Source organism: Hyperolius riggenbachi, chromosome 5 (genome assembly GCF_040937935.1).
Source record: "Hyperolius riggenbachi isolate aHypRig1 chromosome 5, aHypRig1.pri, whole genome shotgun sequence".
Classification (NCBI taxonomy): Eukaryota; Metazoa; Chordata; class Amphibia; order Anura; family Hyperoliidae; genus Hyperolius; species Hyperolius riggenbachi.
The window spans coordinates 268,256,258-268,328,346 of record NC_090650.1 but is presented as its reverse complement, the minus strand read 5'-3'; the positions used below and the strand labels follow the sequence as shown (position 1 = coordinate 268,328,346).

General features: G+C 44.2%; 1 long non-coding RNA gene across 1 annotated transcript; it reads left to right on the top strand.

Moving 5' to 3' along the window:
• Positions 1-15,974: 15,974 nt before the first annotated feature.
• LOC137517645 (uncharacterized) lies at positions 15,975-51,347 on the top strand. The gene is made up of 5 exons (XR_011020607.1): positions 15,975-16,085; positions 23,118-23,264; positions 30,870-30,979; positions 44,311-44,485; positions 51,210-51,347. It is a non-coding gene; the product is annotated as an uncharacterized lncRNA (long non-coding RNA).
• The last annotated feature ends 20,742 nt before the right edge of the window (positions 51,348-72,089 follow it).

The window sequence follows — 72,089 nt, the reverse complement described above, 5'->3', positions numbered from 1 at the left end:
TCTGCTACTAACAGTGTAAAAATGGCACAATTTATATATTACCTTTGAAAATCATCAGGTGAATTTTGATTGGCTCCACCCACTTCCCTGAATATTAACGACCAGCTAACGCCCATAGGCGTCGGCAGGTCTTAAGTGGTTTACCATGGAAACGGCCGCTTGATCCTGCGGCCTTTCCATGTCAGTTCACGGAGGGTGTCTCCGTGAACAGCCGGAGAGCCGCCGTTCGCGGCTCGCCGGCAAAATGTAAATGCTGTTTACATCATACGGCGCTGCAGCGCAGCAGCGTCGTAAGGCATATCGGCGATCCCTGGCCTCTGATTGGCCGGGGATCACTGGCATATGATAGGCTGAAGCCTATCCTACAATGCGTAGCCCATGGTGGGAGAGGGAGGGACGGGAAGGAAGAGAGCGCCGAAAACGCTGCAGAGGGGGGCTTTGAAGAGCCCCCCCCCCCCCCCCCGCAAAGTGCAGCAAGCCGGCGGCGATCAGACCCCCCAGCAGGACATCCCCCTAGTGGGGAAAAAAGGGGGTAAGTCTGATCGCCCTGGAATAATCCTGATCTGTGCTGCGGGCTGGAGAGTCCACGCAGCACAGATCAGGCAAAACACCTCTGGTCCTTCTCAGTCACCCAATGACCATCTGGGAAAAGTTTGAGAAGCCTGCCATTAACAGTGTAAGAATGCCTGCAGTTTATATTTTTCCAGTGAAATGTGTTTTTGGCCACTTTTTGAACCTGGACACACAGTCACTCAATGACCAAGTTGGTGAGCTTACGGGTCTTTGGCACCAATAAAAACACATCTGATTGGCTGTTTGGGTCTCAGCCCCTTTTCTGAATTTGAACCCAAATGACCCAATAACCAACTGTACCGGGTTTGAGGCTTGTGCCATTAACAGTGCAAGAATAGCAGCAATTTTAATATTCCCATCAACAGGAGAATTTTGATTGGCTTTTTTAGGCTCCACCCACTTTTCTGATTATTAATCCCAGTCACTCAGTAACCAACTATGCAAAGTTTGAGAACCTTGCCATTAACAGTGAAGAAGGGGTGCAGTTTACATTTTCCCAGGGAAATCTGTTTTTGACTCCACCCAGTTATTGTAACCTTGACACACAGTCACTCAATGACCAAGTTTGGGAGCTTTCTGGTTCCTGGCATCAAAATTGTGTGAATGGAAGCAGTTTATCAACCAAAGAAATCTGATTGGCTGTTTGTGGCTCTGCCCCTTTAGTGAATTTGAACCCAAGTCACTTAATGACCGACTGTAGCAGGTTTGAGGCCTCTGCCATTATCAGTGTAAGAATGGCAGCAGTTTCAATATTCCGCTTGAAAATCAATAGGTGAATTTTGATTGGCTGTTGTAGGCTCAACCTACTTTTCTGAATATTAATCCCAGTCACTCAGTGGCCAACTGTGTCAAGTTTGAGAACCATGCCATTAACAGTGTAAGAATGGCTGCAGTTTATATTTTCCCATGTAAAAAGTTAGTTGTTTTTGGCTCCACCCACTTTTTCTAACCTTGACAAACAGTCACTCAATGACCAAGTTTATGAGCTTTGGGGTCGTTGGCATCAATAAGTTGCTTTTTTCCATTGCAATTAAAGAAATTTGATTGGCTGTTTGTGGCCCGCCCCCTTTTCAGAATTTAAACCCCAGTCTCCCAGTGACTGACTGTACTGTTGAGGCATCTGCCATTAAGAGTGTAAGAATGGCAGCAATGTAAATATTTCCCTTGAAAATCAATAGGTGAATTTTGATTGGCTGTTGTAGGCTCCACCCACTTTCCTGAATATTAATCCCAGTCATCCAGTGACCAACTGTGTCAAGTTTGAGAACCCTGCCAATAACAGAATGGCTGAAATCAATCTAACAAATCTGATTGGTTGCTTGTGGCTCCACCCCTTTTAGTTAATGTGGACCCCAGTCAACCAATGACTGACTGTATCAGGTTTGAGGCCTCTGCCATTTACAGTGTAAGAATGGTAGCAATGCAAATATTCCCCCTGCAAAATCAACAGGTAAATTTTGATTGGCTGTTGTAGGCTCCACCCACTTTATAAATATTAATCCCAGTCACTCAGTGGCCAACTGTGTCAAGTTTGGGAACCCTGCCATTAACAGTGTAAAGGCCCATACTCACGAGGGACTTTTGTCGCCTCAACACGCGGCGCGCGCGTGTTGCGGCGACAGGTCGCCCGTGAGTATGGGCCGTCGCACGCGCGCGCACCCCGAACTGTCGCCCGCCGCTCTTGTCGCCATGCGATTGAAAGTTTCAATCGCATGGCAACAGTCGCCGCCGCACCTCCGCCGCAACTGTCGCTAGTCCGCGTGAGTACGCGGACTAGCGACAGCAACCTCCATAGAGGTGAATGAAGCTTCCGGCGGGGGGAGGAGGAACGTCGGCGACAGCTTCCGTCTCGCCGCTGGTCCCTCTTCCGCGTGTGTACGCGGAGGGACCTGGAGAGAAGCTGTCGCCGGCCTGTCGCTAGCACGCTCACGTGTGCTGGCGACAGGCCACTTCTGCAGCCCGTGAGTACGGGCCATAAGAATGGTTGCAGTTTATATTTTCCGATGTAAGAAATGTAGTTGTTGGTGCCGCCCACTTTTTCTAACCTTAAGATACAGTCACTCAATTACCAAGTTTATGAGCTTTGGGGTCCTTGGTATCAATGATTTGTATATTCCCATTAAAATTAATCAAATATGATTGGCTGTTTGTGGCTCAGCCCCTTTCTGAATTTGAACCCCATTCACCCAGCGACCAACTGTACCAGGTTTGAGGCATCTGCTATTAACAGTGTAAGAATGGCAGCAATTTAAATATTCCCCTTGAAAATGAACTGGTGAATTTTGATTGGCTGTTGTAGGCTCCACCCATTTTCCTGAATATTAATCCCAGTCACTAAGTGACTAGAGATGAGCGTAATGACCTAATTACGATTTTGCGAAATTTCGTGTAATTAGTGTAATTACGATTATGGCCGTAAGTACATAATCGTAAAGAAGAAGGATTTCGCGAAATTTCGCGTAAGCGTAATTTTCGCGTAATTTTCGCATTACAGTCGTATCATGCCGTAATTTCGCATTAAACGCTACCGTAATTTCGCGTTAAACCGTAACGCTCCGTATAATATAAAAAAGCCGCCGACTTTAAGGGTTAATAGCAAAGCCCCCTTAAATGCTAAGAGCCTCAAATTTGGAGAATATATTAAGGAGATCAGGAGGAATAAGAGGAAATTTTTTTTTTTCAAAAAGACCTTATAGTTTTTGAGAAAATCGATGTTAAAGTTTCAAAGGAAAAATGTAAACATTTAAAAACCCGCCGACTTTAACGGTTAATAGCAAAGCCTGCTTAAAGTTTAGGAACACCAAATTCCCAGGGTATATTAAGGGGATCAGTGGGAATAAGAGGAAAAATTTTTTTTTCAAAAAGACCTTATAGTTTTTGAGAAAATCGATTTTTAAGTTTCAAGGGCGAAAATGTCTTTTAAATGCGGAAAATGTCAGGTTTTTTTGCACAGGTAACAATAGTGTATTATTTTCATAGATTCCCCCAAGTGGGAAGAGTTTTACTTACTTCGTTCTGAGTGTGGGAAATATAAAAAAAAACGACGTGGGGTCCCCCCTCCCAGACCTCTTTAACCCCTTGTCCCCCATGCAGGCTGGGATAGCCAGAATGTGGAGCACCGGCCGCGTGGGGCTCCGCACCCTGACTATACCAGCCCGCATGGTCCATGGATTGGGGGGTCTCGGAAGGGGAGGGGCAGCCAAGCTTTCCCCTCCCCCTCCGAGCCCTTGTCCAATCCAAGGACAAGGGGCTCTTCTCCACCTCCGATGGGCGGTGGAGGTGGAGGCCGCGATTTCCTGGGGGGGAGGTTCATGGTGGAATCTGGGAGTCCCCTTTAAAAAGGGGTCCCCCAGATGCCCACCCCCCCTCCCAGGAGAAATGAGTATAGAGGTACTTGTACCCCATACCCATTTCCTTTAAGAGTTAAAGTAAATAAACACACAGACACTTAGAAAAAGTATTTTAATTGAACAAAAAACATAACCACGAAAAAAGTCCTTTAATATTCTTAATTAACCATTAATACTTACCTGTCCCTTTAAATAAATGATCCCTCGCAATATCCTCGGAAATGTTCCATCAGTTACAATGTAACAAAGTTATTAGAATGTAACAACTTTGTTACATTGTAACTACGCCGCACCCGACGCCACTCGCCGCTCAGCCGCCGCATACGCGTCCGTGCAGGACGCTAAGTCCCCGCAGCTCCCACTGTCCACCCCGCCCACATCTGTCACCCACATGTCACCCACATGTGGGTGACATGTGGGTGACATGTGGGAGAGGCGGGGAGGGCAGCGGAGCCGGCGGGGACTTAGCGTCCTGCACGGACCCGACAGAGCTCTGAGCTATATAGCTCAGAGCTCTGAGAAGCATCTTTGTATTTGGGCTCCAAGGAGCCCCATTGGTCCTTAGCAGACCAATGGGGTTCCTTCAAATCAGAAGGAACCCCATTGGTCTGCTAAGGACCAATGGGGCTCCTTGGAGCCCAAATACAAAGATGCTTTCGAGAGCTCTGAGCTATAGCTCAGAGCTCTGTCGGGTCCTGCAGCACAGACGCGGCGGCGGCGGCGGCGGTGAGTGACGTCGGGTGCGGCGTAGTTACAATGTAACAAAGTTGTTACATTGTAATAACTTTGTTACATTGTAACTGATAGAACATTTCCGAGGATATTGCGTGGGATCATTTATTTAAAGGGACAGGTAAGTATTAATGGTTAATTAAGAATATTAAAGGACTTTTTTCGTGGTTATGTTTTTTGTTCAATTAAAATACTTTTTCTATGTGTTTGTGTGTTTATTTACTTTTAACTCTTAAAGGAAATGGGTAAGGGGTACAAGTACCTCTATACTCATTTCTCCTGGAAGGGGGGGTGGGCATCTGGGGGACCCCTTTTTAAAGGGGACTCCCAGATTCCACCATGAACCCCCCACCCAGGAAATCGCGGCCTCCACCGCCCATCGGAGGTGGAGAAGAGCCCCTTGTCCTTGGATTGGACAAGGGCTCGGAGGGGGAGGGGAAAGCTTGGCTGCCCCTCCCCTTCCGAGACCCCCCAATCCATGGACCATGCGGGCTGGTATAGTCAGGGTGCTGAGCCCCACGCGGCCGGTGCTCCGCATTCTGGCTATCCCAGCCTGCATGGGGGACAAGGGGTTAAAGAGGTCTGGGAGGGGGGACCCCACGTCGTTTTTTTTTTATATTTCCCACACTCAGAACGAAGTAAGTAAAACTCTTCCCATTTGGGGGAATATATGAAAATAATACACTATTGTTACCTGTGCAAAAAAAACTGACATTTTCCGCATTTAAAAGACATTTTTGCCCTTGAAACTTAAAAATCGATTTTCTCAAAAACTATAAGGTCTTTTTGAAAAAAAAATGTTTCCTCTTATTCCCACTGATCCCCTTAATATACCCTAGGAATTTGGTGTTCCTAAACTTTAAGCAGGCTTTGCTATTAACCGTTAAAGTCGGCGGGTTTTTAAATGTATACATTTTTACTTTGAAACTTTAACATCGATTTTCTCAAAAACTATAAGGTATTTTTGAAAACAATTTTTTTCCTCTTATTCCTCCTGATCTCCTTAATATATTCTCCAAATTTGAGGCTCTTAGCATTTAAGGGGGCTTTGCTATTAACCCTTAAAGTCGGCGGCTTTTTTATATTATACGGAGCGTTACGGTTTAACGCGAAATTACAGTAGCGTTTAATGCGAAATTACGGCATGAACGAAACGCGAAATTTCGCGTTGAAAATTACGCTTACGGTATTTTCAATTACGATTTTAATGGCAATTTTGCTACGCTAATTTCGCATCGTAATCGCAAATTTCGCATGCGTAATTATAGTAATGCGAAATTACGAAAATTTCAGCTCAACTCTATAAGTGACCAACTGTGCAAAGTTTAAGAAGCCTGCCATTAACAGTGTACGAATGGCTTCAGGTTATATTTGACAAAGGAAATTTGGTTTTGGCTCCGCCCACTTTTTTAACCTTGACACACAGTCACTCAAAAACCAAGTTTGTGAGCTTTCAGGTTCCTGGTATAAAAAATGTGTGAATGGAAGCAGTTTATCCAGCAAAGAAATCTGATTGGCTGTTTGTGGCCTTGCCCCTTTAGTGAATTTGGACCCCAGTCACCTAATGAACGACTGTAGCAGGTTTGAGGCCTCTGCCATTATCAGTGTAAGAATGGCAGCAGTTTCAATATTCCGCTTGAAAATCAATAGGTGAATTTTGATTGGCTGTTGTAGGCTCAACCTACTTTTCTGAATATTAATCCCAGTCACCCAGTGGCCAACTGTGTCAAGTTTGAGAACCATGCCAATAACAGTGTAAGAATGGCTGCAGTTTATATTTTCCCATGTAAAAAGTTAGTTGTTTTTGGCTCCACCCACTTTTTCTAACCTTGACAAACAGTCACTCAATGACCAAGTTTATGAGCTTTGGGGTTGTTGGCATCAATAAGTTGCTTTTTTCCATTGCAATTAAAGAAATTTGATTGGCTGTTTGTGGCCCGCCCCCTTTTCAGAATTTGAACCCCAGTCTTCCAGTGACTGACTGTACCAGAATTGAGGCATCTGCCATTAAGAGTGTAAGAATGGCAGCAATGTAAATATTTCCCTTGAAAATCAATAGGTGAATTTTGATTGGCTGTTGTAGGCTCCACCCACTTTCCCGAATATTAATCCCAGTCATCCAGTGACCAACTGTGTCAAGTTTGAGAACCCTGCCAGTAACAGAATGGCTGAAATCAATCTAACAAATCTGATTGGTTGCTTGTGGCTCCACCCCTTTTAGTTAATATGGACCCCAGTCACCCAATGGCTGACTGTATCAGGTTTGAGGCCTCTGCCATTTACAGTGTAAGAATGGTAGCAATGCAAATATTCCCCCTGCAAAATCAACAGGTAAATTTTGATTGGCTGTTGTAGGCTCCACCCACTTTATAAATATTAATCCCAGTCACTCAGTGGCCAACTGTGTCAAGTTTGGGAACCCTGCCATTAACAGTGTAAGAATGGTTGCAGTTTATTTTTTCCGATGTAAAAAATGTAGTTGTTGGTGCCGCCCACTTTTTCTAACCTTAAGATACAGTCACTCAATTACCAAGTTTATGAGCTTTGGGGTCCTTGGTATCAATGATTTGTATATTCCCATTAAAATTAATCAAATATGATTGGCTGTTTGTGGCTCAGCCTCTTTCTGAATTTGAACCCCATTCACCCAGCGACCAACTGTACCAGGTTTGAGGCATCTGCTATTAACAGTGTTAGGCCTCGTTCACATCTGCTGCGCTGAAAAACGTGTTAAAGCGCATGGTAAAAAACGCATGCGCTTGTGCGCGCTTTAGTCCGCGTTTCTATGCGTTGCGCTGCGCTTCTTTAAAGCACGTTTTGCTTACTGTAGCAGCAGCAGTTGTCAATAAAACTTTGTTTTTGTATGTAAATGTATTTTTTTCTCCAATTAGGGGTAAAAAACGCATGCGCTTCTATGCGCTAAAAAAGCGGACCCATTCACTTGCATTGCTGTGCGCTTTACAGCTCAGCGCACAGAAATGCATGCAACACTACGTTTCTGTAACGCTGCTCAGCGCAGCGCATAGATGTGAACCAGCTACATTTAGTTACATGGAAAAATGAATACCTTGCTGATCGCACAGGGCAGTGCGCTGTGGAAAGCGCACAGAAACGGCCCTGATGTGAACGAGGCCTAAGAATGGCAGCAATTTAAATATTCCCCTTGAAAATCAACTGTTGAATTTTGATTGGCTGTTGTAGGCTCCACCCATTTTCCTGAATATTAATCCCAGTCACTGAGTGACCAACTGTGCAAAGTTTAAGAAGCCTGCCATTAACAGTGTACGAATGACTTCAGGTTATATTTGACAAATGAAATTTGTTTTTGGCTCCGCCCACTTTTTTAACCTTGACACACAGTCACTCAAAAACCAAGTTTGTGAGCTTTCAGGTTCCTGGTATAAAAAAAATGTGTGAATGGAAGCAGTTTATCCTGCAAAGAAATCTGATTGACTGTTTGTGGCCCTGCCCCTTTAGTGAATTTGGACCCCAGTCACCCAATGACTAAGGCTAATTTCACACCAGGACGTTGCGTTAGAGGGGGCGTTAAGGTCGCATAACGTCCCCCTAACTCAACGCCTGGTGGTGCTGGATCTGGACGTCAGAGTGAGCCGCATTGTGCAGCTCACTCTGGCGTCAGTGATGCCGTGATGCGTATTCTTGTGCGCATGCGGCATCACGTGGTCCCGCCGGCCAATCGCCGCACAGAGCGGCTGCTCCAGGAAGTAAACACTGCACGTCATAACGTGCAGTGAATATTAATTAGCCATGTGCCTGGCCGCTCTCCGCTCCTCCCCAACATTACTGAGCATGTGCAAGCAGTCTAACGCGGCTCAGCCGCGTCCAAAGTACTGCATGCAGTACGTTGTCTTGTGACGCAGCGTTACAATGTAACGCAACGTCCGCACTGTGAACAGCCCCATTGATTTTTCATTACTGTGCGGTGGGCTGCGTTACAGGCTGCTCTAACGTGCGCCTGTAACGTCCCACTGTGAAACCAGCCTAACTGTAGTAAGTTTGAAGCCTCTGCCATAAACAGTGTAAGAATGGCAGCAGTTTCAATATTCTGCTTGAAAATCAATAGGTGAATTTTGATTGGCTGTTGTAGGCTCCACCCACTTTCCTGAATCTTAATGTCATTCACCCAGTAACCAAGTGTGCCAAGTTTGGGAACCCTGCGATTTACAGTCTAAAAATGGCTGCAGTTTACATTTTCCCATTAAAAATGAATGGCTGAAATTTGATTGGCTGTTTTATGCTCCTCCCACTTTTCCTGGATTTGTAACCTCGGTCACCAAGTGACCAACTGTGCCAAGTGTGGGGACTCTGGCTTGATTACTGTGAGAATGGCAGCCTTTTACATTTTTCCCATTGACATAAATGGGTGAAATCTGATTGGCTGTTTGTAGCTCCACCCAGGTGTGCAGGGGGGATGCGAGACCCCCAGAACATATCATCCCAGGTAGTAAAGTATCTGTATACCAAGTTTCGTTTAAATCGGTTAAGCTGTTTTCGCGTGATCGCGGCACATACTGTACATACATACACACATACATACAGTGGCTTGCAAAAGTATTCGGCCCCCTTGAAGTTTTTCACATTTTGTCATATTACTGCCCAGGGGCGGACTGACAACTCATGGGGCCCCCGGGCAATAGGAGATTATGGGGCCCCCATACCAGTGTTTCCCACCTTTCACGTTATATTTTTACAGACTAAGATATAATAATTTATTGACAACAGTAAATATGTTATATTGTACACTGACAAAAACCCCTGCGCCGCGTGTAGCGTGCCAAAAAATGGGTGTGGTCACGCAACAGAATGTAGGCGTGGTCATGGGTGGGGCAAAATATACATGACCTTAGCAGTGGTGTAAAAGGTCTGCCGGGGAAGTTTGAACTCTGCCATAGTGTTTCCCCCCAAAATACATGTAATCTGACAGCATTTCACCAAAAATCCATGCAATTTGGCAGAGGTTCCTCCAAAATACAGATAATATGGCAGTCGTTCCCCCAAAATAGACGTTATCTGGCAGCAGCGGTTCCCCCAAATACACATAATTTGGCAGCGGATCACCAAAAATACATGTAGCAGCAGTGGTTCCCCCAAAATATACAGAATCTGGAAGCAGCAGTTCCCCCATTATACACAATCTGGCAGCGGTTCCCCAAAAATACACATAATCTGGCAGCTGTTTCTCAAAGTACACTTAATCTGGCAGCAGCAGTTTCCCAAAAATAGTTAATCTGGCAGCAGTTCCCCCAAAATAGGTGCCCCCAGTATAGGTAACCAGGTCAAAAGGTATCCCCAGTGGAAGTATCCAGGTCTATAGGTTTTCCCAGTGCAGGTATCCAGGTCTATAGGTGTCCCCAGTATAAGTAGCCTAATCTACAGGTGTCCCCAGAATAGATAACCAGGTCTATAGATGTCCCCATTTAAGATAGCCAGGTCTATAGATGTCCCCAGTTAAGATAGCTAGGTCTATAAGTTTCCCCAGTATAGGTAGCCAGGTCTACAGGTGTCTCCAGAATAGGTAGCCAGGCCTATAGGTGTCCCCAGTACAGATAGCCAGGTCTATAGGTGTCTCCTGTATAGATAGCCAGGTCTTTAGGTGTCCCCAGTATATGTAGCCAGGTGTATAGGTGTCCCCAGTATAGCCAGGTCTATAGGTGTCCCCAGTATAGCCAGGTCTATAGGTGTCCCCAGTATATACAGTCAGGTCTATAGGTGCCCCCAGTATATACAGCCAGGTCTATAGGTGCCCCCAGTATATGTAGCTAGGTCTATAAGAGCCCCCAGTATATGTAGTCAGGTGTATAAGTGCCCCCAGTATATGCAGCCAGGTGTATAGGTGCCCCAGTATATGCAGCCAGGTGTATAGGTCTCCCCAGTATATGCAGCCAGGTGTATAGGTGCCCCCAGTATATGCAGCCAGATATATAGGTGCCCCCAGTATATGCAGCCAGGTATATAGGTGCCCCCAGTATATGCAGCCAGGTATATAGGTGCCCCCAGTATATGCAGCCAGGTGTATAGGTGCCCCCAGTATATGTAGCCAGGTGTATAGGTCTCCCCAGTATATGCAGCCAGGTGTATAGGTGCCCCCAGTATATGCAGCCAGGTGTATAGGTGCCCCCAGTATATGTAGCTAGGTCTATAAGTGCCCCTAGTATATGTAGTCAGGTGTATAGGTCTCCCCAGTATATGCAGCCAGGTGTATAGGTGCCCCCAGTATATGCAGCCAGGTGTATAGGTCTCCCCAGTATAGCCAGGTGTATAGGTCTCCCCAGTATATGCAGCCAGGTATATAGGTGCCCCCAGTATAGCCAGGTATATAGGTGCCCCCAGTATATGCAGCCAGGTGTATAGGTGCCCCCAGTATATGTAGCCAGGTGTATAGGTCTCCCCAGTATATGCAGTCAGGTATATAGGTGCCCCCAGTATAGCCAGGTATATAGGTCTCCCCAGTATATGCAACCAGGTGTATAGGTGCCCCCAGTATATGTAGCCAGGTGTATAGGTCTCCCCAGTATATGCAGTCAGGTATATAGGTGCCCCCAGTATAGCCAGGTATATAGGTCTCCCCAGTATATGCAACCAGGTGTATAGGTGCCCCCAGTATATGTAGCCAGGTGTATAGGTCTCCCCAGTATATGCAGCCATGTGTATAGGTGCCCCCAGTATATGCAGCCAGGTGTATAGGTGCCCCCAGTATATGTAGCTAGGTCTATAAGTGCCCCCAGTATATGTAGTCAGGTGTATAGGTGCCCCCAGTATATGCAGCCAGGTGTATAGGTGCCCCCAGTATAGCCAGGTCTGTAAGTGCCCCCAGTATATGCAGCCAGGCTTGTAGTTTCTTCAGGAGGGGAGACAGCCAGTGAAGGAGGGCGATTTGCATAGCAGCGGAGAAGGGGGAAGTTTCTCCCCCCCCCCCCTCTCACCTTGGGCCGCCCCTTCCTGGCTCTCCCCTCCGTAATCTGCAAAGTGCAAACAGCTGGAAGCGGCTGACAGCGGGCGGAAACTTACCGCTGTTCAGCCACCGGAGGGAGCGCTGATCTGTGAGCCGCTAGTCTGGGCTTCTCAAGCCCACACTAGCTGCACACAGATCTGCGATCCCTCCAATGGCTGAACAGCGGTAAATCTCCACCCGCTGTCAGCCGCTTCCAGCTGTTTACTTTGCACTATGCAGATTACGGAGGGGAGAGCCAGGAAGGGGGGCCCCAAGGTGAGAGAAGGGGGGGGAAACTTCCCCCCTTCTCCGCTGCTATGCCCATCGCCCTCCTTCACTGGCTGTCTCCCCTCCTGCTCAGGGTTCTCTTGCGGGTGGCGGGCCCCCCCTGACCACGGGCCCTCGGTCCGTGCCCGAGTGCCCTAATGGTCAGTCCGCCCCTGTTACTGCCACAAGCATGAATCAATTTTATTGGAATTTCACATGAAAGACCAATACAAAGTGGTGTACACGTGAGAAGTGGAAGGAAAATTATACATGTTTCCAACCATTTTTTACAAACAAATAACTGCAAAATGGGGTGTGTGTAATTATTCAGCCCCCTTTGGTCTGAGTGCAGTCAGTTGCCCATAGACATTGCCTGATGAGTGCTAATGACTAAATATAGTGCACCTGTGTGTAATCTAATGTCAGTACAAATACAGCTGCTCTGTGACGGCCTCAGAAGTTGTCTAAGAGAATATTGGGAGCAGCAACACCATGAAGTCCAAAGAACACACCAGACAGGTCAGGGATAAAGTTATTGAGAAATTGAAAGCAGGCTTGGGCTACAAAAAGATTTCCAAAGCCTTGAACATCCCACAGAGCACTGTTCAAGCGATCATTCAGAAATGGGAGGAGTATGGCACAACTGTAAACCTACCAAGACAAGGCCGTCCACCTAAACTCACAGGCCAAACAAGGAGAGCGCTGATCAGAAATGCAATCAAGAGGCCCATGGTGACTCTGGACGAGCTGCAGAGATCGACAGCTCAGGTGAGGGAATCTGTCCATAGGACAACTATTAGTCATGCACTGCACAAAGTTGGCCTTTATGGAAGAGTGGCAAGAAAGCCATTGTTAACAGAAAATCATAAGAAGTCCTGTTTGCAGTTTGCCTAAAGCCATGTGGGGGACACAGCAAGCATGTGGAAGAAGGTGCTCTGTTCAGATGAGACCAAAATGGAACTTTTTGGCCAAAATGCAAAACGCTATGTGTGGCGGAAAACTAACACTGCACATCACGCTAAACACACCATCCCCACGGTCAAATATGGTGGTGGCAGCATCATGCTCTGGGGGTGCTTCTCTTCAGCAGGGACAGGGAAGCTGGTCAAAGTTGATGGGAAGATGGATGGAGCCAAATACAGGGCAATCTTGGAAGAAAACATCTTGGAGTCTGCAAAAGACTTGAGACTGGGGCGGAGGTTCACCTTCCAGCAGGACAACATAAAGCCAGGGCAACAATGGAATGGTTTAAAACAAAACATATCCATGTGTAAGAATGGCCCAGCCAAAGTCTAGATCTAAATCCAATCGAGAATCTGTGGCAAGATATGAAAACTGCTGTTCACAAACGCTGTCCATCTAATCAGACTGAGCTGGAGCTGTTTTGCAAAGAAGAATGGGCAAGGATTTCAGTCTCTAGATTTGCAAAGCTGGTAGAGACATACCCTAAAAGACTGGCAGCTGTAATTGCAGCAAAAGGTGGTTCTACCAAGTATTGGCTCAGGGGGCTGAATAATTACGCACACCCCACTTTGCAGTTATTGATTTGTAAAAAATGTTTGGAATCATGTATGATTTTCGTTCCACTTCTCACGTGTACACCACTTTGTATTGGTCTTTCACGTGGAATTCCAATAAAATTGATTCATGTTTGTGGCAAGAATGTGACAAAATGTGGAAAACTTCAAGGGGTCCAAATACTTTTGCAAGCCACTATACATACACACATACACACATACATACACACATACACACATACATACACACATACATCCAATTTTATATATATATATATAGATGATATGCAACAGATTTGAGTAGAAGATTTGAACTGTAATATACACTGTCTATAAGGATAGCTTACCAGTGTACTGATTCACCAATAAACACTTTAGTAAAAAGTCAGTTTTATTTAAAGACTTTTTTTGACTCCTTACAAGTCTACAAATTATTGTTATTATTATTGATTTATATAGCGCCAACATCTTCTGTGGCGCTGTACAACAGCATACAGGGTATAACAATACAAAATAAACACTACAACAGTTAACACAAGACAGTGGTGGATTACCGCTGATGCAGTGAACAAATCAACACAGGGGTGGGAGATATGCAAACACATTACACAGCATTGAGAGACAAAAGGTGAAGAAAGCCCTGGCCAAAAGGCCTTACAGTCTAAGGGAGAGAGAACTTTGAATGGGATTAACATTTTTCTAATTTACACCCTAGACATTTTTAAAATACTTTGACTCTAGTATTAGCAATTTACCTTTTCAGACCTTAAAGCCCCATCTACACGATGGGACATTGCAGCGATCCGGCGGCTCGATTAGCCGCCGGATCGCCTCTTCCGCGTGCCCGCCGCGTCCCCGCTCGCCGCGCGTGCGCCGGCATCAATACCCGCTCGATTCCCGCTCGTCCCCACGCCGCGCCGCTTATCTTCCGCTCGATTCCCTTGCCATTGTCCCCTAGCGGGGAGTGAGCAGGGAATCGGCGGAAGCAAGATCCGTCCTGTCGGATCTTATCAATCGAGCCGCATCAGCGTCTCGATTGATAAGGAGCATCGCGGCCGCATGTACGCGTGTAGATGCGGCTTAAAAGTTTAAAATATAAACAGGGTGCATTTTTCTCTGTTTTCCCTCTGTCCTGTGCAACACATGTGTGATCCAGTGGTGTGAGGAGCTGTGATGCTTGCTTATGGCCTAGACATACTGATAATGAGACATACTGCTTGGGTACATAGGTGTGGACTATTAAAATAGTTGCTGTAACAAATAACCTTGCATACCGGTATTTTTAAATTATTCCCAATGCATGGTCCCTTCTGTAACCTGTACATTTATTAAAGGCGCATGGTAAAAAAAAGAGCACATTATAATGCCGATAGTAGAATATCAGTAATTTTACCAATATTCTAATATCCCCCTTAACTGATAGTAAAATATCAATAACTATACCAATGTTCTACTATCACTTTTAACAACCGAATTCTGAACCTTCCCCTACTAAACACCTAGCACTAACCTGGTTTACCTACTCTTAAAACTAAGCTCCCCCTGTACATGCCTAAAACTAACTCAATAACTCTGCGCCGCTAAATTATGATGACACGGTGCCTATGTGAAAACACGGTGCCTAAATTACCCCTTCAGCGCTCAGCTATATTATATCCAAGTTCATATTTCCGCTCCACGCAATAGCTGAGGTTTGCTGTACTAAAGGGAAACTCCTACACCCAAATTACACATTGGGCAACGCTATAGCTGCTAATTACATAGCCTATGATGGCGCCCAAAATACTGGCCATGCCTTTTGCCCTTTTTACCTGCTTCACCTATAACCCATTGGGACTATGCCCACTTTTCACAGTAGTGTGCAACTCACGCTACTCATTTCATGTTTTAACCAGTTCTGTTTTTTCTGTTATGCCTAATAACTGACGTCTCTACAGATAAGTCCTAGAGCATATCTGTTATGCTGGCCACACCCTGGGAGGGGGGGGGGGGAAGGAGTCTGCCCATGTTTGCTGTGGGGAGCGAGGGAGGGGTACAATGCTGGAAACACTTGCTATTGGTGAGGAGGGGTGTGGATGCGACATCTTTGTTAAGAGTTGAATAGGGGGATGTTAAGGTGATCATCACGTGGCCCTGGTGGCATCTGTACTCCATTATCAGCTCATCACAAAGCAGCCATTGACCACCCCGTAGACTTTGGATTCGACAATACTATGCCTGAAGCCAATCATTTTCGATGCAAAACAAATTCATTTTTTACATAGCCTTGCACCACCCTCCTTCCCTCCTTTAGCCTGAAGCTTGGTGTCACCCCTTCTGGTGGTGACTAGTGTGGTCTACACCTACCACACCCCTGTAGTGATGCTACTGTACAGAGTTACATCCACCAGAGCTCAGGGAGAGACTCATTTACTGGGAAATCTGCACAGACCTCTCCATAAGCCTGCCTGCATTTGACTTCCCTCTGTAGCATACAGTTAGGTAAACTTTACAAAGAAAGTTATAACGATCACCTGCCCACATACACTGTTTACATTACAAGTGAATCATACAGCAAGAACATTGTCTTCTGAAAGTCCCTAACCTTAAAAGGATTATAGTGTGTCTATTCTAAGTATCACTTCTATTCACTCGATTCAACCATCCTGGTTGCTTTCACTGGCTCTGAAAGGATGACTTCAAATGTATGTCTTTGTACGTATTGTGTCTTTCTAAGTTTTATCATGATTATGATGATCACATCCTAACTTACAGTCTGACCTTTCAAATATTTCCATGTTATAGAAGCTTCATAGCAAACAAATGAGATTTATTAAATAAATAAGAATGTGTATTGTTTAACCTGGAGAAATTGTGCCCCAGGATGCCTACATGGCGTGACGTGTGACCAGTGACAAGCCGCACGTCTCAGAGCAGGCTAGCAGGAAATAAAGTGGAATAAAGGAAGGAGACATTTCATGCACTGGGTTGTTAAATGTACCCGTGTAAAAATAATAAAACATGTATGTCTAAGGCATCTTTTCACATTATATAGTGTTAACAGTTTCTGTTTGTTTAAGGCTGGTTTCACAGTGGGACGTTACAGGCGCACGTTAGAGCAGCCTGTAACGCACCCCACCGCAGAGCAATGAAATATCAATGGGCTGTTCACAGTGCCCACGTTGCGTTACATAATAACGCAGCGCCACCAGACAACGTACTGCATGCAGTACTTTCTAAGCGACAGAGCCGCGTTAGACTGCTTGCACATGCTCAGTAACATTGGGGAGGAGCGGAGAGCGGCCAGGCACATGGCTAATTAATATTCGCTGCACTCAGTGACGTGCAGTGTTTACTTCCTGGAGCGGCCGTTCTGTGCAGCGATTGGCCGGCGGGACCACGTGATGCCGCATGCGCACAAGAGTACGCATCACAGACGCCAGAGTGAGCTGCACAACGCGGCTCACTCTGACGTCCAAAGCAGGGAGCACCAGGCGTTGCGTTAGGGGCACGTTATGCGACCATAACGTCCCCTAAAACGCAACGTCCTGGTGTGAAACCAGCCTTACACTTTAAAAATGAACCTGAAAACATTTCTTAGTTACACCTGATACAAATCCTGCAGTGTCTACTTCCTGTTTTCATGGAAGCAGACATAAGGTTACCATCCTGTTTTTCAAATGAACTGCTCTGCCGAGGCAGCCAGCTGACACAGCTGAGAGTTCAAATTACACTTGTGATTAATCACAGATGAGAGGGAATAAGAAAGGCTTAAAGTGACCCTGAAGCAAAAAAAAACTGTATGGCATAATGAATTGTATGCATAGTACAAATAATTATTAGAACATTAATAGCAAAGAAAAGAGTTTCATATTTTTGTTTTCAGTTACCATATTTTTCGGACCATAAGATGCTCCGGACCATAAGACGCACCCAGGTTTAGAGGGGAAAAAACAGGAAAAAATAATACTAAACCTGGTGCGTCCATGGTGCAGGGGGAGTACATTTGTAATCGACGCCGGTAGACTTGGGCGCAGGATACAGGGGTATATGGCTGGTCCTGCTTCTGCACAAGTCCGGGCCGATTTAATTACTATTCCCCCTCCAGGCCGCCATGGATAGTGGGGGAATGAAATAATTCGGCTTCCAGCGATTGCTGGAGGCTGAATTATTATGTTTTTAAGCAACCTCGGCTCCGTCTTCTGACGGAGCCGACGTTACTCACTGAGCGCTGCAATAGGAATGATTCCTATTGAAGTTTATGGAGGCGCCAGCTGCGCCCAAATCTAGCAGCGCTGAAAAGCACTGCTCCGTGCAGGGGTGCCTTGTGTAACTTCTCCCCTCCTTAATTAAGATGTCCCCCTTGCACCTCTTGTGTCATTTGTGCCCTCCTCCTCCTCCTTGTGTCATCCTCTGCCCCCCAGAGTCCTCTTAAATGCCCCCCTATCCTCAGGTGCTTCCTGTGTCCTCTAAAATGCCACCCTGTGTGCTCTTTGGTACCCTTTGTGTCCATTAAAGTCCCCCCTGTGCGCTCTTAGTGTCCTTAAAAGTGCCCCCCCCCCCCGTGTTTTCTAAAGTGCCCCCCCCCATGTGCTCTTAGATGTCCCTATGTCCTTTAAAGTGCCCCATGTGCTTTTAGGTGCCCCCCCCCCCCCCCCATTACTGCTGTCTTCCTTATTCCCCATCTCTCTAAATGGCATCTGTGTGGGCAGTGTGCAGGATGCCTGCAGGATCGTATTACCCCGTGTCCCCGGTGGCTGTCCCATCCCTCTAGACTTGTCGGTCCTGCCTCCCCCGTCCGCCTCTTCCTTCGGGTTCAAGCCGCCGCGTCAAAGTCTGTTTCCTTTCACATCCGCATTGGTGACGTATGCGTAAGTGAAGGGAAACAGACTGACAGCTTGATGGACCCCGCGGCAGCTTGAACATGAAGAATTACCGCTGGTTATCATTGCACTGTGGCGTTCATCGGTAAGCCACAGACTGCACCCTCGCCATAGATGCTTTAGTGAGACGGAAAAGAAGAGGACGGGACAGAGGCGGACGGGGGGAGGCAGGGCCGACAAGTCTAGAGCGATGGGACAGCCGCGGGGATGGGACAGCCGCCGGGGACACAGCGTATTACGAACCTGTAGGCATCCTGCACACTGCCCCCACAGATGCCGATAGAAAGATAGGGAAAGGAAAAGACAGCTGCAGGGATACAGAGGCGGCATCACTGAGGAAATTCCAAATGGGGGACACCCGGTGCCAGGCAGCATTCGGAACATAAGACGCAGGCACTTTCTACCCCCATGTATGTAGCTTTTTTTCTAACATTGCATCATTCTGTCATATCTTCAATTTACAAACCATACTCTGTATTTTAAACTATGAAACAGAGCAGAGCTAACGACCCTTTGAACCTCCCTGCAGTAAAACCTTGTCTGCAGCTTTGTCTCTTTGTATCTTTGATGTATAAGTGCTTCAGAAAACAGCACTGTAGCCGAGTTGGATCGAAGAGCTCATGGAAGGTCTTCTACATAGATAATAAGTGAAGTTTCTTAAAGTGAACCTCCAAACTAAAAATCTACTCAGTAGCACTGAAAAGGCTTAGTGTTTCTTTAACAGTTTCACAGCTTTAGAACTTTGTTTTTCTTACCCAAGCCTCACTTTTAGCTGCACAGAAGAAAACTGCCTGGGCATTTTTTCCCCTGATGCTGTGCAAAGCATGATGGGATTTCTGATTTCTGATGACTTCTGCTGTTTTGGCGCAAATTTGTTTTTTGTTATTTTGAATTTAAGATTTGAAGCCTAGCACACGCAGCTGGGAGGGGTAATTCAGGACACAGGACAGTTGGAACTGTGTCTCATGCTCACTGTCACCTCCTTTCAACCAAAATATGGTTGCCCCATGAAAAAGATGGCTGCCCCCATGAAATCACAAATATTTGCCTGTTCTTTTAAAACAGGGTGGGTAAGAGAATATATTAACATAACTAATGTAACTTAATGACAGTATGTTTGTTTAGGCTGAAGTTCCCCTTTTCTTTGCTACTAATGTTCTATTTCTCAGCTGTACTACTCATACAATTCATTACCTCATAAGGTTATTTTCACTTCAGATTCCATTGAACTCTCTAAATACATACAGGGTGCATTTCTCTATATTTTCCTTCTGTCCTGTGCAAGAGTTCAGGTCCAATTAAAATGTATGAGGTATTGTTCAAGGTCAAATACTGCCGTGACACCAGATGCCTGCTAGATATATAGACCAACTTTTAGCCCCTTCCTTTCCCCAGCAATGCAGTTCAGCCTTTCATCAGAGTGCTGGAAAATCTCTCCCAACTTGTCATATGAGTACTGAATATGGCAGTTGTGATGCAAGTCCAACTGCTGACAGTAGAAAAGATAATACTTTGTTTTCTGGTACCCATACATGGTACAATAAAAACGTTCAATTCTCCCTTTTTTTTCCGACCGAAACGATCAAATCTAATGAAAGTTGAAAAGAATCTTTTTTTTCAATCAAGACGATTATCCCGTTTTTTCGATAAAAATCAGATCGGACATGTTGGAAAATCTTTATATTCGATCTAATGGAATAATTGAACTAAATTATCTAATCAAATGTATGGGCACCTTAAGACGGACCTCAAGCATAAAAGTAAAATCCACATTGTCAGCACGGGCAACAGAAGTTACAGTAGAACATTTCATTGACCATCCACAGTTATAACAGAGTAGCAAATTACAGATTCTGTTTAGCCATGCACCATACTGCCATTGAAAACTTTGCACGTGTCTCTTAGAGCAACCCATTAGGTGGGGCCTGAGATATATCGTTCTTCTGCCTCTCCCACTGAGCCAACCAATCAAAAATGGCGCCTGTGAAAAATGGTGTGGAGTGATGCCGATAATGGCATCTTGCTACTAAAGTTATTTAATGTTTCAGAAATGTCCTGAAACATTAAATAACTTTAGTAATAAGATGTAATTAGCGGCATCTCACATATATTACCTGGTCCCAGCGATCCCATCTTCTCTCCACTTCCTGTTTAGTTTGCAAGAGTCCGGCAGCCAACCAATCACCATGCTGGTACTGAAGCCGCATGGTGATTGGCTGGCTGCCGGACTCATTCAAACTAAGTAGAAAGTGGAGAGAAGATGCGATCATCAGGGACCAGGTAATGTATACAAACCCCTCTGCCTGTGTCACCTGTTCTCACACTGCCTCAAAGCCCCCTGCCGCTCTCACACTAAACCCTCCCTCTACCTCTGCCTAAGCACGGACTACGTTCCCCCGACTGCCTAACACTATCTCCCTGCATACTCGTTATAAAACAATATTTAACGTTTTTTACACGCAAATGTTTACAGATACAAGCCATGTGCCATTTTTAAACACTAATGCCGCTAAATATATAGTTTTATAATGTAATTCAATGTGGGGCCCTTTTTATACAGTTGACACTGTGCGCCATTTTTATCTGACGCCGAAGTGTAGTGCCAATCAGAGTATGAGGCCTTCCAGAGTTGCCACAGAGCTTTCATGTTGCTTATACAGAAAAATCAGCCATTGCTGCATTGAATGAAAAGGAAGTGGAAAAGCCATAGTAAGCGTCAATTTGGCTCTTTTTGACTTCTAAATGTACAGTTTACATGTACATTAAGCCATATTTACTAAGAAATAATGTGCATGCTCACTGCACATGATCTTTGCCGTGATAGACATGTCTGGTGGTAGAATAGGGTAGATGTACATTCCAGGTGTAAAAAAGTTATGAAACGCATGTTGCGCAATTAGCGCAACACCATTGCCTACAGTAGGTAGTGCACTTTACACTAGTAACTTGAGCATTATCTAGGTAATGCGGGGTTTGCTGATTACACAATGCATGCTACATAATTTCTGTAAGTGTGTGTCAGTAAAATTGTCATGCACTGTTTGTGCACTGCAATTTTTATCAATGATATATGCATCAGCCCCAAGATGGGGAATGAGGAATCTCTGTTTTTATATATGTACTGTAAAGGATTGCGGAGATGCCGCAGCGTCAAGCAGTAGCATGGCGGCTATCTCCGCGTCCCAGCCGGCGGGTTCTGCCATGCGTGGACAGGATGGACTGGTGCCTGGGTTAGTGGGGAATGAGAAGGAAGCCGTCGCAGCGCCGAGTGGCATGGCGGCTGTCCCCGCATCTCAGCCAGTGGGTTTCGCCGCATGGTCGCATGGTGGATCTTTGCCTTCTCCCTCACCGGCACACAGACTAAGGTCTACACGCGCGCGCGCGCACAGACAGGATCTTTATGCAGACAGAAGGGGAGTCAGCTGATCAGTCGGTCAGCTTACTGCAACACTGATCAGGATTGGTTGAGTGACTGGGGCGTGGCTTTAGAACGCTCCCAGTATATATAGGGCAGGCCTGTCAGTTGTTCGTTGTCTGCTGTCGCATTCGCTACGTGTAAGCATTCAGACCATAGTCAGACCCGAAAGTGTGCTAGAACCAGCAGGAGCTGGGGATCCACACTTAGACAGATTCTGTTGATAGCTTAAAGTAATCATTGAATTGTATTATTTGTTATGACCTTCTGCTAGCTTTGACTACTCTCCTGTCTTGTGATTCTGTGCCTTCGCCTATCTGATCTGGTTGCCGACTGGCTTATCCCTCACTCTGTTTCTGTCTTCCGTTTTTGTACTGTATTTGCCCGTGTGTTGCCGAACTGGCTAGTCTGACTCTCCTGCTCTCACCAGGGAGCTTAGTCCTGGTGAGGGGCCCTTAGGTTAGTTATCAACTGCTCCTCAGGTAGATAGCTGCAGTACAGTCTGAATCATCTAGATAGCTGCAGTACAGTCTGAATCATCTAGATAGCTGCAGTACAGTCTGAATCATCTAGATAGCTGCAGTACAGCCTGAATCATCTAGATAGCTGCAGTACAGTCTGAATCATCTAGATAGCTGCAGTACAGTCTGGATCACCTGCTCCTCAGGTAGATAGCTGCAGTTCAGTCTGAATCATCTAGGAAGCTGCAGTACAGTCTGAATCACCTGCTCCTCATGTAGATAGCTGCAGCACTGTCTGAATCACCTGCTCCTCAGGTGGATAGATGTTGTTCACCTTTTGTCACCTGCTCCTCAGGTGACTAGCTATTAGTACTGTCTGCATTCCCTGCTCCTCCGGGAACTATCTGTCGCAGGACAGTCTGTATCACTCGCTCCTCGAGTGATCTCGTTACTTTTTCTTACTGTGCATCACCCGCTCCTCGGGTGAACCTGTCGTTACATCTCTGAGTTTCCAGCTTGCTGGATTACTGTGTTGATTGGAGATACCTCCCGCACCACCCCCTCTGGACAGTGGGTATCTCCATCCATATTACTGTTGCACCAAACACCATCTCACATCTTGTGTCCTGTGTCTCTTGGTATACTTGTATTATTGGTGATTCTGCAGATCACCACATAATCAGGTATAACATCTGTATTATTGGTGATACTGCAGATCAACAATAATCAGAAAAACTGTTCTGGCTGACACAGATCGTTGCATGTACTATTGTTTTAGAATATACAGTAATGTATTACGCTAGCATCAATTAGTAAAAAGTAAGTGCTAAACTCACCCAGATTGTAATTTGCATTTCTGCTAAAATTGGGCACATGGGATTTTGAGATGTGTTGGGATATATACCAGCTGACAAAGTTAAATATTCCAGAAACATCTCCCTTCACCTCCTTTTACTTAAGCTACTATTTTTTTCTGTCTTGTGAATAGCCCTTGAGTACAGAAATTGGTACTTGCGCAACAGTGTGGTTTACAAGAAAATACTGGAAACCCATAACTAACATAAACAGGTATGGTCAAGAAGAATACATATCTACTATTAATTCCTTCGTACTGAGGACAAATCTGGTCAGACAGGTACGTTCAGTTGTACTATGAAGTATTCTACACATACAGCTGTCTACATATGTGTCATTAGGGGACATTTTTGTGCAATAGCTTTGATCTGATTTGGCAAAACTAAAACTACTTCTCACTTGTTACATTGCAAGGACTCTGCAATGTCAGTATTAGTAGCTGCAGGCCTATCATGCAGAGAGTTCTTGTACTTTCTGCATTTTTCCAGTCTTTTCATACAGAACATTGGTTATTTTTACTGTTCCTTCATAATAACTCAAGATAAACTGTCAAGATAGAAAAATATAAAATTCAGCCCTTAAAATTGTCAAAATTACGGTAGTATTATAAAATTCAGCTTTAATATGAATTTGTATTGCAAATTAATGTCACCCGCAGCAGAAGCAGTGCAGATCTCACCTCTTAAGCGAGTGCAATGCTGTGTGTTCTCTCTCTGCCACCTGCTTGCTCTTGTGCATGGCATCTCCTGTATGTCACCTGACATACAGAAAGAGATGCCATGCTTTTGAGGGTGCTGGAGGCATAGTGGATAGGCGTACAGCGCTGGGCACCGGCTGGAAGGTGAGTTCAGCACTACTTCTGCTGCGTGGGGAGCTCTGCATGGCTGGGGGACAGAGAGGCACAAAGGGGGAGAGAGGCACAGAGGCGGACAGAGGCACAGAGGGGGACAGGGGCACAGAGGCACAGCAGCGGACAGAGGCACAGAGGGGGACAGGGGCATAGAAGAGGACATAGAGGCACAAAGGGGAAAAAGCGTAATAAAGGCAGACAGAGGAAGAGAAGGAGACAGAAAGGCACAGAAAGGGACACTAGATGTAAAGGGGAGAGCAGAGGAAGCACAGAACAGATTCAGGTTAAGAACAGATTCAGGTTAAGAATGAACCTACAGTCCCTATTCCGTTTGTTAACCGCGGACCACCTGTAACTGGTCATTGTGCATAGTAACCAGCTCTTCCAGTTAATATGATAAATAATTAATTTTTCGAAGAAAAAGTCACACCTCCATGATACTCTATCATTTATATGCTTCTCCTATTATTTAAAAGTTAAGAATAAAATCATGAGCAGTAGAATCAGATCAGAGTATTGGTTCTGGAATGGCATGAGTTGCCATATAAACTCACACTGCATGCCCAACACCCAGCTCTTTAAAGGGGCATGCAGAAGGTGTCATAGCTCTGTAGGTCAGCTCAGCATTCCCCAACCCTGTCCTCAAGGCCCATCAGTCATACATATTTTATATGAAACCACAATCATTCACAGGTAGCTGCCCACTGATTGGAGCACTTAGGTGATGCTATCTCAGCTGAGACAGAAACTGCTTGGCAGAAGTCTAATTGAAGGGATAAACAAAACAAAACTGAAGTATTAAGTAAATTAGCATGGAGCAGCTGCTCACAGTAGTCTACTAGGTTTCCTTTTCCAAGTTACAAATAAAATTGGTTGCTGTATATTTTATTTCAAACCATAAAAGCAGTCAGCTCATTATGCCACTTTTCCTTGGCTGCTTTGGAGTTGAGACACACTAGAAAGTCGTGTTTAGTACAGAGTTATTCTACATTTGCCAAATGGAAGTTTCAGAAAAATATGGAAGGCAGGGTAATTGTTATCCAAAAACAGGGTAATCCAACACCAAATAACATCCAAATGCGGCTGTATGCTCCAACTGAATTCCCTGCTGCCACACAACTGCAGATATTTAGGGTTAATTTGTCAGTTACAACAGGTAATTTGGATTTATGGGTTAATTTTCATATGCAGTTAGAACTAATCTCTTCCTGGCAAGAAGAAAATTACAAAGCCAGGGGTCACAATACCGTTCATTTAGCCTGTCTAAATGCTTGACACAGTCATCATTGCTAAACGTTTGAAAAAATATACACATTTACCCTACTTTTGTAAGGTTAAGCCATCCTAAATGACCTAAAACTGTTGTCTTGAAACTTTGTGCTGGAAAACAATTTAAGTTATAAAATCGTATACAACATAATAAAACTGAGATGAATGGGGAAGAAGAAAAATACATGATTTACATATGTGTCATAAAAATGCAAAACTGTTTCTAATTTTAAATATGACTATAATTATATATAATAGGTGTTTTTCCCCCACAAAGAAACGCGCAGATGCTAAACGCCAGATAAACCTTAGATGATCACGTGCATCTATTTAATATCTCTTAAAAATACAATGCATTGGAAATACCTTGAGGGATAAACTCATATGTAAAACTGCAAGTCCAAGCATAATCTTAAGGAAACATCTTGTGTCTCTTATTATGACCATAATCCTCTGCACTATTTGCATCAATATTTCCAAAGGGTTGAAGAATGAAGCAAACACGCGTGGAAAAATGTATTAAATGGTATAGGCATGATGGAAAAACATCCTTACAGTACAGTATCTTCTTCTAATTGTACATGCCAAAATAAAAAGGTGTCCAGCACTGTAATGCCACTAGCTATATTAGGTAATAAAAGAGTCATGTAAAACTGTAGTAATACAAAGTAACAAACCCACTTTCTTTTTTTTGTTTTTTTCTAATAGTTCTACCTATAACAATTCAGGCACACATCAGGCACACAAATCGGCGCAGCACTGCGTGAGATCAGCTGCCTTGTGCTCATCTTTGTGTGATGTATATTGTCCTTCACTTTTGCCATAAGTAAAAGAATTTCTTTCACATTTTTGTGATGTGGGACTCCTAATTTCAGTTTTATCCTGTTGATGCTGGGTTTGAATAGAGCTCACAGTGACCTATAATGATTTTCATTATTTTGCAGCCTAAGGCATGATATGACACTTCTGCATGCTGACACTCAACAAATCACTGTGTGATGACAAGTAATGATACTAAAATACTACTAACGAGCTTTTTTTGAAGGTGAAACACTAGATGCACGTTAGTGAGAAGGTATTTGTGATGGTTCTGAGACCACAGAGTCCAGAGACACAGTGTATAGCAGTGCTGGGCCGAAATTACGCATGAGCGTAATTACGCATCGTAATTCAATGTAAATTTACGCGTAAGCGCTACGCGTAACTTACGGTCTTACGTGTAATTATTTCTCGTAATTACACTGTCTACCGTAATTGCTAGGTATGCGTAATTTTACGAAGACTTACGCGTAATTTTACGCGTAATTACTAACGTAGAAACTCCCCTTTTCTAAGAGTAGCCAATCAGTCAACATCCTAAGCAACCAATAGTATCTTCTCCCGCCCTTCAGTATATAAGCGTACGCTTTGACGCATACGAATGATGTGTACGCAATAGCTGTCACATTGATGGCTATTGCGTACACATCGTCCGTATGCGTCAAAAAATACGCATTACAACAACAACAAACAACAAATAACATTTGTAAAGCGCTTTTCTCCCGTGGGACTCAAAGCGCATAAGCATGGCTCCGACCATCGTGATACAGAGGAAGAATTTTATAAATCTGGAAATGCCAGGCTAAACAGGTGGCTTTTCAGTCTGGATTTGAATAGCTCCAGGGATGGTGCTGTCTTTACTGGGTGTGGTAGGGAGTTCCAAAGAGTAGGGGCAGCATGACAGAAGGCTCTGTCTCCAGATTTTTTGAGGTGCACTCTGGGAGTGACCAAGTTTATAGAACTTGCTGATCTGAGGTTGTGAGAGGTGTGGTGCAGCTTCAGCAAGTCCTTCATGTATCCAGGGCCTAGATTGTGCAGGGATTTGAATGTCAGCAGTCCAATCTTGAAGAGTATTCTCCATTCTACTGGTAGCCAGTGCAGTGAGCGAAGGATCGGTGTAATGTGACAGTAGCGAGGCTGGTTTGTTAGCAATCTGGCAGCAGCATTCTGCACTAATTGCAGGCGACGCAGGTCTTTTTTGGGGAGGCCAGCATAAAGGGCATTGCAGTAGTCCAGCCGTGATGTGATGAAGGCGTGGACTAGGGTTTGAAGATCCTCTGGGGGAATCAAATCATTAATGGGTATTACGGCACTATGCGTAACATCGTAGTGTAAGCGCCTACATTACGGTATCCTTACGCGTAACTGCGTAAGTTAACGCGTAATTACAGTGATGAACCGTAGATAATTTCCTACGCCGTAACCGTAATTGCGTAATGCGTAATAGCGTAAAATTACGCGTAATAATCCGTAAGCGTAGATTTTTCCATTACGACCAGCACTGGTGTATAGTGGCAGATTAAACAGAGCCCGACTGGCGAGGCATTTATTGGGCGCACACTTCACACAAAAGTTCAAAATATTACTAAACAATCCACAAAGGAGTGCTACAGATCCCCCCCCCCCCCCCCCCCACTAAAGAGTCCCAATTCCCTGCTTCAAAGGCAAAACAACACAAGTCCCGAAGTCCCAGTAGCTCCACAAATAGCAGAAGTCCAAAAGGTGCAAAAAAGATCCCAGCAGTCCTGATCAGTGCATTTCTCACCAGTCACCACAACCAGCATTGGACAAATCCACAACACCAGCTGAACGAGGAATACCACAGTCCAGGGCCACAGGACCCTCTGAGTTACAGCAAGTCCTCTCTGGTTCCTGGCAGCATGGGAAATTATCCTGCGCTAACCACAGGACCCCTGAGCTGCTTACCTTTCTAGAGACACAATCCAACTGCCTCACATGAGGAGTAACCATGATACCAGCTCTCCTCTGCGGTGCCTAGCTGACTGCCCCCTGCTGAGAGCCCACAGAGCAGCCTAGATAGGGAATGGCTTTATGCTGATAAGGTGTATCTCCGATGTCTCTAGAGTGTTGGGGAAGGTGAACTTTCTATGGGACAGCAAATAAAGTACTTTACATAGTAGTCTGTAGTCCTAATCCAATCACCCATTGTCACAGTATTAATGTGGCGGGTCTCACCACATTTCCACAAAGAAAGAAAATGCCATTGCCTGGCTGCTATTACAGGTGAAGCAATTTGTTTGTGTAAAATACATTTTGCAGCATAAAGCAACTTTATACTTTTTCACATTTTATGACTAGCACAAAATGCTTCACCATTGGAGTCTAGATTTCTATGGTGGAGTTTTTGAAAACACCCATAGAGGTCATACATGTTTACCATAACAAGGTCTGTTTGGGGGATTAGGGTTTCTCAGATTTCATAAATATACATAAATGTGTTTGGAAGTGTAACTATGAGGGGACAGGCAACAACTAGGGGAACCGGGGGGAACGGGGGAGGGTCCCAACTACTTACCCTCTCTTCAAGACAGGGGTACAGCCTCCAGGACAGGTGTTGTTGAGGCCAGAGTTGTTCTAGGTGAAGGAAGCATGGTGGCCACATTTGGTATGACCCCCAGATGGGTTTGAAGGGGAAAATCGGGGTAAGGCATCAAAGTTTTGTTGGTGGGGGGGGAGGGGGCTGTGACTTGTAGTTACCCCCCAGAATCTATACTTTACCTATTATATCTATTATACATTAGTGCAGCTCTGGTATCCCTTTTCTGAGCTCATTCTCCGAGTGAGCAGCTTCTGCATTACATCACTACTATTTATACAGTGACATAGTGCAGAATACCAGCTCTGGCTGGCCAGTATTTCTGATGAATCACTGAACATTCTATTATTTCTATAACAAAGTTCCCTGCTGTGCCAGTTTAAGGTTAACAAACCAAACAAATGACTTCTGACCAATATTTTAACTAGTCTCACCCTCCAACATTTCTTTCTGTCCTGCTAGTGATAAGCAGACCTGCAAACTAATTATTTAACTTTGCTTGAATATAGTCATGCCTACTAAAGGGGCCCATACACCTAACGATTTTCCTGCCGATATACAGCTATCCTTGTGATCGAATCTGCTGTGAAATTGTTGCGCACGCGCTGACAGAACGATCGATTTACGCCTGAAATCAATCATTCCCGTCGATTCCCGTCAAGCCATCCGTGCGGAAGATTTTGCTCGATCGCCGGCGGGTCAGGAGTGCATCGATAGCGGCGTTCGAATGCCCAACGACCGACGCTAGCGGCAATACATTACCTGCTCCGCCGGCGCAAGTTCCCTGGTCTCCGCTGTCTTCTTCTCTGCTGGGCTCCGGGTTCCAGCTAGCTTCACTTACTGTCCCGGTAGGAAGTTTAAACAGTAGAGCGCCCTCTACTGTTTAAACTTCCCGTGGCAGGAAGTTCAGTGAAACTGTAGCCGAGCGCGGAGAAGAAGACATGCTAAGCCTGCAATGGAGAAGAAATGCAGCCTGCAGTGAAGAAAAGATGGGAAATCTCCCTGTGGACATCGGCAGGAGGAGAAGCAAAAAGAGGACCCTTCATCTGCCAAATAAAAGCAGAGGCTGGAAATAGCCTGACCCAAGAACTGATGGATCACTTTATGCAAATGCAAGAAGAAGAGGTGAGGGACACTAATATGGTCTCCGCCCAGAAGGAGCTGAGATTGTGTAACTTGACTATGAGGCTCCAAAATAATCTCAGGTGAGCCAGCAATGGTAGGAGAATAAACTGGTAGATACCAGGAGAGAAATAAAAGAGAATATATATCACACGCTGACTAGAGATAAATTAAAGAACAGTTAAGTCACACTTAGGGCTGATTCAGATGACATTCTCAACCAGCTGCCCGACATCTCACTCAAATGCTTTTCTGCAAATAAACAGAAAGGCGTTTGGCTACATCTGTTGGTACTTCCCGTCATTTGATTCTTGCATTGCATTTTGACCCCAGCAGCGGGACACTAAAGCGCTGTTCATAGCCGATCCTGAGTGCTACATATATAGTCTCAAATGATTGGTCAACTTTACCACTTAAATGCAGCATGAGAGCTTATCCTTACACTCTGTTCATAAGATTCACAATGTTTGATCCTGATGTTAAAGATGCTATGTTGCTCTACTTTAATATTAATAGTAAAACTGGTGAGGGTACAAAATATTACACTCACCGTAGAGTAATTATGAGACGATCTGTTAATGTGATGCTTTTTCGGAAACAAGTGTCCTTCAAGCGAAGGCCATCCTCCACCTTCCCAACAGTCAAAACTGCAAAAAAATGTGTAAAAACAGTTTACCATGTTTGCACCTTGTTTTTACAACAATATTCTATACATTCTATGTATTGTTTGAAAACCTTTTAAAATGTTTCTACAGACCACTCTTGAAAACAAGGGCCTTAAACTGTTAAAAGGTTTCCTGGTATTTCTTTACTTTTTGTTATACCGAACTAAAGCTATTGCCTGATATGTCCACTAACGTGTTAATGTATGATTCACAATCTTCAGCAGCTCCAAAGAGATAAGGCATAGGCAACACTATAGTTACAGGTGTTGTGAGAACACAGAAGGGGAAAGAGGTGGCATGGGGGACATAAGGTTGTCATAAGGCATAGACAGATGATACAATACATATAGAGGCACTCAGGGGACTGAAAGTGGTAAAAAGTGGCAGGAGGTACAGAGTGTGGTAGAAACAGCCATAGGAAAGAGGGGGGTGGAAGATGACAGAGGTGGCACAGAGAATGACAGGTACAAGGAAAACAGTGGAACTACAGATGTTGAAAAATATTACATTATGCAATTATACATGTATTACCTGTCCATGCTCATCTGGGTGTATTCAAAGAGCTTGTCCTGATGGCTTCTCAAATCCTGGTACAATTTCCAGAACTGACCCTTGGAAGATGTGTCCTGCAACAGGAGGTGCACCCAGAATCTCTGTCCCAGAAGCAATGCTGATACAATCAGAACAAAGATCTCTCTGGCAACATCTCACAGGTAAAAATCAACACTAGTTATACTAGCAACACACACATTAACCAACATGAGTTTTGCTACTTCCACAATGCATGTATATCAATTGTGTAGATACTGGTTAATTTGCCTTGTGCCATATGTGCATGGTAATTGTACTGACCTTTTTTCTTGAATATTCTGTGAATATGCCTCAATGAGTGAAAAAGTATAATTTAATCTCAATTATTTCCCCTTTGATACTAAAGTTAAAACATTATAAATTCGCACTGGACTAGAGAATTTAAGGTCTTCATAGGATCTAATAAAAGACCCAGCTGTTCAGATGTAATTGATCCAATATCTTAGAAACTACTAGACTTCCCTAAACGTAAAGAGAAGTTTAAGCTCACATCAAAGGATTGGTAGACTTATACGGTAAGTTAGAAACTTTGTGGGGACACTTGGGTCTAATTTATTTTTCCTGAAACTTACTCCTTTTGAGCACATTGCCAGGAAAGGACTGATTAAAAAAAGTTGAATCTCAACCATTTATGGTGATTGGCTTCTCTGCCTACCTATAAGATGAAAAGCATCTTTATGGGTAACCCTGGGAAATACTGTAGCTGTAACTAGTGTTGGGCGAACAGTGTTCGCCACTGTTCGGGTTCTGCAGAACATCACCCTGTTCGGGTGATGTTCGAGTTCGGCCGAACACCTGACGGTGCTCGGCCAAACCGTTCGGCCATATGGCCGAACTAAGAGCGCATGGCCGAACGTTCCCCGAACGTTCGGCTAGCGCTGTGATTGGCCGAACGGGTCACGTGGTTCGGACCCGAACGCGCTCTGATTGGCCGAACTGTCACGTGGTTCGGGTAAATAAATACCCGAACCACGTCATATCTCCGCCATTTGTCTGTGGGTTTAGCTTTGGGTAGGCAGGCAGGGTAGTTCGCGCTCCAGCCACGCTAGCCAGGGTCCCCCCCAGTCATTGTGTGTCGCTGCTGGGAACAGTAGTACACCGCTCGTTCAGCCACACTATATAGCATTCTGTGTACTGTTCTGTGTCTGCTGGGAACAGTAGTACACCGCTCGTTCAGCCACACTATATAGCATTCTGTGTACTGTTCTGTGTCTGCTGGGAACAGTAGTACACCGCTCGTTCAGCCACACTATATAGCATTCTGTGTACTGTTCTGTGTCTGCTGGGAACAGTAGTACACCGCTCGTTCAGCCACACTATATAGCATTCTGTGTACTGTTCTGTGTCTGCTGGGAACAGTAGTACACCGCTCGTTCAGCCACACTATATAGCATTCTGTGTACTGTTCTGTGTCTGCTGGGAACAGTGGTACACCGCTCGTTCAGCCACACTATATAGCATTCTGTGTACTGTTCTGTGTCTGCTGGGAACAGTGGTACACCGCTCGTTCAGCCACACTATATAGCATTCTGTGTACTGTTCTGTGTCTGCTGGGAACAGTAGTACACCGCTCGTTCAGCCAGACTATATACCATTGTTTACTGACACTATATAGCAGACTATATAGCATTGTGTGTACACCGCTCAGCCAGACTATATACCATTGTTTACTGACACTCTGTGTACACCGCTCAGCCAGACTATATACCATTGTTTACTGCCACTCTGATTCTGCTGGGAACAGTAGTACACCGCTCGCTCAGCCAGACTATATACCATTGTTTACTGACACTATATAGCAGACTATATAGCATTGTGTGTACACCGCTCAGCCAGACTATATACCATTGTTTACTGACACTCTGTGTACACCGCTCAGCCAGACTATATACCATTGTTTACTGCCACTCTGATTCTGCTGGGAACAGTAGTACACCGCTCGCTCAGCCAGACTATATAGCATTGTGTTTACTGCCACTCTGTGTACACCGCTCAGCCACACTATATAGCATTGCGTACTCTGCCAGTCAGTGTGTATATTGCTGGGATCAGTAATACTCCACTCACCGTCAACCACTATATGAGCTCAACATGAGTTCCCCAGAGACCTCCGCTGTGAGCAGCACTCCCAACAACAGCAACAGCCAACGCCCCACGCAAGCTATAACATCCACCCCAGCAGCCAGTGGTCAGCAGCAGCCCTCCCCGGAGGAGAACGTTGTGTCCATCAGTCCGTCGCCAGAGCGATTAATGAGGGCTGCCATTGAGGAGATGATGGGGCCTGATGTGGAGGAGGAGGTCTGGCTCAGGCCAGCATCCCAAGTTAATGTTGAGGACGATGAGGGGTCTGTGTCTGGGGATGTTGGGGTGGCAGAGGTGGTGGGTGGGTCAGACTCAGGAGAAGAGTTGTATGATGAGGATGATGATCGGGACCATCTGTATGTGCCTCAGAGTCCGACCCCGGAAAACATGTTGTATCGTGTGTTTAGGTACTAAAATCTGCGATCCCTCCCAGTAGTGTTGGGCGAACAGTGTTTGCCACTGTTCGGGTTCTGCAGAACATCACCCTGTTCGGGGTGACTATATAGCAGACTATATAGCATTGTGTTTAATGCCACTCTGTGTACACGGCTCAGCCACACTATATAGCATTGTGTTTACTTCCACTCTGTGTCTGCTGGGAACAGTAGTACACCGCTCACCCGCCACTGTATAGCATTGTGCTCTGTGTCACTGCTGACAATAGTGGTACACCGCTCACCCACCACTGTATAGCATTTCTGTACTGCCACTGTACTGCTGCCAGTCAGCGTGTACTTTAAGTGAAATGAGGAAGAAATCCGGTGAAAGAGGGAGGGGCAAGGGAAGAGGTGTTTCCCCTGACGGTTCACGTACAGGCCACAGGGGAGCACCCAAGAAAACCCACTCAATACTGCCCATGTTGTCCAGGACAACAACCCTCACAGATCCAAAAGAACAGGACCAGATAATTACTTGGATGACCTCTCAAGCGTCCAGCAGTGGGTTAAGCAGCACCAGCACATCACGCACGAGGTCCGAGTCCTCAGCCAGTTAAAGTCTGGGCTTTCTTTGAAGACTGCACTGAGGATGTTACCATGGCGATTTGCAAGGTGTGCAAGACCCGCCTGAGCAGGGGGAAAAGTATTAACAACCTCTCCACCACCAGCATGAGCCGCCACATTCTATCCAAACATCCCACTCTGTGGGCAAACGCGGCAGGACAGGGTACCACCGTACCACCAGCAACACTGCCTCCCTTGGGTTCACCAGACTCACCACCAGACCCGCCTCAGCAGCAGCAGTAGCCCAGCCATTGCGTGGTTCACAACATTCACAAACATCAGACGATGCTGACACTGTCACTTTCCGGACTAGTGCTCTTGAGGTCTCCCAGTGTTCATCAAACACAACAACCAACAGCCCTTCGGTGTGCAGTGCTACGGTTGAGTTGTCTGTCTCTGAGATGTTTGAGCACAAGAGGAAATTGCCAGCAAATGACCCGCGGGCCGTGGCAGTAACAGCCAGCCAGCATAGCCAAGCTTCTGGCCTGCGAAATGCTGCCATATCGAGTGGTGGAGACAAACAGCTTCAAGGGCATGATGTCAGTAGACATCCCACGTTACGTGGTTCCCAGCCGCTACCACTTTGCGCGCTCTGCAGTGCCTGAGTTGCATGAGCACGTGGTCAGCTAAATAACCCGAAGCTTGAAGAATGCCGTTGCCTGCAAGGTTCACCTCACCACTGACACCTGGACAAGTGCGTTCGGCCAGGGTCGATACATCTCCCTTACCGCGCACTGGGTGAACCTTGTGGAGCCTGGCAGTGATTCCTCACCTGCTACGGCGCGGGTGTTGCCCACGCCGCAAACAGCTGCACCGCCGTCCCTCCCACTGGATAACAACAGCAGCACCTACCTCTCTGACTCCTTCTCCTCCAACGCATCTCAAAGCTGTACCTCATCCGGAAACGCTAACCCAGCACCAGCAGCAGTAGGATCGTGGAAGCAGTGCAGCACAGCTGTTGGCATGCGTCAGCAAGCGTTGCTGAAGCTGATCTGCCTTGGGGATAAGCAGCACACAGGGGAGGAAATTTGGAGGGGAATAAAGGAACAGACGGATTTGTGGCTGGCACCGCTGGACCTGAAACCGGGCATGAAGCTAGACACCTGGCACGAACTGGCAATGTACGCAATAGAGGTGCTGGCTTGCCCGGCAGCCAGCGTTATGTCGGAACGCTGTTTCAGTGCTGCCGGAGGCATCATCACAGATCGGCGTATCCGCCTCTCCACAGAAAATGCAGACCGTCTGACTCAAATTAAAATGAATCAATCCTGGATTGGAAACGACTACGCAACACTCCTGGACCCCAACCAAGTAACATGACCGATGAACATCTGGGATGGTTTAGCGTTTCCGGTCCCTGTTTATTGAACCTCTCATCTGTATTACATTTATGACTGCATGGCGGCAAAAAGCATTGCTGCTATATCCGCACGCTTTTTGTCCTCATGCAAGGCCTGGGTTGTTGTGTCTCACAAAGCGTGGCCTTCTCCTCCTGCGCCTCCTCCTGTTCCATCACGTGTGCTGCTGCTGCTGCTGCTGCTGCTGGGTTACCGTTGCCGGTCCCTGTTTATGGAACCTCTTATCTTTATTACATTTATGACTACATGGCGGTACAAAGCATGCTATCCGCACGCTTTTTGTCCTCATGCAAGGCCTGGGTTGTTGTGTCTCACAAAGCGTGGCCTTCTCCTCCTGCGCCTCCTCCTGTTCCATCACGTGTGCTGCTGCTGCTGCTGCTGCTGCTGCTGGGTTACCGTTGCCGGTCCCTGTTTATGGAACCTCTTATCTTTATTACATTTATGACTACATGGCGGTACAAAGCATGCTATCCGCACGCTTTTTGTCCTCATGCAAGGCCTGGGTTGTTGTGTCTCACAAAGCGTGGCCTTCTCCTCCTGCGCCTCCTCCTGTTCCATCACGTGTGCTGCTGCTGCTGCTGCTGCTGGGTTAGCGTTGCCGCGTGGTCCCTGTTTATTGAACCTCTTATCTTTATTACATTTATGACTACATGGCGGTACAAAGCATGCTATCCGCACGCTTTTTGTCCTCATGCAAGGCCTGGGTTGTTGTGTCTCACAAAGCGTGGCCTTCTCCTCCTGCGCCTCCTCCTGTTCCATCACGTGTGCTGCTGCTGCTGCTGCTGGGTTACCGTTGCCGGTCCCTGTTTATGGAACCTCTTATCTTTATTACATTTATGACTACATGGCGGTACAAAGCATGCTATCCGCACGCTTTTTGTCCTCATGCAAGGCCTGGGTTGTTGTGTCTCACAAAGCGTGGCCTTCTCCTCCTGCGCCTCCTCCTGTTCCATCACGTGTGCTGCTGCTGCTGCTGCTGCTGGGTTACCGTTGCCGGTCCCTGTTTATGGAACCTCTTATCTTTATTACATTTATGACTACATGGCGGTACAAAGCATGCTATCCGCACGCTTTTTGTCCTCATGCAAGGCCTGGGTTGTTGTGTCTCACAAAGCGTGGCCTTCTCCTCCTGCGCCTCCTCCTGTTCCATCACGTGTGCTGCTGCTGCTGCTGCTGCTGGGTTAGCGTTGCCGCGTGGTCCCTGTTTATTGAACCTCTTATCTTTATTACATTTATGACTACATGGCGGTACAAAGCATGCTCTCCGCACGCTTTTTGTCCTCATGCAAGGCCTGGGTTGTTGTGTCTCACAAAGCGTGGCCTTCTCCTCCTGCGCCTCCTCCTGTTCCATCACGTGTGCTGCTGCTGGGTTAGCGTTGCCGCGTGGTCCCTGTTTATTGAACCACTTATCTTTATTACATTTATGACTGCATGGTGGTACAAAGCATGCTATCCGCACGCTTCTTGTCCTCATGCAAGGCCTGGGTTGTTGTGTCTCAAAGCGTGGCCTTCTCCTCCTGCGCCACCCTCCTCCTGTTCCATCACGTGTGCTGCTGCTGGGTTAGCATTACCGGTCCCTTTTCCTGGAACCTCTTATATGTATTACATTTATGACTGCATGCCGACAAAAAGCATGTTACCTGTGCAAAGAAAACAGACATTTCCCGCATTTAAAAGACAGTTTTCCCTTTGAAACTTTAAAATCGATTTTCTCAAAAACTATAAGCTCTTTTTGCTAAATTTTTTTTTCCTCTTGTACCCACTCCCAAGGTGCACATACCCTGTAAATTTGGGGTATGTAGCATGTAAGGAGGCTTTACAAACCACAAAAGTTCGGGTCCCCATTGACTTCCATTATGTTCGGAGTTCGGGTCGAACACCCGAACATCGCGGCCATGTTCGGCCTGTTCGGCCCGAACCCGAACATCTAGATGTTCGCCCAACACTAGCTGTAACGAGGAGAGAGGAGAAAAATGGGAGAAAGTTGTGAAAACATCTATTTGTGTGCTGGTTAAGCAGAAGACATAAAGAATTATGTTGAATGCTATTATGTTGAAAGTTTTCAGGTGTATCTCCCACACGAGTAGCATATGTACATTACCTTAGCAATGCGCACATTACCTGAGTAATGCAGGTCGCAATAATTGCGCAACACATGCTCTCAGAAGTACCAGTAAGATTGCCATGTGCTACCTGACTACAGCAATTTTACTACAATTTGTTGAATATGAATCATATTCTTGGAAGACTCACAAAATTGGGTTATCACTGGCAAACACTATAATGGCAGGTGGGAAAATAGACCCGACCCCACTCGGGTTAAGATTGTCGCTTTCCATAGAAATGAAAGGGGATAGAACCCCTCCACCAGGGGTGGACCAATATACACCATAAGGGACAGAGAGATCAGTTTAGGATAAAAAAAACTTAAAAAAACGTTTAAAATAGGGAGGAAGTGGCGGACTTACCTCCCCCAAGTAGACACAACAGTGCGTACTCACTGGAAAAGATTCTTTATTCAAAATACTCCACAGATTTATGCAACGCGTTTTGCGAGTGTAATCCCGCTTCCTCAGGCAACAATAGGAAGCACGTTTACACCCAGGAAATGCATTGCATAAATCTGTGGAGTATTTTTTCAGTGAATACACACTGTTGTGTCTACTTGGGGGAGGTAAGTCCACCACTTCCTCCTTATTTTAAATGGTTTTAAAATATTTTATCCTGAACTGGCGCCGCTGTTCTTTATGCTCTATGAATCATATTCTGGTCCTGCCTGAAGTTCCAGTGTTTACATTTCATATTTATAAAGACAGGAATTAGGTAGTAACTGTGGTATTTGTGGAGTTCTATTTTTTATTTAATAAGACACTCAAATTATCTCTCTAAAACTTTATGTGCTCCAAAGCCTTCTACTGCTGTTGTGTCTTTTTCCTGCCAGCAGTTCTTTTTCAAGCCAAAGACATTTGTATGATACAGTGACATGGCATCATAACATAAGCAATGAACTAAGCCAAATTACCGTGCAGTAAAAAAATGTCTTACATAAAACGGAACCCTGAGTATCACATTGAAAATGTCCCCAGGTGTTGGTACATCAATACATTAAAAAATTGCTATGGCTTGTTTTTTCCTCTCATAAGTATGTAATCAACTGTAATTTTTACAGTGTATATAGACAGCTTATATAGAAAATTCAGACATGTGTTTATCTGTTGTTCACCTCCTTTGTTCTATGGCTATGTCATTAAGTATACAATATATATATATATATATATATATATATATATATATATATATATATATATATAGGATCTTCTCAAAAAATTAGCATATTGTGATAAAGTTCATTATTTTCTGTAATGTACTGATAAACTTTAGACTTTCATATATTTTAGATGCATTACACACAACTGAAGTAGTTCAAAGCCTTTTAGTGTTATAATATTGATGATTTTGGCATATAGCTCATGAAAACCCAAAATTCCTATCTCAAAAAATTAGCATATCACGAAATGGTTCTCTAAACGAGCTATTAACCTAATCATCTGAATCAACGAATTAACTCTAAACACCTGCAAAAGATTCCTGAGGCTTTTAAAACTCCCAGCCTGGTTTATTACTCAAAACCACAATCATGGGTAAGACTGCCGACCTGACTGCTGTCCAGAAGGCCATCATTGACACCCTCAAGCAAGAGGGTAACACACAGAAATAAATTTCTGAACGAATAGGCTGTTCCCAGAGTGCTGTATCAAGGCACCTCAGTGGGAAGTCTGTGGGAAGAAAAAAGTGTGGCAGAAAATGCTGCACAATGAGAAGAGGTGACCGGACCCTGAGGAAGATTGTAGAGATGGACCGATTCCAGACCTTGAGGGACCTGTGGAAGCAGTGGACTGAGTCTGGAGTAGAAACATCCAGAGCCACCGTGTACAGGCATGTACAGGAAATGGGCTACAGGTGCCGCATTCCCCAGGTAAAGCCACTTTTGAACCAGGAACAGCGGCAGAAGTGCACACGCCTATCCCCATTTGGGTGCTTGTCCACCTGGTTTCTACAAAAGTGCCATAGTGCAGGAAGGAAAATTGCAAGTGGAAAAAAAGTGCTTACGTGTTAATGATAGGCGAGGAGGACCATGCGTTTGTTTTTTTTTTTACTTTTTTGAATACGTTATAGTTGGTTGGCCCTGTTGTTATTTATAAATAAACCTATCCATTGATTGATTATAATTTTACACCCTGCACATCACCTTTGATTTATATAGTCTCAATAAAATTTATAACATTATTTGTGATCATTTTGGTGCTGTTTTCTGGGTATTTTGTCAGTGGTTCTTTACAATAAGTTTACGATTCATCACAGCACAGAACAGATGCACAGAGCACACAGCTCTTCCCTCATTTACATTGCAGCAGGTAGGCTAGTAAACAAAACTGGGGGCATGTGGAGCAGATTTTAACTCCTTAATTTCTGAATTGTTAAAATCAGCACATGTATACTTTATATTTCGTTGACAAATACTATGTGCTGAAGGATTTTAGATTTTAAACAGATATATAACTTAATATATAATATAAGGGCTTATTGAGGAATCTAGCAGACCTCTCAACACCCCACTATCTTTTGTCCAAGATTAATATGTACCTACATCTTGGGTGGAATTGACCTAAAAAATTCTACTGCTTGGACCAGTCAGCTTTGCTTTATGCAATAAATGTCACCAAAGACCCCGCATAGTAAAAAAAAAAAAAAAAGAGTACAGTACTGAAATAAGAGTGGGATATTTTGAAGTATTGATACTCTTTAATCATAATAGGTGTAACGGTTGGTGTCGGCACACAGAGAGTATCTGTTCATTGATGATCTGCAGTATCACCAACAATACAGATGTATACCTGATTATTAGTGATCTGCAGAATCACCAATAATACAAGTATGGCTAACCTCTGGACACCTAATAAAGTGTAAGTGTTTGGGTGCAACCTTAACTTTAATAGTTTGAAGAAACCTCACCAGAGGGGCTGGTGAGGTACTATCAGTACACGAAGCGTGCACTAGCGTACAAGCTCCAGCAAGCTGGAGAAACAATACTGAAGAGGCTGAATCTCCCGAGGAGCGGGTGATTTAGAATATACTGCAGGCAAATGAACACCCGAGGGGCAGGTGAGTCAAACTATACTGCAGCCTAAGAGATACAGTAATACTAAAATGACAGATTCCTAGTGAGCAGGTAATTAAGGATTAACTATAGCCTAGCAGAGTTGCTAAACCAGCGGAGCTGGCGCAGTACACACCTCACCAGTGGCGAGGGCCCACTGGCGAGTAGAATGGTCAGGCAGGCAAGGGTCGGCAACAGAGAGGTACGTATCGATACAAAATCGTGAGACAAGAGAGTAAACGGTAATCAGGCAGAGGTTCAGCAACAGGTAGGCAGATAGGCGAAAGTACAGGATCAGAAGGCAGGATCAGAGTCAGAAGTAATAGCTAAGAGTCATACACAGGAGATCAATACAGTAAACAATATCCTAGTCTGGGTGTGAACTCCTTGGAATCAACACCCGGGAACTAGTCTACAAAAAACAAATAGCAAGACAGTAATATCCTAGACTAGGTGTGAAATCCTTAGTATCAACACCAGGGAACTAGCCTAAGGTCTGAGCGCTAACACGCAAGTATTCATGACAACAGACAATCCAATACTGAAGCCCGGAGGCTTATGAAGCAGAGGAGACCCCACTGGCCCACCCCTCCAGGATCAGCCAATCCTGGGCGCCGTAGGACTCCTCTGATGTCAGCTGAACAGCCGGTCAGCTGACGCCTCTCCTCCCAAAATAAAGGTCCTGTCTGTGCACGCGCCCGCGCAAGACAGCGACTCTGTGTGCAGAAGAAAGCCCCGTCCTCGGCGTCTTACACGCCGAGAAGACGGGCAGGGGCACAGAAACGGCTGCGGCGGCGGAAGCGTTCGCCGCAGCCGACGCCCCCCAGGTCACCTCCGTGGAGGCAGCTGCAGCGGCGGCGGCGGCGCTCGCCGCAGCTGCTATTGCAATAGGATTATATTTGTTTTCTCCACTTTTGCACCAAAAATAACAAATAGTGTACTTCGCTGATCACAAACTGCTGAGGAATATTTTGCACTCTTTCATGTAGTATTTACACAAACAGATTTTTCTTTTAACCAGCATGGTAATTTCAATATGATGGATAGATTTTATTCCTAAACATTTAGAAAAAAACTTCTACAGTATGTATCAGACCACGTTCACAACGGTGCGTTGTGGTGCCACATAACTAGTGCTTTCTAAACTTGCCGCACACTAATGCACCACTTATAGCAATATTAACATTGCGGCGGGTGCGTTGCGGTATAACGGCGTACGGCATTGCAACGCAATGAGTGCAGTGCATTACTGCAAAACACGCATACTTGTTAACAGTTACAGTGAAGCAAGTTATACACAGTTCACATATTGTCATTTGTGTGTCTATTTCGCTGCAGAGCTTGCAATTGCTTGTGAACGCAAACTCTTTCTACTCGGGAAGAGATGGGAGGGGGCTGCTAAATCAATTCCTGGCTGACAAACCCAACTTATTATTTAGCAAGATACATGTTATTTAGCAAGATATAGCAGAAAATCCTTTTGCTCTATCATTGGTTAGCTGGGTCACATGATGTTTCTACCATCATGTTAGGGCTTGTTTACACTAAGAGCGATTTCGCTCTTTTTTTTAGCGCTGGCGATTTTTAAAAATCACCATAAAAGCGCTAGTGCAGTGGTCACTTATGTGAGAGGTCTCACATAAGCAATGAGCTTTCTATCCAATCACAAACACGGCTCCTGCACCATTTTCTGAGCATTTGCGATTCAATAGAAAGTATAGGGAAATCGCAAAGCACTTGAGAAAGCATTTTGAATTGTGATTTTCTTAGCACTTTCATGAATAAATAAATTGTATTTATTAATTTCCAGGTCAATAAGTTCACTTTCTGACTGATGTTAGGAAGTGAAAAAAATCATTGCTGCACAAGAGTGCTTAGAAAATCGCTTCGAAAAAAGCTTTTCTAAGCGAAAATCACTCACAAAGCACTTGGAAAAGTGCTTCAAAAATAGCCCTATAAATTGCTTAGCGCTTGCGATAGAGCTGGCGATTTATAATGTGAACTAGGCCCCTTTCACACTCACAGACTACAAATGCGAACAGAATTCAAACGCGATTTGCATGTTTTCAAATTTGCATTTGCTGCTCAGCTATTGCAAATTTTCTGCAGAAAGTAATTCGGCAGGCTTTTCTGCTCATGTAACTTATCTTCACTGGTATGCATGAAAAATTAGCATTTTCAATATTTACATAATAACACGAACGGAAAAAAGATTCGGAACTGAAAAGGTACACCATGTAGAATCACAAAAAGTAAAAAATAGCAGAAAATGCAGCCACAAATAGCAGGCATTTGTGTGAAGGCTGCATAACTCTAAAGAGCCAATTTAGGAAGCTAACACATTGACCTGACCAAGAGGAACATTGCTACCAGTTACAACACTGCTCTTCAGTCACCAGTGGTGTAGTACTGTTGAGAAATGGGACGTTATAAGTATTTGCAGCTATATTCACAAGAGTGGATTGCAGTTCCCTGCAACCACTGTGTAAGTCAGCAAGAAATTAACCACCTCCCAATTAGTTTTCCATGCCTTGCCGGAAGCTGGATGGTCGCTCTCCTGGGTTTGTAATTTGTATGCAAAAAAACAAAAGAAAACTATTTTGTGTTTTGAATAACTTTTCTAGAACTACTTGTGTTTTTGTCGTAGTGGTTCCCCACAACCTGACTGGATACCTTTGCTTTATTATTTTTTAAAATCCAATACCATTGATCCCTGATTGTCCATACATTATGGCCTGATAATGGGTAGATAAGCTTCATGCCAGTTGGAGCCCAAGTATTGGGGTAGAATGGGATGATTTGCATGGCTCTGCCCAGCAAGCTGAACTTACAGATGAATGCCCTGATTTTTGAGCATGTACTAGAAGTGATGTCATGGGAATATCTTCAGTTCTAGGAAGTAAATGCTGCACTTTACATTAAGATGTTGTAAGCAGTGCTGATACTCATTATCACTGGCATATATCTGGCATTTCTGCACTAAGAAGAGTGTTCTCCACATAAGGATCAGTTTGGTCTGATTTAGAAATTTGAAAAATCCCCCCATCCTCCCATGAAATTTAGTGAATTTCCTTTACAATTGATTTTGAAATTCATAGCCTAGGCATTTGCTAATCTGTTATTCTAAGGTACAGAGGATGCAAATAGATACGTTTTTAGAAACATGATGTGTAAGAATGCTGTTCTAGGTTTACACAATATGCAACCTATATATAACCCAACTTCCACATTTCATTAGAACTAAAAAAATATGATGTGCAATGACCGGATCCAGCGCTCTCTAAACTACATACTGACAAAAGCTATTTGTTGAACTCCTTAAAGGCTATAAAAAGTAACACCTTGCTATGTTAATTTTCTGTTCCGGGCCATTGATCAGAACATATTTGTGTTCTTTGGAATCTCACTATCAGTTCTATCTGGTTTTATACATATCCAACATACCGATATATAATTAGAAGCAACCAACATAAACTTATGAGAACACAATACATTGTTTGGAAGTTTACAGTTGAGTCATAGGACATGGATGGTGGCTTTGCAATGTTGATTCAAAGCAGTTATTTCTGCTGTTGGAATTAGATGGTTGGAAATCCACTACAAAAGTGTGTTATTTATAGCTTTGCTGTGTACTGTATGTTGTAAAATGTAGAAAACAGCTATGCTAAGGTCAGATAATACATTCATGCCCTCAGCCTGAGCTTTATGTAATTCAGAGAAGCCATGAGGGCAGACCAATAGGTCTTAGGCCTAGAATAGTTAAAATATTTTATATCAATAGACGTTTCATTTGTTGCTAGGTTATATTTTATATGCTCATTTTGTAACCCAAATTTTTTTTTTTTATTTGCAAGAAGCTGAACGGGAGTAAGCAAGAACAGCTATGGCAGTCTCGCAAGCATTTCCTTGAATATCTGGAGGTTCCGCAAATTTTTTATGAACTAGGTTCGCAAATTGCATTGAAGTCTCAATAGCGCCATTTTAGCGGGGAACAGTAAAGCGCCCTTACATGCTATTATCACCAACAAGGTAAAACATTTTTTCAAAAAGACCTTGTAGTTTTTGAGAAAATTGATTTTAAAGTTACCCATTGGTAATTAAAATGTACATATATCCCCATAAACAACAGTGAATTTCATAGGAAAACCCTGGGGCAAGTTGCAGTGCTTTTCCTGGGATCAATGTGCAGTCGCAGTACTGATGTATAAGGATGCCTGGCAAATAGGGATGGTCAACAAGCTGTAAATAATTTCGCTTTGCATTTATCTTTCATGCAAATGTTACACAACTTGAAATTAGCCAAAAAAATGACAGGAAGTTATTCAGATTCATCCAATTTCAAACTACATATAATTTACATGAAATTTGAAAAATGATTTGCATCTCATTGCTCATCTCTACTGGCAAATATGCCAATTATTTGCAAAAAAAAAAAAAAATGACATGGAGTCCCCCTCTCCCAAGCCTCTTTAACCCTTAGTCACCCATGCAAGCTGCCATAGCCTGAAATCAGAATTCAGAGCCAAGACCGTGTCGGGCTCTGCACCCTGATCCATACCAGCCCGCTAGGTCCATGAGAAGGGGTGGCTCTGGAAGATGAGCAGCAGAGCCTCCCCATCTCCCCAAAAGTCCTTGTCTATACCATGGGCAACAGGCTCATCCCCACCTCCAGTGCCTAGGAAAATGGGGAGGGTAACTAGGCCTGGGGGATTATGAGATTTTGAGGTCCCCACTAACTAGGGAATCACACACCTGAAACAAGCATGAATCTAATGTTGTCAAAGTTGTCAGAAACATCTGCTCTGAATGCTAGTTCAGTGTCTATGGCTCAAAGAATTAGAGGCAAAGGAGCCGCATTATAGCCAGGCAATATGCATTGTTTAAAAGGAAATAAATATGCCATGTACTCTCTGTGCATAGCAATTTCACTGCTGTGCAGAGCGCTCCTGGCTGCGGAAGCACGAACAGGGTGCGCACTGCTCGGGGCTTTGCATGCACAGTCAGGGCAGCCATCAGGGGGGTACAAGAGGGACAGTAGTATGGGGCCCAGGAAGGGTCTGGGGCCCAAACAGTGGAAGTGCCACTCGAGCCTCTGCTGGCAATTATTCTACCATGGCATAACAGGAGTTGTGTGGTCATCTCCCTCTTCCCTGCTGCGTGATCGGTGAACACGCATCAATGCAAGGGGAGGGTATTATGGGCGACAGGTAAGTTGCTTTGTCTGCCCCCACAAAATCTACCTATCAGATTGTTATTTGGGGTGAGGGGGGGCCCTGTAGGTTTGGCAAGTATGGGGCCCAGAAAATTGTGATGGCGGCCCTGTGCGCAGTAGCCGGTAACTTGCGGCGACAGGCCAGCTTTGCAGGGGTCGCCGCTGCAGGCTTGAGGGAATGAAGAGGACGTTGTGTGCACAGGATGACTCCAGGGGACAGCAAGAAGCCCCAGGTAAATTAACCACTTAAGCCCACAGGGTTGACATTTTTTTGCATCTGAGCAACTTCCACCTCCCATTCATTTTCCAATAACTTTATCACTACTCATCACAATGAATGGATCTATATCTTGTTTTTTCCACCACCAATTAGGCTTTTTGTGGGTGATACACTTTGCTGAAAATTAATTTATTCTCAATCCATTTTAACAGGAATATTAAGAAAGAAATGGAAAAAAAAATCATTATCAGCTTTTGGCCAATATAGTTTGAAATTCATACATGCTACCATAATTAAAACCCATGTACTTTATTTGCCAATTTGTCCTGCTTATTACACCATATAAATGATGTCCCTATCACAATGTATGGCGCCGATATTTTATTTGGAAATAAAGGTGCAATTTTTCAATTTGCGTCCATCACTATTTACAAGCCCATAATTTAAAAAAAATATATTCATATACTCCTTTGACATGCATATTTATAAAGTTCAGACCCTTGGGTAACTATTTATGTTTTTTTTTATTATTGTACATTTTTTTTTTTTTTTTTTTTATTAAATATTGTATGTGGGTAATTAGTGGTGTGGGAGGTAAACAGTAATTTTTAATGTAAAAAGTGTGCATGTATAATGTAACATGCATGTGGGTGTAGTTTTACTATTTGGCCACAAGATGGCCGCAGTCAAATAGTCCTGGGAGCGATCGAGCTCGCTCCCAGGAAGAAGAAAGAAGACCTGGAACTTTTTTGCACGCAGAAAAGCTGCAGCGTCTGGAGAGACGCTGTCGGCTTTTCTCCGGGGGGATGCGATCGGTGAAAGGGATCTATAATCCCTTTCACTGATCGCTGGGTAAACGGCAGGTAGCGGGAGCGCGCACGGGGGGGCCCGCGGGAGTGCGCGCCACCCGCGGGAGTGCGCGCAGCCTAACTGGACGAAAAATCTCGTCCAGTTAGGCTTAAGTGGTTAAAATCATTTTTTTCCCCTGCCTTAAGTATTCCTTTAAGTAGCATTTGTTGTACGCCATTGAACAGAGAGCTGAGGGCTGTCCCTAAATTGCCAGTAAAGTTATAACAAATGTATTAAGAAAGCCTTTAACCCTGTATTCTCATGGTACCTCATGGTACTCCCACTGTACACTTATTAGCATTAAACCATGGCCTCAATTCTGGTAAGGTTATCAAACAAATTACCTCATGTGGGGTATTTTACCTCATGAGGTAATGACATTTAGCAATTCTGGTAGGTTTTAGTCCTGTTTTACCTCATGAGGTAAATTTTGAGGTACTAATGGCTATTTTCATGGAAATTTGGGGGCATGTTAGCACATAATTTAACAATCAGTTTAAGACCTGCCTGTACCTGGAAGTAAAGTCAATTTGTATGCATTTTGCAGTTTTTAGTAGAGTTCCTATTGCTGTTTTAGTGTCATTCCTATTCTGGCTGTGTAATAGAAAAGAATAGTAGAAATAAAACTCCACATATATACTGGATTTTTTTTTATAAGGGATGCCTATAAATATACTTTTCATAGGTTGCTACATAATCAAATACAACCTCCCCCTTAAAAAAAACATCTTCCAAAGACTATCCTAACTTATGGAAGAAAATTAAACACTACTATTATGTTTTTACTGCATGCTTACTGCTGAAATACCTCATGTTTTACCTCACTTTATGCATTTACCTCATGTTTTACCTCATGTTAAGAAATGGAGAAAAATCTTTCAGAATTGCTAAAAAAAGAGGAAAATACCTCACATTTTACCTCACATAGCTACCAGAATTGAGGCCATCATTGGGCTCAATTCTGGTAGGGTTATCAAACAAAATACCTCATGTGAAGTAATTTACCTCATGAGGTAATGACATTTACCAATTCTGGTAGGTTTTAGTCATGTTTTACCTCATGCGGTAAATTTTAGTCATGAATTACCTCATGCGGTAAATTATTAGGTAATTTCTGCAGTACTTTACCTCAAATCAGAATTCTTATGAGGAAAAGGGGGCATGTTAGCACAAAATTTACCATTCAGTTTAAAGTGGACCCAAATTAAAAATACAAGATTTTAGAAATAAAATCTATTTTCTAAATTATAATAATAAATAGCAGCCTTTTTTCAGCTGCATGATGACAAATATAAAATATTTTACATTTAATGGAGGAACCCCTCCTTTCCTTACAAATTGCCGGGATTTTTCCGGCAAACTGGTGGAGTAGATGGTTTCCGGCAATGGAGGAATTGCAAATGGCTGCCCCCAGTATAACTCTAGCTATGAAAAGAGAAGGGTGAAAAGCATGCACTGAAATGATCATAGGTTTGAAGGAGTGTTTATTTATCTTTGTATGTGTCAGCGTGGTGCAACTAAATATTTTTAATTAAAAAATTGTTTGGTTTGGGTCCGCTTTAAGACCTGCCTGTACCTGGACTTATCCTCATTTCTGTAAGAAGTCATAGATGAAAATGAGAGAGTGAGGTCAGTGTTAGGGATGATCAACGAGATGCATTTTTTCCAAGTTGATACAAGTTTTTGCACATATATAAATATGCAGCTTGAAAATGGACCAATCATTTTAAACCCAGGTTGAAGTTGATTGGTCCATTTTCAAACTGTATACATTTGCATAAAAATTTGCATCAATTTGCATCAACTCGGTAAAATTTTTATCTCATTGATCATCCCTAGTGAGTGTGCTGAGCGTGTGGGCCTGAAATGAGAGTGAGTGTGCTGAGAGTGTGGGTCTGAAGTTAGACTGAGTGTTGAGAGTGAGGGGCTAAGGTTGGAGTGAGTTGTCCCAGTATTGGTTAACCAACCATAGGTGCCATAGTATAGGTAGGTAGGTTAGTTATAGGCACCACAGTACAGGAAGGTAGGTCAGCTATAGGTGCCACAGTAGAGGTAGGTCTGCTATAGGTGTCACAGTATAGGTTAACATGCTATAAGTGTCCCCATTATAGGTAAAAATGCGTACTTATATTTTTAAACCCCCGCCTTCCTCCATCCCAGTTTCCCACCCCCTCCTTCTCGTCCCCCCCCCCCCCCTCCCGATTCCTCGATGGGAGATGAGCATGGAGAGTATTACTCACCATGGGTATTTTCAGCGATGACCATGCATCCTCCCTCATCGTACAGTTTCAGGCTGTCGTTCACAGTGCTGGGGACGCGGCTTGATGACGTATGTATATAGTCAGATCCCCCTGTATATAGCAAGCATTTATAGCAATACCCCCCCCCCCCCGTAAATAGCCAGTATATACTGTATAGCCAGTCCCCCATATATAGCCAATATATATATAGTGCAAACCCCCCCCCCCTGTAAATAGCAAGCGTTTATAGCAATATTCCCCCTGTAAATTGGCAGTGTATATAGCCAGTCTGCCCATATATAGTCTATATGTATAGCGCAAACCCCCTGTATACAACAAGCATTTATAGCAATATTCCCCCTCTGAATAGCCAGTGTATATAGCCAGTCCCTCCCCCCCCCCCCCACATATAGCCAATATATATAGTCCAAGTATATTATAAGAAAAACAAATAAAAGTGCTCCAATTCCACATATCCACCCTATACCCCCCCCCCCCCCCCTATCGTCCCGCCCTGCCCCGCACACTCCCTCCCGACGCTCAGCCACTATTTAAATACAATAACTAACAGTGCTCCAATTCCTAAAGCCACCCGCTGCCAGCCCCCCCCCCCCCCGCTCGATCCCCCTGCGTGCTGTGAGATGGGCATCCATAGTACTACTCACCGTCGTGGCTCTCTCCAGCGTTAATCACGCACCCTCCTCCTCTGTACAGCTCCGGGCTACTGTTCCCCATACTAGGGATGCAGCCTGGAGCTGTACAGTAGAGTAGGAGGGTGCGTGATCACTGCTGGAGAGAACCATGACGGTGAGTAGTACTATGGATGCCCATCTCACAGCACGCAGGGGGATCGAGCAGGTGGGGGGTTAGAGTGGCAGCGGGCAGCTTTAGGAATCGGAGCACTTGTGGTTGTTTTAATTAAATAGTGGCTGGGCGTCTGGAGGGAATGTGTGGGGGTGCGAAATTAAAACACTTAGTGGCTGTGCGTCGGGAGGGAATTTTCCCAACTATTATTTTTATGCGGCAAACCCCTACCAAAATTGAGCCCATTGCAAGAACCTGGAAATTCTTATAAGTGAAAATAATATTATTCATAAAAATACTTTTGGTAGAAATCTTGAGATGCCTACACCTACATATGAAGGCTAGCAGAGGAGTTCAGTCAGTGTTGTGTCCAGTCACATAAATCATATATGTGTACACTGTACAGTCATGAGCACATTTTAGGCAGCACAGCGTGCAGCTTTAGATCAACGCATTAGGGCTTAACCTCAGCTACTCTACAGTGTATTCCCTGAAACAGCAAATAACAAACTGATGACAACAGGCTAATTAAAACAATATAAGAGTTTTTGGGAACAGCAGTAAATTACGATTCCAAGAAAGTTTTCCTGGCTTCGGTTAGAGCACACTCATGTGTAATTGTGCCAGAATGAATTGATTTTGCAAGACAATATTCTGCTTCTAGTGTGCCAAAGATGTTAATCGGTCTTGGCCCTTTGTTAACCTCTGAAGGAGTTCTACATACTTGAACTAATAGAACACCAGAAATAGATGTATTGCAGTCTAGTAAATTCATATAATGACAAACTTTGCTTTCCAACCTTTGCTTCTTAAAAAGCATTTATACATCGTTTGTGAGCTCTAAATCCTTAGGTATTATAAATTTAACTGTACTTAGTTCAATCAAATGTTCAGATTCTTTCCAAACAATGCTTTTATGTTTTAGTGCTTGTTGTTTATTCAGACATTTTAGGAGTCCATTCTGGGTCTATTCACAACAGATAGCACATGTGACAGCATGTTACCTGACAATATGTTACTATTTATATCTATGATGGGAAAGCAAAAGGTGGCATACCTCAGTGAAGACACAAAAATTGGATAGGAAAAAATGTTATTTGCACTTAAGGAAACGCGTTTCGTGAGTTCTTACATCTCACTTCATCAGGCCAAAATTCAGTGCCTAAGCTATCAATGCAGAGTGTACTCAATACAGTAGTACAATATTCTTTGTATTGATATTTTAGGCACTGAATTTTGGCCTGATGAAGTGAGATGTAAGAACTCTCAAAACGTGTTGCCCTAAATGCAAATAAGCATTTTCCTTATCCAATTGTTGTATTTTCATAGAGGTAAGCTACCGCTTGCTTTTTTATTGTAGATATTAATGTATTTTTTCATGCCCGAGTACCTGTTACTACCATTGTGCTATTTTTTTCTCCTTTGAAGGAAGGCTGTTGGTAAGCTCCCTGCAGCTGGTAGACACCAAACCTATTTTCAAGAAAGAGCAACCAAAGTACAGAGAAGTCCCCTGTGTTTGTCTGGAGACAGTTATTCTATAAAAGCCTTATTGGTTGGTTGCCCAATATATCAACCTTCATATGTGAGTACCCACCTCTTCCACCCGACTTCTTCGAACTAATTGTATGTACTGCACTATTCAGGCTCCTGTTGTCCGTGTTTTGTTTTCAATGTATTATCCCTGTATCCCTCAAGTGTGCCTTACCTATCAATACATGCACTGCCATGCATTGTGATCTGGGCCATTCAATGTAAGGAACAAAGACTGTGCATCCCATCTCACAGAAATGATTTTCAGTATTCCAAATTACATTAACTTGGTGTGAGTAAGCTGTGCAAAAAAATAAGTGGAAAGGCCTAGCAAAAGCATGTCAAGCATTTTTTCCAGATGCCCTGCATTAGTCAGCAATAAGGCCAGTCAATGAGATGATAATTGTAGCTTGCATGCAGACATAGTGATATTTCTATGTAGATTGTAATTGGACTAATCAAATGCACGTCCTGACTGTTTTGATTGGATGAATTTTAATCTGCATATAGTTGGCATAGAATTATGAGCATCTCCCAGCACATGTCTAGCCAATAGTGCACCTAATGTTGCAAACGCCCTACCTGCAAAACATTTATGGCTGTTCTGTAAACATGTACATAGCAAAAAAATGTTTTCTATAAAGTAGTATGGACCTTCATAGGGGTGAATTGTGGTAAAGACATTTGTATTTTGCAGGATGGCGTGCTGTTCAGCTGAGTTACCCTCTTGCCCTGCAGTGCTAGACTGCTCTGTTTGATTTCCACAAAGGAGAAAAACCTGCATATAGTTTGTATCTTTTCCATTTAATTGTTCAGGCTGTACCATGTGCTATGCAAATACATTCCAGAAGGGTAAAGGAGGATGATAGATGAAGGAGCTAAGTAGGTGGAAAGGAAATTACAGTAAAACAGAGCAACTGTCTAGCACAGGCAAAAATGTTTAAGCTATAAAATGAAATAAGGACTCTGAATGCTTGCTCTGGTCAACTGCTACACTTTGGTTTCATCTTTCTTTGTCAAGCAAATGAAGAGAACCTGTTTTCTACCTGAATTTTGCAAATGCTGAAATTAATTTGTACCACAACTAAAAGTAAGCACAATGTTTCGGCAGGCAGGCCTTTGTCAAATGCCCCACCTTTATTTATGCCACCTTTATAAATAAAGTAGGTAGAGTGGAGATTATGCATTCTGTCCATAAAGTCATTGGGTGCTCAGATTGTGGTTTCCATCATTTTGGGGCAAGGCAACAAGGTACCCCTTTAGCAAGGTAAGCAAAGCAAAAATGTGTACTTGGTTTCTAGAACCAGCACAATGTTCACAGCCGGGCAGCAGCAGCATATAAAAGACATAGGGGTTGATGCACTAACTTGTGGTAATACTGCCATACACAAACAGTGCAACATAACCCTTACTTCCAGCACCAGGTACCGTGAGTTACGCTATGCAAGTAGTGTGACCATTGCTATGGTATTGTGCATTACTAATGAGCATTACCATTAGCAACATTTGTTACCATAGTAACGGACAGTAACGGTCATGCTAATAGCGTAACTCGTGGTTCTTGCTGCTGGAAATAAGGGCAGTATTGCCGTACCCTGCAAGTTAGGTCATCAACCCCATAAACAACACATAAAATTGATCAAGGGTTCTAATTCCTCATGCAGGAGAATAAATCTGAGATAGAAGCCTGATGCTATATTCTTCAGCAGAGCTAAAACACTGCAGAAAAAAACAAGTTAAATAGTTAGAATGATTACATGTTTCCTCCATGCTTCATTGTTACAGACTAACCTATACAACATTTTAGTGCATAGCTTTTCTTTTACAATGCTTCAATGACATCTTGCCCTTGAAAAACAGATTTACAGCATTCTGGGCCAGTCTGACTGATTCTTTTCTCATTGAGAAGGTATACTTTTCCAACTGTGAGTATAAAAAAAACACCCTAATCTTCTTTCTGCCAGATAAGCCTTCAATGAGCCTACGGACAACATCACAGCGTGCTATAAAATAACTATAATATACTAAAAATATATCAACCTTGTATCTATCTTTCTCCCTTTAACAACCACTTAAAACTATTTAATGGAAACAGAAATTCAGTCAATGTAAGAAACAGGCAGACAGACGTATAAAAAGAATCACCCCCCCCCCCCCTCCAAGAAATCAGGGAGTTTTCAACAAAAAGATGAACAACAATTCCCCCCCCCCCCCCCCCCCGATCCCCGACCCCACCGCCCTCCTCAACAGAAACCGAAGTGTGAGTTTTTTTAGAACAAACTATAGACACTCCAGTGAGGGGTCCGATAGACAAAAATCCCAATCAAGCACCAATATTAAGAAACAGGGACCGATGGGGTTTTACAGGGGAAAAAGAGAGGAAAGACCACACATCAGTGGTAGAGGATAATGATGAAAGGGATTCCCAGACTGTGTTAAAAGTTGTAAACTTGTCTGATGAACCGTTGAGTGAGACACAAATTGAGGTGTTAAAGAAGGGTTTATCATTTGTCCCGACAAAGGATTTTTCCACTTTTGAATGGGCAAAAGACATACATCTTTTCGCTAGGAAACTTGTACTAATCAAAACACATGAAACGCAGTTGGCAAAAGGACAGAAAAACTGATCAATTGGATAAAGCAGCATATGATGCTTTCAATGAATTACTGATGGAAAATTCTGGAGAAAAGGAAATGACCCCAAAAATTAATCTGTGTACAATAATAGCACATTCTGCCCCACCTTTTCACAACCTACCCATATACAACCACTTGTAAATATGGTAACAAGGGATTTGCGTAAATTGGGGATGAGGGTCCATTAGAGAAATGACATCAATCACGGGAATCTAACAAGAGATGAACAAACAGCCCTTAAAGGTTTAACACAAAATAAGAACATTGTGATTAAACCCGCTGATAAGGGGGCCAATATCGTAGTGATGGACACAGGAAAGTATGTAGGAGTGTGTGAAAAGATCCTTAACCAGAAGGAACAGTATGGTCTACTATGCTCCTATCCTATTAATATTCCTAGGGAGCAATTGAAAACACTGCTAAAAGATGGTTTCCAACAGGCGCACTAGACAAAGATGATTACGAACTCTTGAAGAACTGAATTAAACATCCATTTGTATCAGTATTCTATGCCTTGCCTGAAATACATAAACATCAAACAGACCTGCCAGGGAGGCCGATTGTGTCTGGGAGAGGTAATTTAACAGACCTTTTAAGCCGAAATGTGAATTCATTTCCTCAACCATTTGTTGAGACTTTGCCATCATATTTACAGAACACTAAAGATGTCCTCTGCAGGTTACAGGACATTCATACCTCAGAAACCACATATTTGGCAAGCCTGGATGTCGAGTCACTTTACAGCAATATACAGCATGATCTCGGCATCCAGGCAGTCGAGTATTTCCTCAGATCCCGAGGTACTCACCTAGCAGCACACTCCAATTTTTTGTTGAAGTCATTGGAATTCATACTGACCCACAACACATTCATATTTGGAGATAGGTGCTACCACCAGCTCAGGGGCAGTACGTTGGGGACATCATGTGCCCCATCATATGCAAATCTGTTCCTGGGCTGGTGGGAAGATACCAGGGTTTTTAATAATGATCTTTCATTCTTCACTTCACATGTCGTATTTTGGGGGAGATTCATAGACAACATCTTGGTACTGTGGGAAGGCCCTAAGGAACTGTTTATCGATTTTGTCAATATCTTGAACAATAATGATATAGGAATGCATTTTACGTTTGAGATAAATCTAGAGAAAATCACCTTTCTTGATTTAGAGATAAGTAAGAGCACCAGTGGCAGTCTAAACACGAAAATCTTTTGCAAAAGCACAGCAACCAACTCACTGCTACACTGGAAGAGTGTGCACCCGAAATAGTTAAAAGCAGGGATCCCGATCGGACAGTTCCTCAGAGCGAGAAGAAATTGCTCAACAGAGGAACTGTTTGAGGAAGAAAGTGAGCTTTTAAGCAAGAGGTTTACTCAAAGGGGATTCCCAAAACACACAATTGACATAGCATATAAAAGGGCCAAAAACACCAAACGTACAGATACCCTGGTGCCTAAAAGAGCACCCCAACAAGTCAAAAGACAAACATTGAGATTGATAGGCACTTTTTCGAACCAGTCCCATCAGATTTTTCGTATACTAGAGAGGTACTGGCTAATCTTACACCAGGACAAAGTCTTGACCAAATTCCTGGAGAGGAAGCCATCAGTGACATATCGACGTAGTGAAAATCTGAGGGACATGTTAGTGCACAGCACATACACAGTGAAGAAGGAGGGCTCAACCCACCTAAAATGGTTACCTCCAAAACCCAACTATTCATTCAGATGTGGACATTGTAAAGCATGTGTTTATATGCCAACAGCAAAAAACTTTACGGCAAGAGCAACAAACAGAAATTTCGCCATTAAATCCTTTTTTAATTGCAGCACCCGAGGTTTGGTATATGTTGCAAGGTGCAGTTGTGACTTGCTATATGTGGGAAAGACTATGAGGCCTCTTAAAGATAGGGTCCTCGAGCATATAGGAGACATTAAGCCCAAAAGAGATACACCTATATCAAGACACATGATTTCTGAGCATGCTGCAACCCCCTTTGCTATCTCATTTTGGGGACTCTAGCAGTGGAAGTGTGGAATTCAGAGGGGAGATCTTGATAGGAAATTGCTACAATTGGAGGCCATCTTCAGGTTGGATACTCTGGCCCCTAAGGGGTTAAATGAGGATGTTTCTGTCAAATGTTTTTTATAGATCTAAAATACAGTGTTTACTGATTTTGTCCCCATCGGTCTCGTGCCATACTCACTGTCTACCCATCACACTCATATTGGCCTGACTCCACCCCCACCCTAAACCCCTCCCTCCCCATCAACAACTTGCCCCCCTGTCTCTCCTAATTTTGCAGGTTCCCCATGTCTTATTCCATCTTCCTTCCTTAGCCAAAAATGAGGCTGTTCATACTATGAAAATAGTTGATTTCCCTTGTATGAGGTAGCACAATAAATCCTTGTTTAGATTGTGCACAGTGAACACTGTTAATTGAACAGCTCTGTGCATTACTATTTGTGCAGGGGATATAGATTGGGGCATAGGGACATATATATGTGTCACATCTCTTATATCTGGCGGCGATTGCTCCACTCATTAAGTCCCTCTGACATACAAACACAGTTGCCATGACAGTGCCTAGCAACAAAGGACGTGCAGCGCAGATTTGTATATACAGCGCTGACGTCCGTGGAGCCTGCTGTATGTTGCTATGGACGTATGGCAACAAGGATAATATGACGTCACAGGAAATTACATCACACGGCCAGAGCGAGGCTTGGAGAGCGGAGAATGGATTCAGCCACACCGCTCTGATGCACAGAGGAGGGGGCAGGAGCAGGCGAACAAGCTGGGAGGGCAAAGCTGCACCTCTTACAGGTAATCTGCATATTGCAAAGCAAAGGGGCGTTCCTAGGGTGGATGGGTGTGGAGGCCAACAGCTATTTAAACTCACCTGGCTGGTCAATCATTTAGCTCTGACTTGGGCTATTGCTGGGAGAAGCTTTGTCACTTGGTGGGGGGATTGCTATAATTGTATTTATTATTTTGAGAACAATTTTCTCCTGACGACGCCCCATATTGGGGTGAAACAATTGTTGAGAGCACTATATATATATGTATATACACTGTATGCACCCACTGTTTACTTGGTACCCCAGTATCCCTTCCGTGAAGGGTCCTTTACCTATGTTATTGACCCCTATGGGGCTCTTATCTCTGGCTGTCTACTGACATTACCAGCGTGTGTTAGATATCCCCCTAAGTCTAGAGGTTGTCACACAAAGAGCACAGCCAATTGTAAATTGTCAATAATATAGGCACAATATTAGTTGGAGGTTAATATAACCGTGATATAGGTCCTATGGTAACACTGGGGACGAGATAGCTACACCCCACTGCAACAGACTAATCAGTGGGGGGAATCAGCAAAGACCCTCGTCTCTAGTTGTACGCATTACCGTTACAGACCAATTTACACAGTTATTTACTCCTCAGAGATTTCTCAGTGCAATTCCCTCACATGAAGGGCAATAATCCTGCCAATCTTTGTGAGAGTCAGGTTAATGGTAACCTTTGTGTACATATGGTCTCTAGTCCTATGGGCAAAGTGTAATTATCAGATTTTTTACCAGTACCTTCATTCGGTAGTGTGATAAATATAAGGAACCACCAGTAAGTTATAACCCTATGTAATATTCAGGCTATCTCTTGTATTTTGAGATTTTAGATGAGCTGCAGAACCTAGCATAGAAATGTTCAGAGTCTTTTCAAAGGAGGTGAAAGAAAATCACACTAATTCAAAAAAGGACAATCAAGTACATCAAGTACGTGGTGTGTTTACTCTGTGATGTACATGCAGGACACTGGCTTCATTTCCTAAGGCATGACTTCATGGAACATTATTTTATCTTCCAAATGGATGGATCATCCAAAAATAAAAAGCACATGCAGGTAAAAATCTCACTGCTTATTACACAGATGAAATACATACAGGGTCTACTGTTTATTATTACTATTATGCAGTTATTAAGTGCTGACATTTTCCACAGATCTTTACATGTAGACAAGAGGAGCTCATAATCTAATCTCATCCTTTGTCATAGTCATAATGCATGTACAAGTGTACATGCATTACAGTCTAAGTCCGACTTTGAGAGGAAGCTAATTAACTTTCCAGTATGTTTTTTGGATGTGGAAGGACACTGGAGTACCTGAAGGAAGCCAAACATGCCATGCATGTACTATGCATATTACTGCCTGTAGGCACTCCACTGGGCTATTGCCTAGACCTGCCCCTGTTGAAAGAGTGCCTGTTCCCATGTATTCTTGGCTCTCTAGAGACAGTACACATAACCCAAGAATACTTATATTGGGCCCAGGGGATACCAAACTATTCATACGCAATCCATTACAGCATGTTTTGAGAGTAAAAACATGATTGATAGTAGACAAACAGTTCACATTAAGTGTGTTTGTTATTTAAAAGCATAACAGAATTTTTAATGTCCCCTTGTACACAATCAGGCAATTTCATGAAAGGCTGGTAAAACTTTACCTGTATTTATGCAACTCAGTAAGCACATGTTACGCAAGTAGTGCAATTCACATTACCTAGGTAACACATATATTGCTAGTGTAAAGCCAATTTCACTAGCAACATGTGCATTACCTAGTAGTTAACATGAGTTGTGCTACTTATGCAACACACACTACATTAGTGCGTAAATATCAGTAGAATTGACTATGCCCCATTGTTCTGCTCTCCCATCTCCTTATTCCTTATACAGTGTGTGTGTATATATATATATATATATAGTCATGGCGAAATTGTTGGCACCCCAGAAATGTTTCCAGAAAATCAAGTATTTCTCACAGAAAAGTATTGCAGACACACGTTTTCAGTCGCTTCCTATAACCATAAATAAACTTCTTACACCTCTCACCTGGAATTTTGAGCCACTCTTTCTTTGCAAACTGCTCCAGGTCTCTTTTATTGAAAAGGCACCTTTTCCCAATAGCAATTTTAAGATGATTTAAATCTGGACTCATTGCTGGCCACTTCAGCGCTTTGTTGCCACCCATTTCTGGGTGCTTTTTAACCACTTCCCGACCGCCGTATAGACAAATGGCGGCCGGGAAGTGGACCCCGCAAGGACCGCCGTATAGACAAATGGCGGCGGTCCTTGTAGGGGCATGGGCGGAGCGATCGCGTCATCAGTGACGCGATCCTCCGCCTCCGCCTGGCGCCGCTCACCCGCCGCAACATCCCGCCGGCCATACGGAAGCGCCGGCGGGATGTTAACCCGACGATCGCCGCATACAAAGTGTATAATAATACAGGCTGCCTCCTGCCCTGGTGGTCCCAGTGTCCGAGGGACCACCAGGGCAGGCTGCAGCCACCCTAGTCTGCACCAAGCACACTGATTTCCCCCCCCCCTGCCCCAGATCGCCCACAGCACCCATCAGACCCCCCCCCCCCCTGCCCACCCCCCAGACCCCTGTTTGCACCCAATCACCCCCCTAATCACCCATCAATCACTCCCTGTCACTATCTGTCAACGCTATTTTTTTTATCCTCTGCCCCCTGCTCCCTCCTGATCACCCCCACCCCTCAGATTCTCCCCAGACCCCCCCCCCCCAGACCCCCCCCACCCCATGTACTGTATGCATCTATCCCCCCTGATCACCTGTCAATCACCTGTCAATCACCCATCAATCACCCCCTGTCACTGCCACCCATCAATCAGCCCCTAACCTGCCCCTTGCGGGCAATCTGATCACCCACCCACACCAATAGATTGCCCGCAGATCCAACATCAGATCACCACCCAAGCGCAGCGTTTACATCTATTCTCTCCTCTAAACACCCACTAATTACCCATCAATCACCCCCTATCACCACCTGTCACTGTTACCCATCAGATCAGACCCTAATCTTCCCCTTACGGGCACCCAATCACCCGCCTACACGCTCAGATTTCCCTCAGACCCCCCCTTATCAATTCGCCAGGGCATTATTTACATCGGTCCGTCCCTTTAATAACCCACTGATCACCTGTCAATCACCCATCAATCACCCCCTGTCACTGCCACCCATCAATCACCCCCTGTCACTGCCACCCATCAATCAGCCCCTAACCTGCCCCTTGCGGGCAATCTGATCACCCACCCACACCAATAGATCGCCCGCAGATCCGACATCAGATCACCACCCAAGCGCAGTGTTTACATCTATTCTCTCCTCTAAACACCCACTAATTACCCATCAATCACCCCCTATCACCACCTGTCACTGTTACCCATCAGATCAGACCCTAATCTGCCCCTTGCGGGCACCCAATCACCCGCCTACACGCTCAGATTGCCCTCAGACCCCCCTTATCAATTCGCCAGGGCATTATTTACATCTGTTCCCCCCTGTAATAACCCACTGATCACCTGTCAATCACCTGTCAATCACCCATCAATCACCCCCTGTCACTGCCACCCATCAATCACCCCCTGTCACTGCCACCCATCAATCAGCCCCTAACCTGCCCCTTGCGGGCAATCTGATCACCCACCCACACTAATAGATCGCCCGCAGATCCGACATCAGATCACCACCCAAGCTCAGTGTTTACATCTATTCTCTCCTCTAAACACCCACTAATTACCCATCAATCACCCATCAATCACCCCCTATCACCACCTGTCACTGTTACCCATCAGATCAGACCCTAATCTGCCCCTTGCGGGCACCCAATCACCCGCCTACACGCTCAGATTGCCCTCAGACCCCCCCTTATCAATTCGCCAGGGCATTATTTACATCTGTCCTTCCCTGTAATAACCCACTGATCACCTGTCAATCACCCATCAATCACCCCCTGTCACTGCCACTAGTGTTGGGCGAACAGTGTTCGCCACTGTTCGGGTTCTGCAGAACATCACCCTGTTCGGGTGATGTTCGCGTTCGGCCGAACACCTGATGGTGTTCGGCCTTTTAAGTTCGGGTTCGCCCCGAACTTCTAATGGCCGCCGAACAGGGCCCCTGTTCGGCCGAACAGGGCCCTGTTCGGCCGAATACTGCCCCCCTATGGGGTCGCAGGCATAAGGGGGGAGCATGCCCCGATCGCGGGGGGGGGTCGGAATTCCCCCCACCCCCTCCGCTAGCGCTCCCCCCTCTGCCCGCTTCCCCATTCAAAAGTTTAAGCAAAGTACCTGTAGTGGATGGCCTGGCAGTGGGCGGCACTGTGGAGTGAGGAGGAGGAGTCCGGAGAGTGACGCGTTGAGGGAGGCCGGGCAGCGGGCGTGAGGTCAGAGAAAGGGCGGAAGTACCACAAGGGTACTTCCGCTGAACCGCCCGCTGCCCGGCCTCCCTCAACTCGTCACTCTCCGGACTCCTCCTCCTCACTCCACAGTGCCGCCCACTGCCAGGCCATCCACTACAGGTACTTTGCTTAAACTTTTGAATGGGGAAGCGGGCAGAGGGGGGAGCGCTAGCGGAGGGGGTGGGGGGAATTTCCGACCCCCCCCCCCCGCGATCGGGGCATGCTCCCCCCTTATGCCTGCGACCCCATATGGCCCCCAAAAGCTGGATGTTCGGAAAGTTCGGGGTTCGGCCCGAACATGCCGAACATCTCGGCCATGTTCGGCGAACTTTCCCGAACCCGAACATCCAGGTGTTCGCCCATCACTAACTGCCACCCATCAATCACCCCCTGTCACTGCCACCCATCAATCAGCCCCTAACCTGCCCCTTGCGGGCAATCTGATCACCCACCCACACCAATAGATCGCCCGCAGATCCGACATCAGATCACCTCCCAAGTGCAGTGTTTACATCTCTTCTCTCCTCTAAACACCCACTAATTACCCATCAATCACCCATCAATCACCCCCTATCACCACCTGTCACTGTTACCCATCAGATCAGACCCTAATCTGCCCCTTGCGGGCACCCAATCACCCGCCTACACGCTCAGATTGCCCTCAGACCCCCCCTTATCAATTCGCCAGTGCAATATTTACATCTGTTCTCCCCTGTAATAACCCACTGATTACCTGTCAATCACCTGTCAATCACCTATCAATCACCCATCAATCACCCCCTGTCACTGCCACCCATCAATCACCCCCTGTCACTGCCACCCATCAATCACCCCCTGTCACTGCCACCCATCAATCAGCCCCTAACCTGCCCCTTGCGGGCAATCTGATCACCCACCCACACCAATAGATCGCCCGCAGATCCGACGTCCGATCACCTCCCAAGTGCAGTGTTTACATCTGTTCTCTACCCTAAACACCCACTAATTACCCATCAATCACCCCCTGTTACTGCTACCTATCAGATTAGACCCCTATCTGCCCCTAGGGCACTCAATCATCCGCCCACACCCTCAGAATGCTCTCAGACCCCAGCCCTGATCACCTCGCCAGTGCATTGCTTGCATCTATTCCCCCCTCTAATCACACCTTGAGACACCCATCAATCACCTCCTGTCACCCCCTAACACACCTACCCATCAGATCAGGCCCTAATTTGCCCCGTGTGGGCTCCTGATCACTCGGCCAAACACTCAGATCCCCCTCAGACCCCCTTCCGATCACCTCCCCAGTGCATTGATTGCATCTATTTTCCCCTCTAACCACCCCCTGAGACACCCATCAATCACCTCCTGTCACCCCCCTAGCACTCCTATCCATCAGATCAGGCCCAATACAACCTGTCATCTAAAAGGCCACCCTGCTTATGACCGGTTCCACAAAATTTGCCCCCTCATAGACCACCTGTCATCAAAATTTGCAGACGCTTATACCCCTGAACAGTCATTTTGAGACATTTGGTTTCCAGACTACTCACGGTTTTGGGCCCGTAAAATGCCAAGGCGGTATAGGAACCCCACAAGTGACCCTATTTTAGAAAAAAAGACACCCCAAGGTATTCTGTTAGGTGTATGACGAGTTCATAGAAGATTTTATTTTTTGTCAAAAGTTAGCGGAAATTGATTTTTATTGGTTTTTTTTCACAAAGTGTCATTTTTCACTAACTTGTGACAAAAAATAAAATCTTCTATGAACTCGCCATACACCTAACGGAATACCTTGGGGTGTCTTCTTTCTAAAATGGGGTCACTTGTGGGGTTCCTATACTGCCCTGGCATTTTAGGGGCCCTAAACCGCGAGGAGTAGTGAATAGGACGTTGGGCCCCTTAGCGCACCTAGGCTGCAAAAAAGTGTCACACATGTGGTACCGCCGTACTCAGGAAAAGTAGTATAATGTGTTTTGGGGTGTATTTTTACACATACCCATGCTGGGTGGGAGAAATTTCTATGTAAATGGACAATTGTGTGTAAAAAACATCAAACAATTGTCATTTACAGAGATATTTCTCCCACTTAGCATGGGTATGTGTAAAAATACACCCCAAAACACATTATACTACTTCTCCTGAGTACGGCGGTACCACATGTGTGGCACTTTTTTACACCCTAAGTACGCTAAGGGGCCCAAAGTCCAATGAGTACCTTTAGGATTTCACAGGTCATTTTGCAACATTTGGTTTCAAGACTACTCCTCACGGTTTAGGGCCCCTAAAATGCCAGGGCAGTATAGGAACCCCACAAATGACCCCATTCTAGAAAGAAGACACCCAAAGGTATTCCGTTAGGAGTATGGTGAGTTCATAGAAGATTTTATTTTTTGTCCCAAGTTAGCGGAAAATGACACTTTGTGAAAAAAAAACAATTAATATCAATTTCCGCTAACTTGTGACAAAAAAATAAAAACTTCTATGAACTCACCATCCTCCTAACGGAATACCTTGGGGTGTCTTCTTTCTAAAATGGGGTCATTAGTGGGGTTCCTATACTGCCCTGGCATTTTAGGGGCCCTAAACCGTGAGTAGTCTTGAAACAAAAATGACCTGTGAAATCCTAAAGGTACTCATTGGACTTTGGGCCCCTTAGTGCAGTTAGGGTGCAAAAAAGTGCCACACATGTGGTATCGCAGTACTCGGGAGAAGTAGTGCAATGTGTTTTGGGGTGTATTTTTACACATACCCATGCTGGGTGGGAGAAATACCGCTGTAAATGGACAATTGTGTGTAAAAAAATCAAAAGATTGACATTTACAGAGGTATTTCTCCCACCCAGCATGGGTATGTGTAAAAATACACCCCAAAACACATTGTACTACTTCTCCCGAGTACGGCGATACCACATGTGTGGCACTTTTTTGCACCCTAACTGCGCTAAAGGGCCCAAAGTCCAATGAGTACCTTTAGGATTTCACAGGTCATTTTGAGAAATTTCGTTTCAAGACTACTCCTCACGGTTTAGGGCCCCTAAAATGCCAGGGCAGTATAGGAACCCCACAAATGACCCCATTTTAGAAAGAAGACACCCCAAGGTATTCCGTTAGTAGTATGGCGAGTTCATAGAAGATTTTATTTTTTGTCACAAGTTAGCGGAAATTGATTTTAATTGTGTTTTTTCACAAAGTGTCATTTTCCACTAACTTGTGACAAAAAATAAAATCTTCTATGAACTCACCATACTCCTAACGGAATACCTTGGGGTGTCTTCTTTCTAAAATGGGGTCATTTGTGGGGTTCCTATACTGCCCTGGCATTTTAGGGGCCCTAAACCGTGAGGAGTAGTCTTGAAACGAAATTTCTCAAAATGACCTGTGAAATCCTAAAGGTACTCATTGGACTTTGGGCCCTTTAGCGCAGTTAGGGTGCAAAAAAGTGCCACACATGTGGTATAGCCGTACTCAGGAGAAGTAGTATAATGTGTTTTGGGGTGTATTTTTACACATACCCATGCTGAGTGGGAGAAAGATCTCTGAAAATGGACAATTGTGTGTAAAAAAAATTAACAAATTGTCATTTACAGATATATTTCTCCCACCCAGCATGGGTATGTGTAAAAATACACCCCAAAACACATTATACTACTTCTCCTGAGTACGGCAATACCACATGTGTGGCACTTTTTTGCAGCCTAACTGCGCTAAGGGGTCCAAAGTCCAATGAGCACCTTTAGGCTTAACAGGGGTGCTTACAATTTAGCACCCCCAAAATGTCAGGACAGTAAACACACCCCACAAATGACCCCATTTTGGAAAGTAGACCCTTCAAGGTATTCAGAGAGGGGCATGGTGAGTCCGTGGCAGATTTAATTTTTTTTTGTCGCAAGTTAGAAGAAATGGAAACTTTTTTTTTTTTGTCACAAAGTGTCATTTTCCGCTTACTTGTGACAAAAAATAATATCTTCTATGAACTCACTATGCCTCTCAGTGAATACTTTGGGATGTCTTCTTTCCAAAATGTGGTCATTTGGGGGGTATTTATACTATCCTGGAATTCTAGCCCCTCATGAAACATGACAGGGGGTCAGAAAAGTCAGAGATGCTTGAAAATGGGAAAATTCCCTTTTTGCACCATAGTTTGTAAACGCTATAACTTTTACCCAAACCAATAAATATACACTGAATGGGTTTTTTTTTATGAAAAACATGTTTGTCCACATTTTTCGCGCTGCATGTATACAGAAATTTTACTTTATTTGAAAAATGTCAGCACAGAAAGTTAAAAAAATCATTTTTTTGACAAAATTCATGTCTTTTTTGATGAAAGTAATAAAAAGTAAAAATCGCAGGAGCAATCAAATAGCACCAAAAGAAAGCTTTATTAGTGACAAGAAAAGGAGCCAAAATTCATTTAGGTGGTAGGTTGTATGAGCGAGCAATAAACCGTGAAAGCTGCAGTGGTCTGAATGGAAAAAAAGTGGCCGGTCCTTAAGGGGTAGAAAGCCCTAGGTCCTCAAGTGGTTAATGTTTGGGGTCATTGACCTCTGGAAGACCCAAGATCTCGGACGCAAACCTAGCTTTCTAACACTGGGCTCTACAGTGCGACCCAAAATCCTTTGGTAATCCTCAGATTTCATGATGCCTTGCACACATTCAAGACACCCAGCGCCAGAGGCAGCAAAACAACCCCAAAATATCATTGAACCTCCACCATATGTCACTGTAGGTACTGTGTTCTTTTCTATGTAGGCCTCATTTCTTTTTTCGTTTTAGAATGATGTGCTTTACCAAAAAGCTCTATATTGGTTTCATCTGTCCACAACATGTTTTTCCAGAAGGTTTTTGGTTTACTTAAGTACATTTTGGCAAACTTGCTTTTTTATGTCTCTTTGTCAGCAATGAGGTCCTCCTGGGTCTCCTGCCATAGCGTTTAATTTCATGTAAATGTGGACGGATAGTTTGCACTGACACTGATGCTCCCTGAGCCTGCAGAACATCTTGAATTTGGAACTTGTTTGGGGCTGCTTATCCACCTCCTGCACTATCCTGCGTTGCAATCTTTCATCAATTTTTCTCTTCCGTCCACACCCAGGGAGATTACCTACAGTGCCATGGGCTGCAAACCTCCTGATAATGTTGCGCACCAAGGACAAAGGTAAAGCTAGATCTCTGGAAATGAACTTGTACCCTTGAGATTGTTGATATTTTTCCACAACTTTGATCCTCAAGTCCTCAATCAGTTCTCTTCTCCTCTTTCTGTTGCCCGTGCTTAGTGTTACACACACACACAGACACGCAAAGACTAAGTGACCTTCTCTCCTCTTTATCTGCTTTCAGGTGTGGTTTATAAATTTCCCACACCTGTTACTTGCCCCAGGTCAGTTTAAAGGAGCATCACATGCTTTTAACAATTTTATTTATCCACGATTTTGTTCAGCCAATTTTGGGAGTTTTGTGTGACACTATGTCCTGCTTTTTTTCCTCCCTTTTTCTGTTTTGTTCCAATACACACAAAGGAAATAAACATGTATATAGAAAAACATGTGTTGCTGCAATACTTTTTTGTGTGAAATACTTGATTTTCTGGAAAAATTTCTGGGTCACTCACCAACAATTCCAGACATGACTGTATATATATATATATATATATATATATATATATTGATTTCTGATTTGGTGGTCCTGGAAGTGGTTTTTGTGCATATTGTTGACCTTTCCACTTCTCTGTAGCTAAGCATGGTCTAATATAGAAGGTGACTTAGTTTTGGACTTACAGACTCACATCACATTTGGGTGTAGAAAGTAAACTTTGCATTGCAATCTAAAATAAATAATTTCCTCCAACCTGAAGACCAAAATCAAGAAGCCAAGAAAGGATTATAAAGGGTAAGCTATATGGGAAGGTTGATTTTAAGAGTACGAAGGTTAAAAGGTGAGGATATCCTCTAAACTTGTCACTGCATGACGCTCTCCAGATATGCAGGTTTTCTTTAAATTGATTTCTGATGTGCGATAATCTTTTCCTTGGAAAACAAAAATGTGTGAAGAAGTTCAGTCCTGACAGGTTTTGGCTAGATTGGTGATCTGGAATCAATTTGAAAAAGCCATGAGTAATCCTTAAATATCATTCTTCAGTATGTGGACATGCAGGAACATCATTTGTGTTGTGAACAATACATTCAAAATGACCAAATCCCTTAACATTTTTAGATAGAGAATATCTTAATAGTTATTGGTGGGCTAATCTATAACCCGAAAGCAGAATTCTGATTTGAGTTACGTTGAATTAGCCAGTCCTTGCAGGCAATCACTAAAGTTTGGTCACTTTAAAAAGGATATGAAGCCTAAAATGTAAACTGCAGGGCTCCTCCTGTTTGGAGTATCTTATCACCCCAAGTTGTCCTGGAAGCCCTTGTATCATCCGGCTTCTGGCGTGTTCCCCCGTCCTTATGAAAAAAAAGGCCTTCTGTTATCTGTTTCTTAATAGAGAAAACAGAATGTCGGGGGGTTTATTTAGAGGGGTGGGGCCATGCATTTGAAGCCAGATGAATTTTAGGCTGGATATCGGCTTTAAAGCACACCTGAACTGAAAGAGATATAGAGGCTGCCACATGTATTCCCTTTTAAACAATGCAAATGTACTAGCTGTCCTGCTGATACCCTGCCTCTAACACGTTTAGCCATAGACCCTGAACAAGCATGCAGATCAGGTGTTTCTGAATGAAGTCTGACAAGATTAGTTGCATGCATGTTTCTGGTATAAGGACTGGTACAGGAAAATAACTGTCCCCTCTCGGTATTCCAGGTCCACTTGGCAGGCTCTGGTCAGTCGCACTCCTTGGTTTTTATTGCATACACTAGTGCAATGTAAGACCCCTAAGGGTTTAACTATTCTCAATACTGTGCTGGAGTCACCCTCTTTTGATCTAATAACAGATTAATATACTGTATCTAGGAGTATATTGGTCTTACCTCATTAGAGGACAAACCACAAAGGTAAGTATACTTTTTATTCATGCACATAAGACAGACCTGTCTTATGTGCATGTATAAAAAGTATACTTACCTTTGTGGTTTTTCCTCAATGGGGTAAGACTCATATACTCCTAGATACATTAATATGTTATTAGATCTAAAGAGGGTGCCTCCAACACAATATTGAGAATGTTTCAGGTGTGTGATTCGGACACCATTGCAGGCAATCAGATGAGTTGAACTTCCAGCCAATCAATGTTGTTTAAAATGAAATAAATATGCATTTCCAATAAACTCTTGTTTCCAAGAGGAGATCCCAGATGGGGACTGCACTTATCTTATATTAACATACACCTGAACTGAGAGGATCATGGAGGAAGCCATATTTATGGAGGCAACCATATTATTATTATTATTATTGATAATAATAATAATAATAATAATAATAATAATAATAATAATAATAATAATAACAAAAAAAAAATATGACAGCCTCCAGAGGAATATGGAGGCTGATTGTAACAATTGGTGTCAGCACGCAGAGAGAATCTGATTATTGGTGATCTGCAGTATCACCAAGAATGCAGATATATACCTGATTATTGATGATCTGCAGAATCACCGATAATACAGATATATTGCTAACCTCTGGACACCTATGGTATGTGAGTGTTTGGTGTAACAGTAATACTTTGAGTAATGCACCTGCTGAGCAGATGATCAAAGGCAGTAAAGGAATACTGCTCTTGAGGACACAGAAACCTTCCAGCAGCCTGAGACTCTCCAAGTGGTGGAGTCAGGCTGGAGGTAGGAAGGACCAGAAGGTGAGTGACACCTGAAGGTGGATGTTACTATCTGATCTGGAGACTATCTCTTAATGGGAGAGATAGCTCTCGAGGTCGGGCAAGCCAGGTCGGCAACACACAGTCAGATAAAGTACATAGACAGATGGCTGATTCGGTATCCAAGGCTAGCAGGGTTTGGCAACAGAGTATCAGTCAGATATGCGAGGTACCGAATCAGAGGACAGAGGAGTGGTCAGGAAAGCAATAAGTCATAACAGATATCAAACAATGCCTAGTCTGGGTGTGAGGTCCTTGGTCTTTACACCCTGGAACTAGTCTGATGAATAACAGAATGATCGCACAAGTTCCCTAGTCTTGGGTGTGAGGTCCGTGGTCTCAGCACCCTGGAACTAGTCTGGAGTATAACACACATGATAATACAGTTCCCTAGTCTTGGGTGCGAGGTCCGTGGTCTCAGCACCCTGGAACTAGTCTGGAGTATAACACAAATGATAATGCACGTTCCCTAGTCTGGGTGTGAGGTCCGTGGTCTCTACACCCTGGAACTAGTCTAAGCATAAACAGAATAACAATACAAGTAATCTGGCTCAGTGTGAATTCCCAGGTCCACCTGGTTCAAACACACTGTTGGATCTGACTAAGGTCTGAGTGCTTCCACGTAGTGTTCGCAACGGCAGACAACTTGAGACTGGCCAGCAGTAACTATATATGGAGTAGTGCTCTCGGGCACCACCCCTAAATGATCAACCAATAGAGTACTGCTCTGGAGTCAGCTGATCGGCGTGATCAGCTGACCTCTCCTTGCCCAGTATAAGAGTTCTGCCTCTCAGCGCGCGCGCGCGTATTCCTAAGCCTGTGTGCACTAACAGACTCAGCCACACCAGACACACGCTGCCGCATGCAAACCGCCGCGCTGGATGCGGAACCAGCCGCCTTACTGTTGTTACATGCGTCGGCTTTTCCACGTTCTGCCCTGTTACCAGATGCACGCTTCCGCTTGCAAACCGCCGCATTGGACGCGGAATCAGCCGCCTCAGCAGCACACGGGGCGGCTTTTCCGCGTTCTCTCACACTGATATTTTTAAATTAGTATTATTAATAATAGTAATAAAATAAATATGGCAGCCTCCATATTCCTCTCAGCTCAGGTGTACATTAATACTAGATAAAGGCAGTCCCTATCTAAGATCTCCTCTTGGTAACAAGAGTCTATTGTATAGGGGTAAATACATATTATCATCTAGTACTTGAAGACATCAAATTCTATATACATTGCTCAAAAAAGTAAAGGGAACACTTAAACAACCCAATGTAACTCCAAGTCAATCCCACACCTGTGAAATCAAACTGTCCACTTATGTAGCAACACTGATTGACAATCAGTTTCACATAGGAGTTGTGCTTACAGCCCAACATTGTGCAGAACATTTGGCATTTGCCAGAGAATACTGAGATTGGCAAATTTGCCAGTTGGCGCCTTGTGCTCTTCACAGATGAAAGCAGGTTCACACTGAGTACATGTGACAGACCTGACAGAGTCTGGAGAAGTCATGGAGAACATACCTGCAACTGCCTGAAGCATGACTGGTTTGGCTGTGGGTCAGTAGCCTGACTGGCATTAGGTACCGAGACAAGATCCTCAGACTCCTTGTGAGTCCATGTGCTGGGCAGTTGGCCCTGGGTTCCTCCTAATCCAAGACACTGCTAAACCTCATGTGGCTGGAGTGTGTCAGCAGTTTCTGCAAGATGAAGGTATTAATGCTATGGACTGGTCTGCCCATTCCCCAGACCTGAATCCAATTGAGCACATCTAGGACATCATGTCTTGTTCCATCCTCAAATGCTACATTACACCACACACTGTCCAGGAGAGGGTGGACGCTTCAGTCCAGGTTTGTTAGGAGATCCCTCAGGATCCACAACCTCATCATCAGGAGCATGCCCAGGTTTTGTAGGGAGGTCATACAGGCATGCCACACACACTACTGAGCATCATTTTGTCTTGTTTTAAGGATATTACATCAAATTTAGATCAGCATGTAGTTTTTTTTCCACTTTAACTTTTAGCGTGACTCCAAATCCAGACCTCCATGGGTTGATAAATGTGATTTTGATTGATAATTTTTGTGTGATTTTGATGTTAGCACATTCAACTATGTAAATAACAAAGTTTTTTTATAAGAATATTTCATTCATTCAGATAAAGTATGTCTAATTTTAGTGTTCGCTTTATTTTGTTTGGGCAGCGTGGTGGTGAAGTGGTTAACACTCTCACCTTGCAGCGCTGGATCCCTGATTTGAATCTCAGCCAGGTCAACATCTGCAAGGAGTTTGTATGTTTTCCCTGTGTCTGTGTGGGTTTCCTCTGGGCACTCCAGTTTCCTCCCACAACCCCAAAACATATAGATGGTAAGTTAAATGGCTTCCCCCTAAATTGGCACTAGACTATGATACATGCACTAAACGATATACATACATAGACATATGACTATGGTTGGGACTAGATTGTGAGCCCCTCTGAGGGACAGTTTGTGACAAGAAAATATACTCTGTACAGAGCTGCGTAATATGTCAGCGCTATATAAATACTTAAATAAATGTTTTTTGAGCAGTGTTTAATACATGAGACTTTGCAAAGTTACATACCTTATAACTTAGCAATCTATTAGAAATACATCATCATTTGGGAATAGGTTCACAGTGCTCAGTTGCATTGCAGAATAATTCTGCATGTCAGCTCACTGCCTATACAATTCTATGGGCCTGTTCACAGTTCTGCATTGTAACTGATCACGTTATTCTAACTTGCTGCATGTACTATTGCATATTGTACAATACTTTGCACAGGAAATACTGCACTGCTTCACTGGACAATACATACAATAGAAAGGAATAAGTATTAACTTTGCCTTCAGTTGCTCCCTGCTGTCTGCCCTAGGTTCTGAACAATTACTCGGTGAGACCAGCACCCATGTATGAAGCAAAAATTAGAAAAAAGTAGCTGAACGCCTAGACCGGTGCTGCCCTTTAGTAGTACTAGGGCAGCACCCCAGTTGGTTCTGAATCACCAAATATACATTATTTGCTGTACGTATATAATGCTGACAAAT